Source organism: Schistocerca serialis, chromosome 6, assembly GCF_023864345.2.
Source record: "Schistocerca serialis cubense isolate TAMUIC-IGC-003099 chromosome 6, iqSchSeri2.2, whole genome shotgun sequence".
Lineage (NCBI taxonomy): Eukaryota > Metazoa > Arthropoda > Insecta > Orthoptera > Acrididae > Schistocerca > Schistocerca serialis.
The window spans coordinates 603,315,677-603,387,765 of record NC_064643.1 but is presented as its reverse complement, the minus strand read 5'-3'; the positions used below and the strand labels follow the sequence as shown (position 1 = coordinate 603,387,765).

General features: G+C 41.9%; 1 protein-coding gene across 1 annotated transcript; it reads left to right on the top strand.

Moving 5' to 3' along the window:
- Positions 1-27,575: 27,575 nt before the first annotated feature.
- LOC126484576 (uncharacterized) lies at positions 27,576-71,791 on the top strand. The gene is made up of 5 exons (XM_050108137.1): positions 27,576-27,667; positions 42,516-42,603; positions 60,640-60,780; positions 62,096-62,188; positions 71,332-71,791. The coding sequence occupies exons 1-5, from the start codon at positions 27,662-27,664 to the stop codon at positions 71,631-71,633; spliced, it is 630 nt and encodes a 209-aa protein (XP_049964094.1). The 5' UTR covers positions 27,576-27,661; the 3' UTR covers positions 71,634-71,791.
- Positions 71,792-72,089: the final 298 nt, after the last annotated feature.

Sequence of the window (72,089 nt, the reverse complement as noted above, 5' to 3'; positions counted from 1 at the left end):
ACGAAGAGTTTGAAGAAATGTATGATGAGATAAAAGAAATTATTTAGATAGTGAAGGGAGACGAAAATTTAATAGTCATGGGCGACTGGAATTCGATAGTAGGAAAAGGAGAAACAGCAGGTGAATATGGAATAGGGGTAAGTAATGAAAGAGGAAGCCGCCTGGTACAATTTTGCACAGAGCATAACTTGAACATAGTTAAAACTTGGTTCAAGAATCATGAAAGAAGGTTGTATACATGAAAGAGGCCTGGAGACACTGGAAGATTTGAGATAGATTATATAATGGTAAGACAGAGATTTAGGAACCAGGTCTTAAATTGTAAGATATTTACAGGGGCAGATGTGGACTCTGAGCACAATCTATTGGTTATGAACTGTAGATTAAGGAGATGGGACCTGGATAAACTGAAAGAAGCAGAGGTTGTAGAGAGTTTCAAGAGAGCATCAGGGAACGATAGACAAGAATATCGTAAAGAAATACAGTAGATGATGAATGGGTAGCTTTGAGAGATGAAATAGTGAAGGCAGCAGAGGATCAAGTAGGTAAAAAGATGAGGGATAGTAGAAACACAACAACAACATGGCGTTATTCAATGAAAATGTGTTAAAGAAGTATCTCAATGATTTGTCTCTCCTCAAGATTTACAATGATTCTTGGTGCAATTGTGGCTGAGAAAAGTTGTTTTAGAAGTTCTTAAATGTGCATATTCTAGTTAAATTCTCATCAATATGAACACCTAAGAATTTTGTAGTTTCCACCTTATTTACAGTCTCCTCACCATGTGTTACACTTATTATTGGTGCAGTACTCCTAGAGATGCAGAACTGAATATATTGCGTCTTTTTAAAATTGAAGGTGAGACCATTTGCAGAAAAACCAGTCTAAATACTTTTAAGGATCTTGTTTACCATTTCTTCTGCTGCAGTCTGTTTGCTTGGATTTATTACAACACTAATGTCATCTGCAAAAAGAACTGATTCTGCTTGTTGTACATTAGATGGAAGGTAGTTTACATATTTGAGAAACTATAGTGGACCTAAGGTTGAGCCTTTGGGAACGCTCTATGTGATTTCTCCCTAATCAGAATAATGTTCCCGTACTACAGTGATGGATTACTAAGTACAGTTTCCTGCATTGTGGTTAGATTTGACATTATCGATCAATTGGCTACACCTCAGTTCCCTAAAACTTCAATTTATTAACGATAATACTGTGATTCACACAGTCAAATGCTGTAGATAGATACATAAAACAGCAACCGGTGCGATGTTATCATTTAATGCTTGTAAAATTTGGTGAATGAATATGTAAATAGCATTCTCAGCAGAGCAACTCTTCGAAATCCAAACTGTGATTTGCTGAGCATATTATTGTTGCTCAAGTGAAATACTGTTCTAGAATTCAGGTTGTTCCAAAGAGAATCTTCGTACTTCGATCGCATATAGTTATTAAACTATAAGATGTAGAGCTGTGAAACTTGGGACACATATTTACGATCCTCTCAAGTTTATCCTACAAATCCTACAAATGTTCAATACGTCCTCCACCAACGACATGAACAATATCACACCGTAGCTCGAATTCCTCTCATATTCTGGTAGTAACGTCCGTCGTCACTGATGTTGGGGCAGTACATATCCGGCACTTCAAGACTTCTATGTTCTTGTAAATAATTCTATGTTCTATTGAAGTGTTGGTGCATAAACTTGGTCCTCAACGAAACGCCACTGTATGAAGTCATCGTTATCGAATCCGGTGACCGTGGAGGCCTGTTGTGAAGTGCTAAGTCTCCGACTATTTGACGACCAATCCTACGGCTCGGTAAAGTTTCATTCATACATCCGCGCAACTGGTGACTCCAGTGTGGGGATGTCTCGTCCTGTTGAAAAATGAAGTTGTCCTCGTTCAGCCTCGGAAACAACCAGTTTTTTAACAGCAAGACACTGGTGACCGTTAAGCGAGTTTCCTTCAACGAAGAATGGAATGAGATATCGCACAAAACACGTTCACTTTGGGTGCAGCTCGTACATGTTTGGTGCGTGCCTGTGGGTTCTGTAGGCCCCAAATTCAAACATTGTATTTTTTTACTTTCCCAAAAAGGTATAAAGTTTTCTTCATTATTGAACACGATACGTTGTGCAAAAGTCTTATCATTATCAACAGCATTCTGAAGCTCGTCAGAAAATGCCACACGTTTCCGTTTGACGCAGTGCATATAACAGCTGTAACTTGTACGGCTTCAGAACCATCCGACCTCTCAAACCATGCCAAATTGTTGTTGTAGGCAGTTGTAACTCCCACCTGACTCGACGCGATAATTTTATCGGACTACGCGGGAAGACGGCGTGTAATTTTGCGACAATTTCAGCGCGAACACGAAGGCGGGAAATGCATCCTGTGTCTACAAACTGTCGATACCATCTGCGAATGTTGCATCCATTTCGCCTCCTAATGTTCCGTCAACCAGAAACGTCTTTGCACTGGAGTCAGCGAATTACATTTCCAAAACTCGAGAACACGAAATGATTTCCGCTGCTGGGTAGCCATTTTGCAACATGCAATGCTAACGAAGCAAACAGAAGATGAACAACATCAAGCAACAAGTAATATAAACTAGACAATACATTCGTTCCTACAATAACAGAGCCGTGAAGCAGCGATCGCAAATTCTTTCTGAAACACCCTGTACATCACCCTCTCAAAAATTTTGGAAAATGTCTGCAGTGAAACCGGTCGGTAGTTATTGACACATCCATCATCTTCCTTAAATAGGGACTTGACAACGCCATATTTCAGTCTCTAAGGAAAAACACCTTGACTTGCTGATGCATTATACATTTGAGATAAGACTAGTCATTATACAGGAACAAATCTTTAGTAACCTACTGGAAACAACATCGAAATACATGAGCTCGCTTCTATCCAAACATCGATGTCTGTAACGACCTAAAGCATTATGTACACATGAGGAGGTGGCTACAGATCACGAAACCAGTCGTGTCCCATTAAAGATTATCATAGAGCTGTATGCGGTGTTCTTTCTGCAAGATGTATTGCCACAGCTGCGGATGCCTGGAGCACAGATTTGTTTGAAACTTTCTAAGCGATTTATCTGGCCATTCGATGTGTGATGGGTGCCTGAGTATTTGGAAACCCAGAAGCGAACGTGTGTAGCTGTGAACACGGTAACGGGCGTGGATGTGTGTGATGTCCTTAGGTTAGTTAGGTTTAAGTGGTTCTAAGTTCTAGGGGACTGATGACCTCAGATGTTAAGTCCCATAGTGCTCAGAGCCATTTGAACCATTTTTTGAACACGGTAAGATGGGCGTGTCCACAGCATATTTCTCACGAAGATGTACAAGTAAATACAAAGCTCGGTCACCGAGAATGCTGAAATAAATTTTCTGGTCCACGCTGACGGTAACCTGAATATGTCGTGGTACGAAAATCACTAGCGAAACATTTCAGAACCAGTTTCCGCCTGAACGTCACACACTGCACGCCGAGGCTCATGAGAAAGGCAAGCTGCGTTATAGCGCTGGACGCTTCATATCCTACGACTGTTATCTCCAGCAGGGAACGAGTAACTATTTCAGGCGAGTTTAACTATTTTTAACTGCGTGTTTAAATGCTGAGTCGAGTGTCCGCAAACTACGGCGGACAAGGCGACTAGCGTGACGTCACGAGTTCGTTGTGGGGCCTGTATATGTTGTGGGCCCCGCTATACGCTGCAAGATAAGAACCTTATTCGGCCGTAGGTGCGTTTAACGCTTCGCATCATTTGAAAAGAGACAAACTCACGACTCCTCAGACCACACAACATGCCTCAAGTCAGTTACCGTCCAGTTTCTGTACTGTCTGGGCCACTGAGGACGTGCAGCTTTACCTGACACTGTGAGCAATGGCGTTTTGCGAGGTACCCGACCTCAAAGGCCCTTTGCACGAAGTTCCCTTCAGAAACTAGTTCAGATGGACACGTGTTCATTGAGGGCAGCAATTCCTGTCTGTGTGAAAGCGACTGTCACTGACAAAACCTGACACTCGCCCCCACTCACTGCCTGGTCTTTTAACGACCGCTGCTCTTACGCCGTTTTACATGACTGGGAATGGCACATCATTTCTTGCAGACACATTGGGCTGTCCGCATTGATACACAAACAAATCGGGCAACTTCATTAACGGTGTGATCACGTGCACGCTCGACCAGAACAGCTCCTTTCTGCCATTGACACCTCTCCATATCGGCCCATTTTTCTGCAGTGATTCCATACAACAGAGTGGCACACACTACACTTCACCGCCACGACTTACTGCCGCCTAGTTCCTATCCTACATCATCAACGGGCTCCAAAAAGAGCAATATCAAGTGAACACTATTTCACTAGATGGGCTATATTTGAACGTACCAGGGCTGCAATACGATACTGGCGAGTTGTAGCAGCAGAAGGGAAGAGACAACTTCAGAAAGCTATAGGTATGGTTAGTCTCAGGAAACGAGGTTTCCATACTGTTTTGTACAACCCTTGTAATAGTCTTCAATCTCGGAATGTAGCTCAACTATCATTCTTACCTTATTCTTCGTAGTTGTGCATCTGCTTCATCTTTTTCCAATATTATTGGAAATCTCGAACGAGATCAACCATAAGAAGTGCAGCAGACTGCGAGAAAGACTTTCTCCAGACCGCATTAACTGTTATCTATCATAAGCTGATAAATCTATTCATTTTCCCATAACCTCTCTTCGAATTGAGAATATGTTCCTTGATTTTTCGCATAATATTCTCTTAAAATTACACCTTATGCGTGACACAATAATTTCTTTTGACTTCATGAATACGCGTGGCAGCACTTTCTATTGGCATCAAGGAAACAATGTTAGAGTAGAAATAATGCTATACTCAGCTACGCGTTTGGTTAACATAGCTTCTTTTTTTTCACTTTAGTGTTGTGTTTGCCAAGTTTGGTCTTAATTCGTGGCACCACTACCCCACCTGTATTACCTTTATTTCATTGACATGCTATCCAACACACAAAACTGTAACTGCAGTGGATAGAACCAATACGTTGCTCGTATATTCAACAGCCAACATTTAACAGAAACAAAAATAATATCAAGTGTGTTCTAAAACAAAATTATAAGTGGAGGGAGGGGAGCAGTAGTCGTTTTATTACATAGCGTATTTCGGAGATTTTTTATAATATTTGGTGTTATATTTTCTTATATTGGTGTATTTTTGTTACTTTTAATGGTTTCTATTGCAAATTTTCGTTTTTTATCAATTTTAATATTCTTATTACCATTTTTTCAGCAATCACATCTTGTTTGTTTTTGTCTTACTTCAATGTTTTTCAGTGTTACCTGGAGAATATACGCTCCTGGAAATTGAAATAAGAACACCGTGAATTCATTGTCCCAGGAAGGGGAAACTTTATTGACACATTCCTGGGGTCAGATACATCACATGATCACACTGACAGAACCACAGGCACATAGACACAGGCAACAGAGCATGTACAATGTCGGCACTAGTACAGTGTATATCCACCTTTCGCAGCAATGCAGGCTGCTATTCTCCCATGGAGACGATCGTAGAGACGCTGGATGTAGTCCTGTGGAACGGCTTGCCATGCCATTTCCACCTGGCGCCTCAGTTAGACCAGCGTTCGTGCTGGACGTGCAGACCGCGTGAGACGACGCTTCATCCAGTCCCAAACATGCTCAATGGGGGACAGATCCGGAGATCTTGCTGGCCAGGGTAGTTGACTTGCACCTTCTAGAGCACGTTGGGTGGCACGGGATACATGCGGACGTGCATTGTCCTGTTGGAACAGCAAGTTCCCTTGCCGGTCTAGGAATGGTAGAACGATGGGTTCGATGACGGTTTGGATGTACCGTGCACTATTCAGTGTCCCCTCGACGATCACCAGTGGTGTACGGCCAGTGTAGGAGATCGCTCCCCACACCATGATGCCGGGTGTTGGCCCTGTGTGCCTCGGTCGTATGTAGTCCTGATTGTGGCGCTCACCTGCACGGCGCCAAACACGCATACGACCATCATTGGCACCAAGGCAGAAGCGACTCTCATCGCTGAAGACGACACGTCTCCATTCGTCCCTCCATTCACGCCTGTCGCGACACCACTGGAGGCGGGCTGGACGATGTTGGGGCGTGAGCGGAAGACGGCCTAACGGTGTGCGGGACCGTAGCCCAGCTTCATGGAGACGGTTGCGAATGGTCCTCGCCGATACCCCAGGAGCAACAGTGTCCCTAATTTGCTGGGAAGTGGCGGTGCGGTCCCCTACGGCACTGCGTAGGATCCTACGGTGTTGGCGTGCATCCGTGCGTCGCTGCGGTCCGGTCCCAGGTCGACGGGCACGTGCACCTTCCGCCGACCACTGGCGACAACATCGATGTACTGTGGAGACCTCACGCCCCACGTGTTGAGCAATTCGGCGGTACGTCCACCCGGCCTCCCGCATGCCCACTATACGCCCTCGCTCAAAGTCCGTCAACTGCACATACGGTTCACGTCCACGCTGTCGCGGCATGCTACCAGTGTTAAAGACTGCGATGGAGCTCCGTATGCCACGGCAAACTGGCTGACACTGACGGCGGCGGTGCACAAATGCTGCGCAGCTAGCGCCATTCGACGGCCAACACCGCGGTTCCTGGTGTGTCCGTTGTGCCGTGCGTGTGATCATTGCTTGTACAGCCCTCTCGCAGTGTCCGGAGCAAGTATGGTGGGTCTGACACACCGGTGTCAATGTGTTCTTTTTTCCATTTCCAGGAGTGTACATTGAAGAGCCAAAGAAACTGGTACACCTTCCTAATATCGTGTAGGGCCCCCACCAGCACGCAGAAGGGCAGCAACACGACGTGGCATGGAATCGATTAATGTCTGAAGTAGTGCTGGAGGGAACTGATACCATGAATCCTGCAGGACTGTTCATAAATCAGTAAGAGTAGGAGGGTATGGAGATCTCTTCTGAGCAGCACGTTGCAAGGCATCCCAGATACGCTATATAATGTTCATGTCTGGGAAGTTTGGTGGCCATCGGAAGTGTTTAAACTCAGAAGAATGTTCCTGGATACACTCCGTAGCAATTCTGGACGTGTGGGGTGCCACATTGTCCTGCTGGAATTGCTCAAGTCCGTCTGAATCCACAGTGGACATGAATGAGTGCTGATCATCAGACAGGATGCTTAACACGCCTGTCACCTGTCAGAGTCGTATCTAGACGTATCAGGGTCCCCACATAACTCAAACTACACACACCCCACACCACTGCAGAGCCGCCACCAACTTTAACAGTCCACTGCTGACATGCAGGGTCCATGGATTCATGAGGTTGTCTCCATACTCATACACGTCCATCCGCTCGATACAATTTGAAACGACACTCGTCCAACCGGGCAACATGTTTCCAGTCACCAACAATCCAATGTCGGTGTCGACGGGCCCAGGCGAGGTGTATAGCTTCGTGTGGTGCAGTCATCAACGGTACACGAGTGGGCCCTCGCCTTCGAAAGCCCGTATCGATTATGTTTCGTTGAATGGTTCGTACACTGACACTTGTTGATAGCCTAGCATTGAAATCTGCAGCAATTTGCGGAAGGGTTGCACTTCTGTCACATTGAGAGATTCTCTTCAGTCGTCGTTGCTCCCGTTCTTGCAGGGTCTTTTTCCGGCCGCAGCGATGTCGGAGATTTGACGTTTTACCAGATTCCTGATATTCGCGGCACACTCGTGAAATGGCCGTACGGGAACACCACCACTTCATCGCTTCATCGGAGATGCTGTGTCCCATGGCTCGCGCGCCGACTATAACACCACCTTCAAACCCACTTAAATCTGGATAACCTGTCGTTGTAGCAGCAGTAACCGTTCTAACAACAGCGCCAGACACTTATTGTCTTATATAGACGTTGCCGACCGCAGAGCCGTATTCTGTCTGTTTACATATCTCTGTATTTAAATAATCACGCATATACCAGCTAGTCTGGCGCTTCAGTGTAAATACACTTATCAGTTACAATATATTTATTGACATCACACGTCACAGTTACCTGCGTCATTGAAAAAAAAAGATATTTACATTAAACCTGTTAAATTTACTGAATTAAAGAAAAAAAGCTCTGTTACCAGACAATGTTGAATTTTTTCGAAAAAAAGCATTTTCATAACTTCAAAGTTCCCAAATATCCAGGTGTCAGTTAGACTGGTACCGAACATTGTATATCGACAGTGAACCAGCCAAAACTCCAATGTAGTTAGTTTGTGCTATCTGCTGTCGTCCCGGAGAGAGTGCGTAAACTGTAAGTAGTGAGTAACAGCTGTGGCCGTCTGTTGTGTAGAGCTCCGTAGGGAAGGCGGTAGATCGTTATTTTGTCGTACCGGATTCGAGCCCTGCTTGTGCTATCTTTTGTACTATAGTACGTTTGAAACTGTTATATGGGGAAACATGTTCCTGAGATGTAAAAGACAGTTCCGAGATTATAGCAACTCGTTTATTTGAAATGTAACAAACCTACCGAGTACATTTGTAGTTTCACAGAATAAAAATAAAACAGACGGATCAAGAGAATAAAGAAACAACTGCATCATACGCTCGGAAGTATTAGTAGTAATAACAATAATAATCAAAATAGTCATATTGACTGCAGGACATCAAATGTGCATGTTGCATCTAAAGTCTCGTGTTTGTTCACACGCGAACGAGTTAGTCTGAAATTGCTGTCCAGTTCGCATGCCAGTGCTGCTGCTGCAGCTGACGGTGCTGTTTTGCGTTTTGAATTGGTTGATGATAGTGTCTGGTATTTCTACTGGACAGGACTGCCGGCCTAAGTGGCCGTGCGGTTAAAGGCGCTGCAGTCTGGAACCGCAAGACCGCTACGGTCGCAGGTTCGAATCCTGCCTCGGGCATGGATGTTTGTGATGTCCTTAGGTTAGTTAGGTTTAACTAGTTCTAAGTTCTAGGGGACTAAGCACCTCAGCAGTTGAGTCCCATAGTGCTCAGAGCCAGCCAGGACTGATCAGGCGTCGAAATGTCACCGAAGAGGAAACATTAGGTATCGACGAGCGCACACTAGACGGAGCGGAATTGTTCGTTTGTGACCAAGTCCATAGGCAAGAGTCAACGTCTCTGATATCGTCGCCAGAAGAGTCTTCAAGTGATAGAAATGACGAATTACCGTGAAAAGAAAAAAAAGTGTTTTGCGAAAGAAACGACAAAATCGAAGTGCTCAACTATTGACTTAACCTCAAAAAGCAGTCGAAATCAATCTAAACATTACCACACCGCACAATGTCTGCAATGAAAAACAGATTTCTCAGTAGATACCCTGCACGATGTATGTTATATCAATGGAAATGGCGGTGGGAAGTGGAGAGTTAATACTTGTGGAAGAAAATTACAAACACATTACAATGCATGTGATGGAGACCTTCAAACAGCGTGCACAATGTAGACATAAAATTATGGACCAAAAAAAAGCAAGATAGTTAGATTTCCCAAGCTTTGACGCAAGTGACAGTTGGTTCTTTCTCAGGAAGCATAAAAACGACATCGTAAGCCGTAAAGCCAAACCTTTTGTTACAGTGAAAATGTACCAGAATAGAAATGACATCCTAAAAACAGTAGAGGACTGTCAATAAGTAACTCGTGTACTCAAGACAGCCTACACTGATGCAGATATCTACAACGGCGACGCAAGTGATTTCTACGAGAAGAAGACTGTGGGCCACACTTTTGCAGGTAGAGGTGCTACAGATATTTTGGGGTTGTACAGTCCGTGCACGTGACAACATACACGTGCGCAATTATTCCATTGCTTTCACAGATAGGTAAACTTACCCCGAAGCTGTTTGTAGTCCTTCAAGAGTCTCGTTGTTTCAGTGCTCATATACGTGAGACCATGTTCGCGGCAACAAAGTTACTCGTCCACTCTACTCCAACAAAGTGACCTAAGAACTTTTCAGGACATTTCTACACGAAGCGGTAGTAGAACAAATCAGTAGAGATATACTTCTGCTAATATCGGATTCTTTCGGGCCCCACAAACACGCGAGTGTTCTTCGTGACATGCACGTACAAAATAATCTACCAGCAGTCAAAATCACACTTCACATAATTGCAGTAAACGAAACCTCCATACATCAGCCACTTGATCTTTATTTCTTCAGAAAGTACAAGCATGTGACGCGTGAAATATCCACTGCTGCTCGGAGATTCTTCGGAAGAGATTAACCTGCAACAATAGAATGATTTTCTTAAGCTGTAATTATATAGCACTCCGTTTTCAGGCCACAAGTGGCCCATCGGGACCATACGACCGCCGTGTCATCCTTAGTTGAGGATGCGGATAGGAGGGGCGTGTGGTCAGCACACCGCTCTCCCGGTCGTTACGATGGTTTTCTGTGGCCGGAGCCGCTACTATTCGGTCGAGTAGCTCCTCAATTGGCATCACGAGGCCGAGTGCACCCCGAAATAAGCTGGAATTGCATACAATCAATTGCGTTCTCCACGTTTCTAAGCTGATTGTGGGTTGTGATCCAAAAATGAACAGCATAGAGACAGAGGCGATGACACTTTCTGCGGGACCTGACCTCATTTTGCAGGACAATGCTCAAGCACGTACAGTGCAAGCTGTTACTGATTTGTTTACTGACGAGGCTGCTAAGTGCTATACCACCTACAGCACTCCCCTGACTTAAGCTCTCGTGAGTTCAACTCGATTTCTAAACTGAAGGAAACATTTCACGGCATTTGCTTCAGAACTGCTACAAATTCGTCGGGCAATAGACCCCGCCTCACGAACTGTCGACACAACTGGCACCGCTAAGAGTATTCTACGATTGCCATATCGCTGGCAACGGGTTATACACATTGCTGGTGACTACTTTGGAGGTCAGTAAAACTTTGAAACACGTATCTATATTGTACGAGCTGTAAATAAATAGTTGCCACTATTAAAGTTCCAACCCTCAGACTTACTGCAATTGCTAGCACTTCTTATGGGGTGGGAGATTGGATAGTCATTTTAAGAAGGATAAATTACCTTTAAATGCGAACATTTTTAGGTTAGACTTTACCGTGACTGTTACTGACATTAAATGAAACAACAAGTTTACTGTTACCAGTCACCGTTTTATTTCTCCACGACGCGTTTCGAAGGTTTAAACCTCCTGGATTTACATTAGTTAGTATTACATATGTGTGTATGTTGTGTTACGACATTTGGAGGAACTTGTGGCACTGCCTAGTGGAGAAACAAGACACTATTTCAGAATATGGTTTTGGATAACTTTTGACAAAAAATTAAACTGATATTTAATGGTAAACTTTAATAAGTAAACTAGAGTACCTCCAATGGTCACAGGTTCCTTTTTCTGTCGTAACACTTCACATGTATACTGCCACATTTGTAAACAAATATGGCGTCTGGAATCAGCTGGGTGCAAGGTTCGTACAGCAGAAGAGAAGACATAATCGCAAAGTGCAAAGATTATACATTGTAACAACATTATTATAGAATAATCGTTTAAACCATTTGGAGGTGTTTGTTTTGAGGTGTCAAATATATGTGTGTGTACTTCAGGTGGTATATAAATCCAATTTTGAAAGGTTAAAACAGCTAAACATTCGTACTCGTTTATGCAATCAGGTGAAAAGTTAAAATGGCTTAAACTTCATACTTGCTAATAACAATTAGGTAAAATGTTATAGGCTTCAATTACAATGATCATATTGGCTACAGCAGTAAAATCATACATAGATGACACTCTTTGAAGAAAGAGAGAGAGAGAGAGAGAGAGAGAGAGAGAGAGAGAGGAAGGAGTGATTATATGAGAGCAAACATTTACATGGCAAGGAGTCTTAAGATTACATGTTGCATATATTAGCTGCCTAAAGGTTGGGGTAATACACTGGTTAATGTTGTAAGATATGCAGATAGATATACATTTGTGCCAGTAGATGATGTACATACAGTTTTAAGCTGACAGGGGGTACAAGCTGTTGGTGTGATGAATTATCTGTGAATGAGGTCAATCTCTTGTACTCTTGGCGGCTGTCAATATTTATGGTCAATATTAGGAAATGTGTGTGTGTGTGTGTGTGTGTGTGTGTGTGTGTGTATTTTAAGAGTGTAGGCAGTTGCTGAAAACAGAGATGATACTATTGTAAATATTGCCATTTTTGTCATTTAAGATGGATTCTGGTTGTTTCATTTGGTATTTGTATATTTGGAGTATTTCAAGGATGTCTAGTTTTCTGCCTTTTGGTTGGATGTGTAGGATGCTAATACTTGTGTTGTTAACATCCAACACATCCAACCAAAAGGCAGAAAACTAGACATCCTTGAAATACTCCAAATATACAAACACCAAATGAAACAACCAGAATCCATCTTAAATGACAAAAATAACAATATTTACAATAGTATCATCTCTGTTTTCAGCAACTGCCTACACTCTTAAAATACACACACACACATATCCTAATATTGACCATAAATATTGACAGCCGCCAAGAGTACAAGAGATTGACCTCATTCACAGATAATTCATCACACCAACAGCTTGTACCCCCTGTCAGCTTAAAACTGTATGTACATCATCTACTTGCCCAAATGTATATCTATCTGCATATCTTACAACATTAACCAGTGTATTACCCCAACCTTTAGGCAGCTAATATATGCAACATGTAATCTTAAGACTCCTTGCCATGTAAATGTTTGCTCTCATATAATCACTCCTTCCTCTCTCTCTCTCTCTCTCTCTCTCTCTCTCTCTCTTTCTTCAAAGAGTGTCATCTATGTATGATTTTACTGCTGTAGCCAATATGATCATTGTAATTGAAGCCTATAACATTTTACCTAATTGTTATTAGCAAGTATGAAGTTTAAGCCATTTTAACTTTTCACCTGATTGCATAAACGAGTACGAATGTTTAGCTGTTTTAACCTTTCAAAATTGGATTTATATACCACCTGAAGTACACACACATATATTTGACACCTCAAAACAAACACCTCCAAATGGTTTAAACGATTATTCTATAATAATGTTGTTACAATGTATATTCTTTGCACTTTGCGATTATGTCTTCTCTTCTGCTGTACGAACCTTGCACCCAGCTGATTCCAGACGCCATATTTGTTTACAAATGTGGCAGTATACACGTGAAGTGTTACGACAGAAAAAGGAACCTGTGACCATTGGAGGTACTCTAGTTTACTTATTAAAGTTTACCATTAAATATCAGTTTAATTTTTTGTCAAAAGTTATCCAAAACCATATTCTGAAATAGGGTCTTGTTTCTCCACTAGGCAGTGCCACAAGTTCCTCCAAATGTCGTAACACAACATACACACATATGTAATACTAACTAATGTAAATCCACCCGATGGAGGTTTAAACCTTCGAAACGCGTCGTGGAAAAATAAAACGGTGACTGGTAACAGTGAACTTGTTGTTTCATTTAATTTAAGGATAAATTAGTCCAGCATACGCACCACACTGTTTTGGTGGTTCCAGTCACATAATGCGTCTTCTTGCAATTCTGTTGCATTGGCATCATTTGTTAAACAATACTATTCCTGTCTACAGATATACACTCCTCCAATATCGTGCTTTTCCAATACTAATACAGAAAACTGTGAGTGTATTTCTTTGTTATATGTTTCAAATAAGTAGACTTTTAAAATTCTTCTTTGCTCAATGTAAGTGCCTCATTAATTGAACACATGAGATCTAGACGTGGATATAGGCAGATGGCACTAATGTCGGCATTACGCATTGTACACATTAAGTTACTCTCGTGATGTCACAGGTGCAGGGTTCACCAGAATACAACTTTTCTCTAATACTCGTATAGCAGGGGTAAAACTGCACCGCATGCAAATATGCTGATACTAACGTTAGCGGAATATAATAAGCATAATTGCCTGAGAAACGATGATATCATGTCCTAGATGATAAGAAAGTTCTGATGCTGATGTCAGCGTTTTTTGCCAGAATGCTCAGTGACCTACTACTTTCGCGTAATTGCTTACGTGAAATTTTCGTAGCAACTGTTAATTTGGCACTAGAAGAGGCAGTAGATAACAGGAACTGAAAGAGCATACAAACAGTGGAACGTGGAAATACATTACAGAAGATAATGAGCCCAGTATAGATAAAATTAAGTCTCACAAGGATTGAGAGATAATTGTATAGTGATAAAATAGTTTTCAAAAATCAAAGTAATATCACATATCAACGATAATTCAAAAGTAGGTGTGCCGAACGTTATGAAATTTAGTCATAGTGTAAAACACAAAAGATTTCAGAAATAAAACATATAAACACTTTGTTATTCAATCTGTATATTGAGCAAGCAGTAAAGGAAACAAAAAAATTCGGAGTAGGAATTAAAATCCATGGAGAAGAAATAAAAACTTCGAGGTTCGCCGATGAGATTGTAATTCTGTCAGAGACAGCAAAGGACCTGGAAGAGCAATTGAACGGAGTGGACAGCGTCTTGAAAAGAGGATATAAGATGAACATCAACAAAAGCAAAACGAGGATAATGGAATGTAGTCGAATAAAGTCAGGTGATGCTGAGGGAATTAGATTAGGTAATGAGACACTTTAAGTAGTAAATGAGTTATGCTATTTGGGGAGAAAATAGCTGATGATGGTCGCAGTAGAGAGATTATAAAATGTAGACTGGCAATGGCAAGGAAAGCATTTCTGAAGAAGAGAAATTTTGTTAACATTGAGTTTAAACTGTCAGGAAGTCGTTCCTGGAAGTATTTGTATGGAGTGCATCCATATATGAAAGTGAAACATGGACGATAAATAGTGTGGACAAGAAGAGAATAGAAGCTTTCGAAATGTGCTGATACAGAAGAGTGCTGAAGATTAGATGGGTAGATCACATAACTAATGAGGAGGTATTGAATAGAATTGGGGAGAAGAGAAATTTGTGGCACAACTTGACTAGAAGAAGGGATCGGTTGGTAGGACATGTTCTGAGGCATTAAGGGATCACCAATTTAGTATTGGTGGGCAGCGTGGAGGGTAAAAATCGTAGAGGGAGACCAAGAGATGAATACACTAAGCAGATTCAGAAAGATGTAGGTTGGAGTGGGTACTGGGAGATGAAGAAGCTTGCACAGGATAGAGTAGCATGGAGGGCTCCATCAAACCAGTCTCTGGACTGAAGACCACAACAACATAACACGATTCCATACAAAGAATAGATCCGTGAATGCAAAACATGTTAGGAAAGAGCAAAAGAAAGAATGGTAGTGCGCCATTGTTGCCTGGTAGACCCTGTTTAATCTGAAACCGTTTTCTTCGCCCACACGCAATGGCCCCTTTGCCCACAGCACATGAGAGTTGTGTCTGAAGTGTATTTTTTTAGTGTATCTGAGTGGTTCAAATGGCTCTAGGCACTGTGGGACTTAACACCTGAGGTCATCAGTCCCCTAGACTTAGAACTACTTAAACCTAACTAACCTAAGGACATCACACATATCCATGGCCGGGGCAGGATTCGAACCTGCGATCGTAGCAGCAGCGCGGTTCCGGACTGAAGCGACTAGAACCGCTCGGCCACAGTGACCGGCATAGTGTAGCTAGCTGAAAGGAATGTATGTATAGTGTGGCGCCATTTTTTGTGTTGCGTAATGATGGGAGAAGGGAGGGGAACTCCGAGATCAACGTCCCTTCGTACGAGTGGATCACCATCAAAAGTGTCACGCGCCGTCAATCCACAGACCCTGCAACTGAATCCAGGACATCTGCGCAAAGTCTGGTGACCGGTAACTTCAGGCATCCACCTCTCCGCCCCTTGCCGGTCATACATCGGCGGTGAAAATTTCTTCCACCATCAGAAATCCAACCGGATACGTCCGGGTCGAGTTCCACTGAACAAGCTGGCAATAGTGACTTTCGCTTCGGAGGTGGGTTGGAAACGCACAAGTAAATGTGTCAGTTTGATACAGCACAAGTAAAGTTAGTATACAATACGATTACTTCAAGTAGCAACGTGCAGTGTTGCCACTGATCGGCGTATGCGACGGAAATGAATGTCACTCTACCTAGCAAGCAAGGGCTGCGAGAAGCCAGACACGTACAGAGAGGGGACCTAAAACGCTTTCTGGGACTCGGTAGGGCGACTGAACTGGTACTTCAGGCTTTCATTTGTTTTACTTTTTAAGATGTTTGTCTACCAGGAAGCCACTGTACGATCGAGAATCGACTTAACGTGTTCGGTTCATACAAATTCCATCCTTGTATAACAAACAAGATCTGAAATTCATGTAGCAACTGCATAATTATTAGCTATCGACAACACAGAATTAGAACACCACTAATAGAGAGGGAAGGAAAGAAAGAGATGATAATTCTTGCAAAAAGATGTAAACAAATGTAAAATGGATATGATGCCATTAGCCTAAAAACTGAGGTATTACGGAAAGGACCACGTACGTCGAAGATGTCCACAGTTGCATTAGCAGTCGAATATAACGAGCGGCAATTGTGCAGCAGTTATCCGAGTTGCCCAGAGGAACACACGAGAAATTACGTCAAAGTGGGCGTTATGCAAGACGTTTGCGTCTTTCACCGCTATTTCAAATTCCACTGCTACTTCTCCGACAGCACACGCACACGCACACGCACACACACACACACACACACACACACACACACACACACACACACACACACACACACTGTGTTGACGTACTTTTTGTCCACCAGCACAGTGGCACAGTGGTTAAAATGCTGGACTTTCTTGGTCAAGGAGCGGGATTCAAATCTCCATATGCCAATGCTAATTTAAGTTTTCCATAGTTCTCCTAAACCGAGAAAAATGCCATAATGCTTCCTTTAAAACGAACACGTCGTAGCCCAGTCCGAGCTTGTGCTCCGTTTCTAACAAAGTCGACGGAAAGTTGCACCACTAAACCCAGATTTTCTTTTCTTCCGATCTAAAAAGTACTGTTTGACGTAAACGTACATATTCCCGTGTATTCCTAAGCGAAACTGTGCATGCAGCTAAATACTTACCCCTTTGCATGACATCACTTGGAGGTAAAATTATCTCGATATCGTTAACCATTTATGGTTTTTTAAGGGTTACCACAATACGTGAGGCACTCAGTATTCTGGGTATTTCAGAAGAAAAAGAGATCTTTAGGAGGTGACAGGAAAAGAATCTGGAGGGCAAAAACGGTGTTTTCTAAATATAGTGGGACACCCTGGCCACACTAAGGAAATTAGAATTATATATTAATACCTTCAGCTGCTGACGGGCGTTGATATATATCAACAGGGACAAGTGAAAATGTGTGCCCCGACCGGGACTCGAATCCGAGATCTCCTTTACATGGCAGACGCTTTATCCATCAGAGACAAATCAGTCTCATGCACCAGTGACCACTTTAACATGCTACTTTCAGCTCAGTAACCATTTTATTTCTCGGTGAGAAAATCGTCTGGCGAAATACGTCAACTGAAGCCATTATCCAACAGGGATAGATTCGTAACACGTAACAGCAACGTGCTGTGGCAGCGCGCGCTTTCGCGTTTACTCGGTATTGTTCGTTCATGTATGTTTATGTGACTATTCCTCTATTACTGTTTTGATGTCAGTTAATATTAACGTTAAAACATCATCTACAGGGGCTGAGCATCGTGTTACAGTGATAAACTCCCTGCTGTCCTTTCGTTAAATCTTTTTTATATTAAAGGACAGTGTCGTGGCTCCACTTCGCCTGTTGCTTAGTCAGCAGATAATTACTTCATTTCGTTTCGATTAGGCAGGCCATTCTCAGGTGCTGTCTATGAAAGAACAGATCACAAACACGGAGAAGTCATCTTTGGCTTGCTGTCAGACAAAAGTATTTTAATGGGACAGCCTAAAAATTCATACTTACAGGTACCAAAATCATTCGTAGTACATACGTCTACAAGCAGCGGATATGGTGGTTCGGTACCCGGTAAACGGCGCACGACGAAGAAATTATCCGAACAGGACGAAAATCGGTAGATGTGATCTATATATGCAGACAAACAAATTATTACAATTTCAGAAAAACTGGACAATTTTTTCAAGAAAAAAAAGCTTCACAAATTGAGCAAGTCAATAACGAGTTGGTCCACCTTTGGCCCTTATGCAAGCTGTTGGGCGGCTTTGCATTGATTGATACAGTTGTTGGACGTCCTCATGAGGTATATCGCGTGAAATTCTTTCCAACTGGCGCGTTAGATCGTCAAAACACAGTGGTGGTTGGCGGGCCCTGTCCATAATGCTCCTAATGTTCGCAGTTGGGGACAGACGTTGATGATGATGATTAGTGTTTTAGGGCGCACAACAACGAGGTTATCAGCGTCATGGGGACAGACCCGGCGACCTTCTTGGCCAAGGTACAGTTTGGCGAGCACGAAAAACAAGCAGTAGAAACTTTCGCCGTATGCACCAGGGCTCTATCTTGCTGAAATGTAAGCCAAGTATGACTTTCCGTGAAGGGCAACAAAACTTTATTTATTTTTTATTTACAGGTCAAGTTCCGTAGGAACAAATTGACGAGCAAATCTCCAAGGTCATGGAACATGAAATTACAATATAAAAGCAATAACAGATAAAAATAAAATGTTTATTAACCCGAAAAAATTCATCCATAAACTTAAGTAAACGCAATCAACAATACAACAAGATTCATATTGATTTTTCAAGGAACTCCTCGAAAGAATAGAAGGAGTGACCCATGAGGAAACTCTTCAGTTTCGATTTAATGCGTGTGGATTACTGCTAAGATTTTTGAATTCGAGCGGTAGCTTATTGAAACTGGATGCAGCAGTAGACTACACACCTTCCTAAGGAAGTCCGATCCAAATGCAGGTTTCATTTCTGCCGAGTATTAACTGAGTGAAAGCTGCTTATTCTTGGGAATAAGCTAATATTGTTAACAAGAAATGACAGTAAGGAATATATGTATTGAGAGTCCAATGTCAAAATACCCAGAGTCGTGAACAGTGGTCGACGAGGGGTTCGTGAACTTACACCACTTATTGCTCGAACCGCCCGTATCTGAGCAAAAAATATCATTTAGAATTGGAAGAGTTACCCCAAAATATAATACCATACGACACAAGCGAATGAAAATAAACAAAGTAGACTAATTTTCGTGTCGGTCATTCTCTTAAGATACCGTTCGAATAGTAAAAATGGAAGCATTAAGTCTTTGAACAAGATCCTGAACGTGGGCAGTTTACTGTCATCTGAACACGTAGAAATTTGAATTTCTCAGTTTCACCAATCATATGGCCATTCTGAGAAATTAAAACGTCAGGTTTTGTTGAGTTCTGAACTGTGAAAACAATAGTGTTACTGTGATTTAGCGTTAGTTTATTTTCTACAAGCCGTGAACTTAGGTCATTAGATTAGATTAGTACTTGTTCCATAGATCGTGAATACGACACTTCGTAAGGATGTGGAACGTGTCAGGTTAATAAAAGGTGTCAATACAAGACATTACATTACACAAAATATTACATGACACTTAATTATTTTTTGTGGGTGAGGGTGGAGAAATTACCCACTTACTATATCCAAAAATTCATCTAATGAGTAGAAGGAGTTGCCATTCAGAAATTCTTTTAATTTAAATTAATGCTATATGGCTATCTTCCAGACTTTTGATGCTATTAGGTAAGTCACCAAAGACTTTTGTGACCCCCTTCTGAGCCAAAGTTAGATTTAACCTTGAGTAGTGAAGATCATCCTTTCTCCTAGTGTTGTAGCCACGTACACTGCTACTACTTTTGAATTCGTTCGGATTGTGATTCATAAGTGAATACATATATTGTGAGGCTACAGTGAAGACCCCTAGCTCTTTAAATAAGTGTCTGCAAGATGATCTTGGATGAGCTCCAGCAATTATTCTGATTTTACTCAATGATGAGTTACCCCAGAATATGATGCCATACGAAAGTAGAGCATGCAAATAGGTGTGTTAAGCTAATTTACTGAGATGTATATCGCCAAAATTTGCAATGACCCTGATAGCATAATTAGCTGAACTCAAACGTTTCAGCAGATCTTCAGTGTGTTTTTTCCAGTTCAACCCCTCACCAATGCATACACCTAGAAATTTTGAATATTCTACCTTAGCTACCGATTTCTGATTGAAGTCTATATTTATTCATAGTGTCATTCCATTTACTGTGTGGAACTGTATATACTGTTTTGTCAAAGTTTAATGAGAGCGCATTTGCAGAGAACCACTTAATGATTTTCTGAAAAACATCATTTACAATTAAATCAGTTAATTCTTGTCTGTTGGGTGTGATAGCTATACTTGTATCATCGGCAAAAAATTACCAGCTTTGCATCTTCGTGAATATAGAATGGCAAGTCATTAATATATATTAAGAACAGCAGAGGACGCAAGACCGAACCTTGCGGCACCCCATTCTTGATTGTTCCCCAGTTTGAGAAATCACCAGTTTTTTGCATATTATGTGAACTGCTTATTTCAACTTTCTGCACTCTTCCAGTTAGGTATGATTTGAACCATTTGAGCCCTGTCCTATTTATACCACAATACTTGAGCTTATCTAGAAGTATTCCAGGATTTACACAATCAAAAGCCGTTGAGAGATCACAAAAAATACCAACAGGTGACTTCCGGTTACTCAGAGCATTTAATATTTCATTAGAGAAAGTATATATAGCATTTTCCGTTGAAAAACCTTTCTGGAAACCAAACTGACATTTTGTTAAAACTTTATTTTTACAAAGGTGTGAAGCTACTGTACAATACATTACTTTTCACGAATTTTGGATAAGGCAGTAAGAACAGAGACGTATCCCCTTTTTTAGTGGTTTAACAATGGAATAATTCAGTATATCTGGGAAAATACCCCGCTTCAGAGAGCTATTACATATGTGGCTAAGAATCCCACTTATCTCTTGGGAACAAGCTTTTATTATCCTGCTGGAAATGCCATCAATTCCATGTGAGCTTTTATTCTTGAGAGAGTTTATTATCTTCCTAATTTCAGAAGGAGAGGTGTGTGGAATTTCAATTGTATATTTTCTCTACAACATTTAAAAAATGATTATCCAAAATGTTTTCGACTTCCGGCTTGTTGTTTGTCAAGTTTCCTTTCACTTTGATGGTAATGCCATTATCCTGTACTCTTGGTTGCCCTGTCTCTCTTGTAATAATATTCCTAATTGTTTTGATTTTGTTATCAGAGGTATTAATCTCAGACATGATGCACATGCTTCTGGACTTTTTAATAACCTTTCTTAATGTTGCAAAGTAGTTTTTATAATATTGGGCTGTTTCTGGGTCATTACTCTTTCTTGTTGTTAGATACAGTCCCCTTCTGTGGTTACAAGATAGTTTTATTCCTTTAGTAAGCCAAGGGTATTTGCATGGTTTCTTATAATTAGATTTAACTACTTTCTTGAGGAAACAGTTTTCAAATTCTCTTACAAGTGTATCACGAAATAAGTAATATTTTAAAATAGCATCGGATACCATGTACACCTCATCCCAGTCTAACTGCTGAAGATTTTCCCTGAAATTTCTTATTGTTGAGTCATTATTTGAATGCACAACTATGGAGAGTAGTTTTGAATTACTGAATGGAGCTATGTCATATACTGTAACTATCTGAGCACCATGATCAGAAAGGCCATTCTCAACAGGACAAGAATTTATGTTTTTAAACTTATCTTGGTCTATAAAAGTGTTATCTATCAATTGCTGCTGTCCTTTACTACCCGAGTAGGAAAATTAATGACAGATGTCAAATTGAAAGAACCGCGCAAGACTTCCAGGTTATTCTTCCTATTACACTCTTTCAGTGAATCAACATTGAAGTCCCCACAAATAATAATTTGCTTTCCCCTATCTGACAGATAGCACAACAAGGCATCCAAGTTTTCCGGGAATAAATGAAAGTTTCCTGAAGGGGACCTATATACTTCTACAATTATAAAAGACCCCTCCTTCAGTTTAAGTTGACAGGCACATGCTTGTATATGTTGCTCTAGACAAAACTTTTTTGTATCCAAGCTTTTTACACAGTGATAACTTTTGACATATGTGGCAACTCCTTCTCTCAACTTATTCTCTCTACTCATATGTGCATCTAGTTTATAGCCATTGATATTTACCTTTTCCATATCGGACACAATGTGATGCTCAGTCAGGCATAGTATATCTATTACATTATCAGATTCGATGTCATCTAAACAAACCAGGAATTCATCTACTTTATGCTTCAATCCTCGAATATTTTGGTGAAAAATGGTAACATTATTTTTTACTCTACTTTTTTGAGAATCTACTTTTTTCTTTAATCCACCGATATTTTGGTTAAATATGGTAACATTATTATTTACTTTACTGTTGTGAGAATCTTATGAGTTTTGGACCTCTTTAGCACCTGCCTGCCTGAACGTCTCATTGGACACTGATATTAGTCTAAAAAAGAGGTACATCTATGAGTACTAGTGTCCCCCCCTTATGGATTTCGCTAACAACCCTGCCAGTTGAAACGTCCCCTTAGAAAAATTATACATGACTGTGCTTAAACTGACACACAATATTTTTAACACAACGGAATCTGACTTTCAATAATCCCTACAAAAGAATGGCACTGACTAACATTCACCTATACCTCTCACAAATCACTTACCTCACAAAAATCTTCGTTACTCAAGCTACTGCAATACAGCGAGCGCCACTACTGCCAGCTAAATAAAAGATTCAAACTACTGAAGGCACTAACTACTGATAGGCATAGTTAGCCAATGAAAGATTTTGATAGAGAATGGCCGGCCGCAGTGGCCATGCAGTTCTAGGCGCTCCAGTCCAGAGCCGCGCTGCTGCTACAGTCGCAGGTCCGAATCCTGCCTCGGGCATGGGTGTGTGTGATGTCCTTAGGTTAGTTAGGTTTAAGTAGTTCTAAGTTCTAGGGGACTGATGACCACAGCAGTTGAGTCCCATAGTGCTCAGAGCCATTTGAACCATTTTTGATAGAGAACAAACAATGTATTTACCTTAATAGTGTTCAAAAGTCATAATATATATATCAGTTCATGACATCCATTCTTATAAATGTACTGTTTCTGATGGACACACGTCCAGATCATCCGCTCTCAAAATTCCGCCATTTCTCTCCCCACATCCACCACTGCTGGCGGCTCACCTCCAACTGCGCAACGCTACGCGTTGTTAACAGCCGACTGCCCAACACTACAATGGCGACTATTCCAACAATGCCACTCAGCCACAGACTGCACAAAGCACAGCCTGCGATTTTAATACAAAGCTCTACATGGCATCACCAACATAAAAATCTAAACATCCTACTTACACAGTTTACCCATCCCTTTCCTGTTGAGGTGTAGGCCATGCCTTGTGAAATCCCCCCTATCAATAGTCTCAACAGGAACCAATCCAATGTCTGACAGAGTGGCCGCCCTACGCAACTGATCCAACTCCATATTTACCCTCCTGACAGAGTGGTTCAATTGGGGCTGATCATGCCGCACAAAGGCAGGCACGAGCCCAACACTAGTATGGGTCGTTGCAGAGGCTATTTTCACCAGCTCACACTCAATACTGTAGCCCTGATCCCTATCAATACTGTTTCCCACTCCACCCACTACCATCACATGAACCTGGTTTGAGAATGCAGGAACTGCACTATTGAAACCAGGCCAATGTTGGACACAACATCCTGTACTACCAAGCTAGTGTCATCAGCAAGCAGAAATACTTTAGATTTACTCACAATTCTAGAGAGCAAATCATTTATATAAATAAGGAATAGGAATGGCCCCAATACTGATCCCTGGGGCACCCCCCATTTGACTGTACCCCACTGTGAATAATGACCTTTAGCTTTCTGTTGCTGAAATAAGAGGTGAACCAATTATGAGCTACTCCCCATATTCCATAATGGTCCAACTTCTGGAGCAATATTTTGTGATCAATACAATCAAACGCCTTAAATAAAAAAATATGCCTAGCGTTCAAAAGATTTTGTTTAACCCATCGAGGACCTCACAGAGAAAAGCGAATGTGGTATGTTCAGCTGTTAAACGACTTCTAAAGCCGAACTGTACTGTTGATAGCAAATAAAATTACCAATTATCCTTACATACAAAGCCTTTTAATAACTTCAGCAAACACTGATGGCATAGAAATAGCTCTAAAATTGCCTACATTATCCTTTTCTCACTTATCATAGAGCGGCTTTACCACTGAGTACTTTAGTCGCTCAGGAAACTAACCATTCCAAACGGAAAAATTACAAATATGGCTAAATACAGGACTAACATGTGCAGTACAGTACTGTAATATTCTGCTAGGCACTCCATCATATCATGAGAGTCCTTAGTCTTCAGTGATATAATTAATGTAGACGGTTAGAATATCGACGACGGCCCGACGTCCTGTAAAGAACTCCTGGTTGTCATCCGCGACACCCTTACAGCACAGTACTACGTCGACGAAGTTCTACTTCCCGTTTTGTTGCCCTTCATGGCATGCCATCCTGATCTTACATTTCAGCAAGATAATGCCCCCACACACACGCTGATAGGTTCTACCGCTTTTCTTCGTGCTTTCCGAACCCATCCTTAGCCAATAAAGTCACCAGATCTCTCTCCAGTTGAAAACTTTTGGAGCATTGTGGGTAAGGCCCTCCAACCAGCTCGGGATTTTGGACAGAATTTGGGACGATGTCCCATCAACTCTCTGAGTGCTAAGTCAAACAAATGCTCGCATACGAACTAGACGCGAGCCAATGCGTTATTGACTCCTCAATTTGTGATGATCTTTCTCTCGAACAAATCATCCAATTTCTCTGAAATTGTTATCATCTGTTTGTCTGTACATGTTGTAACCTCTCAACAGTTTTTTTTGTAACCTCCCAATAAATAATGTGACTAACTTCCCAATAAAAACGTAACTCATATATAACCTTTCAATAATTAACTGACTGTGAACCTAAAGTGGTAAATCTGGACGTCAGCAATGCTGCGTCATGGCCCTGAAAATTCATTCTGAATAAATTGAAAATTCTTACCTCAGTGAAGTCGCCGGATAACGCGTATATATCTGCTCCTGTAAGAAATTTTTCGGGCACAGCCCAGTGCAATGCTGGTCGCTAGATTTGTCATGTATAAAAAGAAACAACAGATTTTTTTTTACTATAATCGGGATGACCATGGATAGGAGAAATTAGTAAAATCTTTAAATTCAGATGAATGATTGTCAAAAGTTATTTTTATAAGAAAGATCATTAGTAAAAGATTTTTTTAAAAAAAGACATTTACGTGGGACTTGATATAACAGCAGTACAAAATCAGTTGTTACAAGTTACATATGCGAGCGGCTATAAATAGTAAATTTTGGTTTTACCTTATACTACATCGCTCAGGTACCGCCATCGTTCTCCACGACCGGCCCCCGCAACTCCATACAAGACACAAGTGCTCTCTGTGAGCTATACAATTAGACAACTGCTCTCTAAGAGCAACCTGACCCAACCACCCGACTGCGAGCTGCTACTACTACTGCTACTGCCGACACTGGTCTCTGGTCTCTGGTCTGCGATTCTATTGTAGCATACAACTCGCAGGCAGCGCGTGAGCAATCCATCGAAGTTACATCTGCTCGAGTGCGCTAGCAATAAATTCCTTAGTCATGGACCTCTTACATTGTACATAAGAGCTACCGATTTCCGTCGCATTCGGGTAATTCCTTCGTGGTCCGTCTTTTTTTTTTGTCTTAGGGTATTTTTTTAAGTAGGACAGCCTAAAAATTCGTAGTTACAGGTACTGACAGCTCGTCGTAATGCCTCCGATTACGGACAGCGGAGACGGTAGTTCAGTAACCGTAAGCTGTCCTACTTAAAATATTTTGCCTCTTGATGAAAAATATTATTTAAAGGCAAGAAAACATTTTATTAGCTTTGTAATTACACCCTGGATACGAAAAAAAACACATTTACTGTAAGAAAAAACACAGAAGTTACACACAAGCCAAGAATAAAGATGTTGACAGCAGAGTCATGGAGCAGCACATAAATATAGACGTCAAGGAATTTTTTCTTTTCTTTTAACACCTCTAAGCAAGCCAAACACAAATTCTCTGGATTTGTAATCTATGCATTAGTAGACAGCTCTTGAAAATGGCCTGTAAGGTTGGAATAGGCTAATCGTGCGAAACATAACGAAGGAAATACTCGTTAATTAAGCAACAGCCGAGTGGAACCATGTCACTGTCCTTTAAGGGGGAGCAGGACGTCAAACGGGTCGATTTGAAGCAGGAGAGGCACCACAGGGCATTTTAATTTCCACTGTGTATACTTTCACAAATAAATTCTTACAACTTTGTCAGCATGACCAGGAAGGATTCAAGATTCACATTCATAGCAATGAAAGTTCAAAAACATAACCAAATAATTTTTTTTACAAGTGAAATTTCATAATTTTTTCACTTACTATTGGCTGCATTTGTTGCTATAGGTACACTTTTCTTCATAAGTAAGAGAGATTCTTCGATGAATTTTGCACAGCATACAAACCATACTTACAGGTGTATGAAACTCTAGAATTTACTTAATTTATAGAAAAATGAATGAGCTGTTGCATTTTAAACTTCATGTTTAGAAGAAATTCAAATTTTATAATTATTTATCTCAACTTTTACCACAGATTTTAATAGTTTTGGGAAATTCTAGAGTTTTGCATTAAGGAGTGTGTGTTTAACAAGCAGTGCAAAATTCGTGGAAGAATCTCTCTTACTTATGAAGAAAAGTGTACCTATAGCAACAAATGAAGCCAATAGTAAGTGAAAAAATTATGAAATTTCGAATGTAAAAAAAAAATTATTTCCTTGTGTTTGTGAGGTTTTACTGCTACGAGTGTGAATCCTGAATCCTTCCCGGTCATGCTGACAAAGTTTTATGAATTTATTTGTAAACGTATAGACAGTGGAATTTAAAATGTGGTGTCTCTCCTGCTCCAAGTCGGCCCGTTTGACCTCCTACCCCCCTTAACAGATTCAAGGCTGTGGTACGCCACATGAAGAAAATGATCTATTTGTGTTAGTTCCGCCCGCTCTCGTAAAGTCTGGGTGTTTCCTATTCCCCTTCCATTTCTAATTCATTAAATTTCAGTCTTCATAATAGCCGTGTCTGTTTACAAATGGCACCATTAGTCTCGGTAATCGCGTGCTGGTTATAATTTCAGTTACCAACTGCTCTTCCTCGTCTGGAAACTCCTTTGGAAGTCAAATGTGTGTGGCGCGTGTCACTGAGCGTCGGCGGTAGCAGATATAGAAGCGGGCTCGAGCATCGCGTGCCAGTCGGCTGTCCACAGCGCAGTTTACCGAAAGGAAGTGGCGGAAGGGCAGGCGCGTGAAAGCGGGCAGCGACGCAAAAGACGCCGCTTGTAGGCAGCGCACGGCGTCGCAACCGGACGCCGCACCGCGCCGCGGCGAAAGGCGACGCCGGTCGGAGCTGCGCCGCAGACAGCGATCGCAGTCCGCCAGGGCGCTACGGGACGCACCGCTCACTAGACTACACGCCCGACGTCCGACGCCGCGCCGCGGACAGCACACACGATGCAGGTAGCGTGCGCTCCGGGCCCGATGCCAGAGAAACCACTTCTTGGCAATCTGCTGTGCAGGTCAGCTTCTGAAGCCAAACGCTTCCTGGGTTCCTGCTGCCTTTCGCGTCGACTAACAAAGCAATGGTCCAGTCCGGCATGTCGAAACACCCACCCCGAAATTTTTTATGCAGGAATATTACAACAAAAGAAATGCGCTGCCGATAATTGCTAAGAAGCACTGCTAGTATTTTTTTTAATTGTTGAAGTTACCCGTTTATATCGCAGCGCTTCCTAGCTAGCGCGCGATCGGCCGTGACAAGAGAGCATAGAGCCGCGTCGTGCTAATATCCGGAGTGACAAGTGGATCTGAAGCACCTAAATCGTACAAAAAATGTCACGTATCATAAATTTTTTGAGCAAGTGGCGGTTTGTATCAACAGGAGACTAACAGAGGAAAATAAAAAAGGCAGTGTTTGATGTTAAATTACAGACGACTTCCATCAATCGTGAATTGACTGTTTTGAAATGAAACATTTCTTACACATACATCATTTATTCACAATTCCTGCAGTACAGTTCTTAAGTAATTTTTGAATTACGTACATTTCGCTAACAATGAAACAGTTTCTGGTACAGCTACATCTACATCCATAATCCGCAAGCCACCTGACAGTGTGTGGCGGAGGGTACTTTGAGTACCTCTATCGGTTCTCCCTTCTATTCCAGGCTCGTATTGTTCGTGGAAAGAAAGATTGTCGGTATGCCTCTGTGTGGGCTCTAATCTCTCTGATTTTATCCTCATGGTCTCTTCGCGAGATATACGTAGGAGGAAGCAATATACTGCTTGACTCCTCGGTGAAGGTATGTTCTCGAAACTTCAACAAAAGCCCGTACCGAGATACTAAGCCTCTCTCCTGCAGAGTCTTCCACTGGAGTTTATCTATCATCTCCGTAACGCTTTCGCGATTACTAAATGATCCTGTAACGAAGTGCACTGCTCTCCGTTGGATGTTCTCCATCTCTTCTATCAACCCTATCTGGTACGGATCTACGGATCCCACACTGCTGAGCAGTATTCAAGCAGTGGGCGAACAAGCGTACTGTAACCTACTTCCTTTGTTTTCGGATTGCATTTCCTTAGGATCGCGCTCGATCGGCCGTGACAAGGGAGCACAGCGCAGCGCCCTGCTAATATCAGGAGTGACACAAGTGGATTTGAAGCACCTAAGCCGTGCAAAAAATGTCACGTATCGTAATTTTTTTGAATACGTGGCGGTTTGTATCAACAGGAGACTAACAGAGGAAAATAAAAAAGGCGGTGTTTGATGTTACATCAATCGTGACTTTACTTCTTGAAATGAAACATTTCTTACACATTGAAAACCGGGAGCTCTTTCTTCTTATCTTGTGTTTTCTGCTGAAAATCTCGTGCTTGTACTGTTGTTAACTTTACTATTACAGAGATCGCCTAAACTTTGTTTTTATTGGTCCTGTGCGCAACAAATAACTTATTTGGTTTTTCTGCTGCCACTGCTTGATCTGCTGCATTCCATTATTTAACAAAAACATAAAAAAACTATTATTCATGCTGAGTGTAATGCATGTTCTGTATCGCGGCTCCTACTGTTGCTGCAGCTGCTGCTGCTTACTACAACTACATATAATTCAAGAGAAAGGGTTTGGTCAAATCTAAACTCGATAAACGATAACCCAAACAATTAATTCCTTTTTTCGAAAACTATATTCTGAAAACGATTCTTTCTCATTCAATTAACAAAACGCTAGAAGCTCTTTGAACAATCGCTTCGTACGTAAATCTGCCTCCAGTGGCATTAAAGCAATATTGCAAATTAATCAAACTCTTGTGACAGACTGAAATATTTCTCAATTAAATACATAGTGAAACAATTCCCTGACAATTACAAAAGAAATCATTGACAAAAATCAATACTTAATCTATTCGCCTAACAATGGTTTCCCTTAATTCAACTCCTATCATTATCAAAATTACCGTCTGCAAATTATAAAAAATATCAAGTCAATACCAAATCCTGTGTCGCTGCTGGCGGACACGGCAGTATGGCAGCTCGGCGACGACCCCTCACCCAACACACGTGCCCACCACAGCAGAAGAGCTCCTACACTGGCTTACAAACTGCCACTAATTAATCCGTGCGCTGCGAAGCGCGACAACAATATCTTAGATTCGAGAGCTTGTGTATGCGCGCAATGAAGCCAGCCTTTAAATCCTAAGAGAGTATTGCCAACTCTCAACATACATCATTTTATCACAATTCCTGCAACACAGTTCTTAAGTAATTTTTGAATTACGTATATTTTAGTAACAATGAAACAGTTTGTGGTACATTCCCCAAAGTTGTCACGGTAAAGCTCAGTGTCATTCGAATAACGAAAATAAATGTTTTCCTTACACCAGGCACACCTGAAAAAAGAAATATTAATGCTTTCAGGGACGTCAGGATAATTACTAGTTTTATTCAGACAGAATTGCGGTGGAGTCAGAAATGGTCGCGGCCGTTGCTCTGCTTATTGAGCTGCATACCGAGCGTACTGTAAACGATTCATAAAATGTACTGATGTAAAGTAATAATGATCGCCTCATACTTGTCACTGTCATTGTTGTATATGAGTGTGTCATGGCACTAATCTATTACACAACAGACTCCATCTTTTTTCGCCTCGAAATCGTAAAGTGCTGTCTGTTCGGAGTCTTTTCAAGAAACCTGACTGATCGACGTTATACGCAGCAGATTTGCGGATAACAGCAAGCTTCACCTCCGCGTCAGCTATGAACTAATGACATCCCACTACACTTTCATCTGAAGTAAACTTCGTTCTTTTGTGACTGTCCGTACTGTATGAGTTCTTGAACCTGCTTAACTAGGTCGAAGAATACTTGAACCCACCAACGTTCATTCTAGTTGTCATTCTGAGTGCCCAGTCTGATCGGTAACGGTGCTTTGCTGTCACGAGCAGTTATACATTGTTCATATCTAAAAAAATAAATAAATAAATCAAAAAACTGTTCTTCCTGTCATTTGTTCAAGTTTAGGGATTTGTGTCTGTTATTGACGGTGTTTAAAGGGACTTTGTGGCCACATTGTGCAGTACATTTTACGGATAGTTTTTCTTTCATAGTTTTGCGAGTTTCATTGTGGCGCATATTTATTATTTCGTGTAAGTTTTTCTTCCGTTTCACAGTGAGATTTTACGAAGCAAAACCGAGCTTAACAAAAAATTGTACGTACAATGAATATCAATTCAGTTTTTTTCATTCTTAACACTTACGCTATGGCAAAATCAAATGATAATTATTATGCATATTAAATGAATCGCAAATTTGAGTGAGCAGTAAATGCGGACAGTTGTTTCAGAGAAAACATCCACGAAATGTGAAGAGCTGTTTACCCATGCGCTGTCAATCAAGGACACGTGACCGCTTTGTTGCGCAAGCTCTGGTAAGCCTGTGCAATTCTCAAACCGCTTGGAGAGCTATGAATTTGGCAATTTTTAACATATTTTTAAATGATTGTTGTGCGTCTTAGGAGCTAAAATTGTCTTTCGTTCGGTTTATTCTTCCTGTAAAAAAATTTCATTGGATGTTTCGAGAAATAGGATTGGATCATTCCTTTGTAAGTATAGTCTTGCAGGTGTTATGGATCGTTTGAGCGAAGTATCATAACGACGTCCAACAAATCAGTTAACAGGCTATTTAACAAAATTCCTATCGCGAGGGGCTGCATGCCGATCATTTCTGTATCTACTCTGCAAAGTGACGGTGAAGTCCATGGTGCTTCCCATTGTACTGCTTAATAGGGCTTCTTCCGGTTCCAGTCGCATTGGAAGAACTGGAAGAAAGTTTGCAAAAATGGCTCTGTGTGTGCTATTATAACTCTGAACTTGTCATCGCGGTCCCTAAGAGGGCGATAAGTAGAGGTTTGAAATATATTACTAAGATCCACGCTTCGTACTGGTTCTTGAAACATTGTAAGTAGGCTCTAGCAGGATAATTGTGGGTCTGTCTTCAAGCAAATGCCAATTCATATTTTTCAGCACTTCTGGGACATTGTCCTGTGACTCAAATCAAATCTTTCTCCGCTCGTGCCGTCTTTTTTGTACGTTCAATATCCCCTGTTAGTCCTACGCGGTATAGTTACGTGCGCTTGACCTTTCTTCTAGGACGGGTCTCATGAATCTTACGTATGAAGTCTCCTTTGTAGACATTGCATTTTCCCAGCTTACTACCTATGAATCAAAGTCTACCATCTCAGTTTCCTATAATAATCCTTGTGTGTCATTCGATTTCATGTTTATGCAAATTGCTACACTAAGTATTTGTATCAACTGACTAATTGCAGGTGTGGCTCTGCTCTTCGTATTTTAGTCATAGGATGCTATGTTACTTTGTTCTGTGAAACGCATAATTTTGCACTTATGAACGTTTAAAGAGGGTTGTCTATCTGTACACTTTGAAATCTTGTCAAGACCTGACTGAATATTTATGAAGCTTTTTCAGACAATACTTCATTAAAGATGACTGAATCATCTGCGAAAAGTCTGGGATTACTGTTGGTATTGTCTGCCAATCATTTATACACAGATTCACATGACATATGAACAGCCGGGATCCAAACACACTTCTCTGTGGCACCTGAAGTTACTGCTACATTTGTCGATGACCAACCGAAATACCATGCTGTACCCTTCCTGACGTGAAATCCTCAACACAGCCACAAATTTGGTTTCATAGCTCATATGATCGTATTTTCATTAATAATAACTGATATGTTATGCTTTTCGTAAATCACTGGTTACTGTGCCTGTCAACCTTAATACATGGCCTTCAGGACGTCACGTGAATGGCGGTATTCGAGTTTCTCATGAACGATGTTTACGAAATCCATGCTCGTTCTAAGGGAAGAGATCATTTTGTTCATCATCATCAGCAAAAGCAGTAACTACTCTGGACAAGCGCTTCCTTCAGACTTTTCCGTGCAGTCAGTTCTTTGGTTACACGCATCCGTATCGTTCTTCCATACTGTCCAATTCAATCTACCCACCTACCATCTGATTGTCTTCTAGGCTTTTCTTTACTCTTGTCACACAACAAAGCACTTTCTTCCTTCATACGTTCGTAGTAGATCTTCGTCTGGCTTACCCACAATCATTCTTCCCACACACTATTCGTGAGTGGAACAGGGTTCGAGGCATCAGATAGTGGTACCGAAAGTACCCTCCACCATACACCATTAGGTGGCTTGCGGTGTATGGTGTAGATGTAGATGTAATGTTCAGTCCAGCACCGTTTATTTCCCACTGCAGTCATAATTACGCCTTCTTTGATACATTCATTTGCTTGTCTACCTCTCCTAGTAATTCCCAACTTGTACAACTTCATAGCTTCCTGAGCAATAATCAATGTTTGACTGGTTTTCGCACTGAAAATTCATGCCTCGGTGCTATAAGTTATACCCTATATCATACAATGATCATAAACTTACCGTTTCAGAGATATCATAAGCTTAGTTTTGAAAACTTTATCTCTTTTACTAAAAGCGCTATTACCCAATTATTATTTTCTGTTTATATCTTTTCTTGACTATCAGTCCATTTTCTTTAAATGCACTAACAAACAAACATTCGTCAATTGTTTACCTGATCACTGTTAATTAGCAAATTTTCTATTAGATGGGTCTCGGACATTATTTTATTCTTAATTATAATTTCCGACATGCTCTATTACGTTCTTCCGTTGATTGTTGAAGTTGTTCGGTGTCATCGGCAAAAGAAACGTGGTTCAAGTATACCACATCAAATGTATTCCTCCTTCTTTCCAGTTCAGGTGTCCGAAATCTTCCTCTAGCGCTGCTGATAACAGCTTTGCTGACATAAAATCTACTTTAATTTCTGATTTTATTACTTTGCTGATGATATCCAGCGCGACTTGTACGACTGACTTATATACACACATCAAAAAAAAGTTTGTGATCACCTCTGTTCCTGCAGTGGCTAGCACACTGGATTCGCATTCGGGAGGACGACGGTTCAATCCCGTGTCCGGCCATCCTGATTTAGGTTTTCGTGATTTCCTAAATCGCTCCAGGCAAATGCCGGCATGGTTCCTTCGAAAGGGCACTGCCGACTTCCTTTCCTAATCCGATGAGACCAATGACCTCGCTGTCTGGTCTCCTCCCCCAAAACAACCCAACCCAACCTCTGGTCCGAGAGTTCCGGAACTTGCACAGAAAATTGGAATAGAGATCAACATAAACATCATTTCCGCCCTTTTTATTGCTCATGAAACCACACACTAATCGGTGAAGAGAACGTGATGCCAATCCTGAGTAGTCCATTCGTCACTTTGTTGGGCCCATCTGTACCGCGCTGCATGGTGTCATGGTTGCAAAGATGGACCTCGCCATGGACGTCATGAGTGAAGTTGCGCATCATGCAGCCTATAGAGCACAGTTTGAGTCGTAACACGACGTCCTGCGACTGCACGAAAAGCATTATTCAACATGGTGGCGTTGCTCTCAGAGTTCCTCCGAGCCATAATCCGTAGGTAGCGGTCATCCACTGCAGTAATAGCCCTTGGGCGGCCTGAGCGAGGCATGTCATCGACAGTTCCTGTCTTTCTGTATTTCCTCCACGTCCGAACAATATCGCTTTGGTTCATTCCGACACGCCTGGACACTTCCCTTGTTGAGAGCCCTTCCTGGCACAAAGAAACAATGCAGACGCGATCGAACCGCGGTGTTGACTGTCTAGGCATTGTTGAACTACAGACAACACGAGCCGTGTACCTCCTTCCTGGTGGAAGGACTGGAACTGGTCGGCTTTCGGAACCCCTCCGTCTAATAGGCGCTCCTCATGCATGGTTGTTTACGTCTTTGGGCAGGTTTAGTGACATCTCTGAACAGTCAAAGGAACTGTCTGTGATAACAATATCCACAATCAACGTCTATCTTCAGGAGTTCTGGGAACCGGGGTGAGGCATTCTGCAATATACTAACATCAGTTGAATCAGTGCCATGCCTCTAAAGGACCATCAGCACAGGTTTCGTTCAGATTAAATCAAATGGTTTCTCAAAATCGATGTGTTGTGTCTAGACAAGACAGCCTAGACACAATGAGAGGAAGCCGAAAGGCACGCGCTACGCTCACGCAGATGGGCGTGAGGTCTGAAACAGGATACGTAATGAATGCTATAAAGAAAAGTACTTAGCTTCTGGAATACTTAACTTTAATCCATCCGTTTGGTACATCTGGAGCTTGTGGCGATACAAGTGAGACTCTTTAGATACATGCAATGTTACTAATGGCGCCTTGCTAGGTCGTAGCCATTGACTTAGCTGAAGGCTATTCTAACTATTGGCTCGGCTAATGAGCAATGCTTCGTCCATGTAGTCGCTAGTAAAGTCGTCCGTACAACTGGGCGAGTGCTATTCCGTATCTCGAGACCTGCCTTCTTGTGGTGGCGCTCGGTCTGCGATCACACAGTGGCGACACGCGGGTCCGACATGTACTAATGGACCGCGGCCGATTTAAAGCTACCACCTAGCAAGTGTGGTGTGTCTGGCGGTGACACTACACGATGAATCCAAGGAGAAGTGATGAGTCATATTCATTCCTCCGTTCTATAGCCTACCTTCATTCACAACATGAAAATGGTCGCTGATGCTAAATCCACTTCTAATACCAGTTTGTTTCTTTACTTGCTTAAAAATTCATGCTTTTTGCGTGCGACCCGTAATCATTTTAGTGAGTCCTTTGTACATTACGGAAAAGAGGCTGACTGAGCTATAGTTTCTCATGTCTTGTCTATCGCCGTACCTGAAGTAGAATATCTAGTTTTGGCTGATTTTTGTTGTTCACAAATTATCTGTAAGTTATTTTACAATTTCCTTTTTTAGTAATTTTCCTCCAACTTCAAACGTTTCTACTGGAAAGCACTGTTTCCGCCTTTCATTTGTTTTCTCTGTAGGATGAATGTTTTAACCTCATTCCACATTACTTCCGAACTGTATTTGTTTTCGTTCTTAAATATTTGGGCCTATAGTTCATCTCTTCATCTGTATGATCATTAATGGGATCTTCAGATGCTTGCGCAAAAACTAAGAAGCGTTTCTTCAGCGGCAAATTTAGGGTATGATAACACAAATTACACAGATCACACGTTAATCGAAGTTGTTGATCGTATAGAGAGACGGTGTTGCTAAATGTGTACTTCGTTTGAATTCCTAAAACCGAACAAGAGAACGATACAAAAATTGGACGTGGGACTGTAGTAAGGACCGAAGCCGAGTCTCGTACTATGAGAACACCTGACACTAATTGCATCTGCCGGGCCGATTGACCTTGCGTGCGCAACGGCCTGATTGGCTGACTTCAGTGCTAATTAACTCAGAAACGGTGCAACGTATCGAATTTTTTTCTTGACAGTTATTTCTTAGCACTGCCTGCCCTGCAACACCCTTACAAGCTTTTCAGACTGTTCCTGACCACATTGTATACCACATGTTTAGTTTGTCATGTGATGATCGAACGATGTGTGTAGCAAAATTATTTAAGCTAAAACGTCCCGCCAGTTCACCGATTCCATTGCTACACAAAATATTTCGATGTTTAAGCTAGTCGTCCTCGAACTACGTTCTATGGTGAAGAAATTGCCTTGACTAATACTATATGCTGGCTACTGTATCTTATTTAGTGCTTTAATTTCGTAATTTTTTTACTTGTATTTTTATTTAGTTGTAATTGTTTGTACATTTGATCCTAAGTGCGGTACTTAAAAGAAATCTTGTCATCTACTTTCAGTTCTAAAATTTTAAAATATTTGGCATCGCCAGTTACATCTTCTGGTGATAGTACATTAGTCTTAAAGAAGTTTACAATTAAATCTGTTTGAGATCCAGGCAGCGAGATCATGTTAAACTACTGCTTCCAGTTAGACCTACTGGAAAAAGAGATTTAGGTCACTCATTGAAATATCTACACGTATTATAAATTGAAGTCTCCTCCAGAGGTTCCTGCCTGTGTGTTCAAGTTACATCTACATCTACAAGAATACTCCGTAAACCACACATAAGTGCCTAGCAGAGGGTTCATCGAACCACCTTCTCAATAATTTTCTGTTAATCCAATCTCTAATAGCGAGCGGAGAAAAAGAACACCTATATCTTCCCATGCGAGATCTGATTTCCCTATGTAGGTCGGCGTCAGCATAATATTTTTGCATTCGGAGGAGAAAGTTGGAGATTGAAATTTCGTGAGAAGATTCCTCCGCAACGAAAAATGTCCTTGTTTCAATGGTGGCCATCCCGAACCCTGTATCATGTCAGTAACACTCTCTCCCCTATTTCGCTATAATACAAAATGTGCTGCTCTTCTCTGAACTTTCTCGATGTACTTCGTTAATCCTATCTGGTAAGGATCCCACACCCCGCAGCAGTATTCTAAAAGACGACGGACAAGCGCAGTGTAGACAGTCTCCTTAGTAGATCTGCTACATTTTCTACGCGTCCTGCCAATATAAACCAGTCTTTGGTTAGCCATCCCCACAACACTTTCTACGTGTTCTTTCCAATTTAAATCGTTCGCATTTGTAATTCCCAAGTATTTAGTTTAATTTGCGGTCTTTAGATTTGACTAATTTATCGTGTGACCGAAATTTAAACGAATTCCTTTTAGAACTCATGTGGACGACCTCATATTTTTCATTATTTAGGGACAATTGCCAATTTTCGTACCATACTCATATCTTTTCTAAACCGCTTTGCAATTTGTTTTGATCTTTTGATGACTTTACTAGACGATAAACGACAGCATCATCTGCAAATAACCTAAGAGGACTGCTCAGATTGTCTGCTAAATCGTTTATACAGGGTGGTCCATTGATAGTGACCGGGCCAAATACCTCACGAAATAAGCATCAAACGAAAAAACTACAAAGAACGAAACTCGTCTAGCTTCAAGGGGGAAACCAGATGGCGCTATATTTGGCCCCTATCGCGCTGCCATAGGTTGGCTTGATGGTTCAAATGGCTCTGAGCACTATGGGACTTAACATCTGAGGTCATCAGTCCCCTAGAACGTAGAACTACTTAAACCTGACTAACCTAAGGACATCAAACATATCCATGCCTGAGGCAGGATTCGAACCTGCGACCGTAGCGGCACGCGGTTCCAGACTGAAACGCCTAGAACCGCTCGGCCACACCGACCGGTGCTGCCATAGGTCAAACGGATATCAACTGCGTTTTTTTAAATAGGAACCCCCATTTTTATTACATATTCGTGTAGTACGTAAGGAAATATGAATGTTTTAGTTGGACCACTTTTTTCGCTTTGTGATAGATGGCGCTGTAATAGTCACAAACGTATAAGTAAGTGGTATCACGTAACATTCCACCAGCGCGGACGGTATTTGCTTCGTGATGCATTACCCGTGTTAAAATAGACAGTTTACCAATTGCGGAAAAGATCGATATCGTGTTGAGGTATGGCTATTGTGATCAAAATGCCCAACGGGCGTGTGCTATGTATGGTGCTCGGTATCCTGGACGACATCATCCAAGTGTCCGGACCATTCGCCGGATAGTTACGTTACTAAGGAAACAGGAAGTGTTCAGCCACATCTGAAACGTCAACCACGACCTGCAACAAATGATGATGCCCAAGTAGGTGTTTTAGCTGCTGTCGCGGCTAATCCGCACATCAGTAGCAGACAAATTGCGCGAGAATCGGGAATCTCAAAAACGTCGGTGTTGAGAATGCCACATCAACATCGATTGCGGAATGAATTTGTAATCCCTTGTCGTCAACACTCATCACTTCGTGTTAGTAAAGGGATAGTTGTCTTTCACAAGAACGATGTTTTCTAAATCCGAGTTGACTGTGTCAATAGACCGTTCTATTCTAGGTAATTCATAACGTTCGAACCCAATATATGTTAAAAATCCTAATGCATGTCGATGTAAATGATGTGGGCCTCTAAATTGGTGGATTACTCCTACCACCTTTTTTGAACATTCCTGTGATCTGTGCACCTTTCCAGTCTTTGTGTACGGATCTTTCGTCGAGCGAGCTGTTGTATATGATTGTCAAGTATGGAACTATTCCATCAGCATACTCTGATAGGATTGTAATTGGTATGCAGTCTGGACCGGAAGACTTGCTTTTATTAAATGATTTAAGTTGCTTCACTCTGAGAATAAATCTAAGCTACTGATGTTGGAAACTGTTCTTGACTCGAATTCTGGAATATTTACTTCGTCTTCTTTGGTGAAGGAATTTCGGAAGGCTATATTTAGTAACTCAGCTTTGGCAGCACTGTCTTCGATAGTGTCTCCATTATATGCGATCACAGGCTTTCTCGGCGTATTTCAGCTATGAAATCTTCACGGGTAATCAACCGAGTGGCGTCGTCTTCTAGTCGCAAATTTCCAATGGAATGCGTATCCATCATCTTCAGGAAAAGATGATGGATACGCAGTCCATTGAAAGGTTGCGACTAGAAGACGACGCCACTCGGCTGAATACCCGTGAAGATTTCATAGTATCTCCATTGTTACAGCGCAGAGAAGGCATTGATTGTGTCTTGCCGCTAGTATACTTTACATAGGAGCAGAATATCTTTGAGTTTTCTGCCAGGTCTCGAGACAAAGTTTCGTTGTGGAAACTATTTTAAGCATCTCGCATTGAAGTCCGCGCTAAATTTCGAGCTTATTCTCAATAACTACTGTAGCGACATTGATACAGTTTTCACAGGGATAAAAGTTGCCGTTTCTGATGACAGTTTCAATTGTATGTGTGGTTTAGGTCAACGACCGTCATTTGGCAGCTGCAACTCTATTTTTTAAAACTTTATTTATTTATTGGTTAGGTAATTTCAAATTCGTTACGACCGTCTGTTCAAAAAATCCCCAGTCATAGATGGAGTCAGTACAAATAAAGTTCGCAGAATGCTGAGTGAAAAACGAAACTATAACGAGCGATCAAAAAGTATCAGTTGAGGGTGTTGCTACAGGGTGCACGCAACGCAGCACGACCTCGATACTGGTATATAAGCATCGTCATGTAGGCAAGGGATTAGTGTGGCATTCATGTCTTTTAGAAGTGTGTGCAATAAACGTGGAAACGTGAACTATGGCGACTTTATGACCAAATGCGTCCAGAGAGGAGGATCGTGCTGTTATTCTTTACATGGCTGCGAAGGACAAACACCTGTAGACACTGTAATGTACCTAATATACAAAGTCTCAATGAAAACTTCGATTCCCTGACATCGTGCAGTACAATACCTCACTTTAAAATGATTGGTATTATGGTGATTCGTGAATTTCATAAAAAGGACACTAAATTGGAGACTAATTAGCAGACACTATTACAAAATAAAACAAACGACGATGTATTTTAACAAACTGTGGCTTTCATTGTAGTAATGGGAAAGAGTTGAATTAGTGAAATTGGCAGGAATAACATATATGGTATTAATCACCAACTGTAATTATTCAAATAATGGGAGTTTTACGAATGTAGTTTACTCATTCAAGAAGTTATTCTGTCACTTGCAAATGATGGCACATATTCTAAAACGTAAATTTAGGATGAAAGCTGTAAAGAACATTCCGTCTTAATGACTTCATTAATTAAACTCGTATTGTTGTAACCAGATATACGCCTAATTATAAAATTCTAGGCATCTGTTACAAATTCTGTCAATCAAAACCTGTTTCATTCTACCCTCTTAGCTTCAATTATTGTTATGAATGTGAGTCGTTGTGTAATTAGCGTGTATTAATTAATTTTGTGAAGCTCATTATTGTCCTCATATTTAGATGGAATTTTCACATTTAAAAACATTTTTACGTTATAAATTTCACATATTATTCAATTCTGTAATTTTAGACGTATTTTTCTGTGTAATCAGAACATCTTAGCTTTGGAACTTTTAATTGTAAAGACGATTAAAAATATGTTGTCATTATTAAGTAATAATGGTCCAAGTGACCATCCATTATTTAGAATATATAAATAGGGAAGCAACGAGGCTCCTGGGACTGGCAGTTTTGAGCTGATATTTCGAAGTGTAACCTGTGTTAGTTACTTGAATATTATTTCACTAAGATTTAAAGTTGTGAAAAAGTAGGTTTCTTGATTTGTGAACCAGTTAGTTTTTTACGAAGACATACTGTACAACTCGGCCTCTTTGCAATGTGTCATGATGGATTTGATCAGCTGTTACGAACGGAAGAATAAATGTTTAAAAACTGGAACCGATCACTTTCACTGTAAACCACACAGTTCATAAAGATCCAGGCAATGTACGAATATTTCAGTTATGTGGAGCAAAATTTCGTTTTAACCTTCTACGTATGAATCTAGATAAAATCAGACGACATGCACTTTTGATAAGTCAGTTCATCTGTCTTCAAAGTTTTGAGGGTTACCTTACCCACGAGTAGATAGTAATTAAGTAGAAGTGTTAAAACATCCACCGGAGAATGGTTGGTTGGTTGATTTGGGGGAGGGGACCAAACAGGGGGGTCATCGGTCCCATCGGGTTAGTGAAGAAATGGGAAGGACGTCGGCCGTTCCCTCTCAAAGGAATCGTTCCGGCATTTGCCTGAAGCGATTTAGGGAAACCACAGGAAACGTAGTCAGGATGGAGAGACGGGTGTTTGAACCATCGTCCTCCCGAATGCGAATCCAGTGTTCTAAACATTGCGCCACCTCGCTCGGTCGGAGAATGAAGAATGTGTATGGGGCAATTACGGCGAAACGTCCGGGAATACTCCGACGAGGGCTGCTGCTGCTTCATGATGACGCACGTTCCCAAATCGCAAATGTCGTGCTGCAGAAGTTACACCAGCTCAAGTGGGAAACTCTCGAGCACCCACCCTGTAGTCCTGATCTTTTGTCGAGCGACTATCTAAACCTTCGGTCCCTTAAAAAAAGGGTCTTGAAGGGTCTACGATTCCTCTCGGTCGAGGGTGTGCAGAATGCAGTTACTGATTTCTTCTAACAGTAGGACGCGGTGCCGTACCAAACGACTTTCTCCAGGCTGGTGCGTTGGTGGGACGATTGCCTCAAAGCTCACGGCGATTTTGCATGATCGGAATGTTTATTGTGGCCTGTACGGCCTTCAAACAAACTTTTTGATCGCCCCTTCTACAAAGAGGAAAGCACGCACAGAACAAAGTTTGCCACACCAGAGACTTCCAGTTTACACTTGCAAACCAGGCCTTGATCCCTCATATTTATAGGTTCTAGTGTAAGGGTATTGAAAATGGGATTTGCATTATGGAGGGTACCTTTCTATCTGATAATATCTCATATATACGTCTCCTCAAGAGAATATCGCCACCACCTACCTGAAAATTGCTTAGTTTATTGAGTTACAGAAGTAGAAAATCGCTGTGTTTTATCTATTCAGTTGTAGTCCATTATGTTTGAAATGTTGTACAGGCTAAGTGGCTTATTCGCCTAAGATCTGTGAGAGAAACATCTCATAAAACCTCACAGAGAGATGTTGTCAGCGGTCAGTGCAGTTGACATATTATAAATTCGGCTTTTTTCTACCATCGATTGACTGTCTATAAATAATGTTCATGCAATACTATGTGAATCATGTGCTCCAGTATTTGATATTTGTTCCTTAATTTTTGACGAGATGTGTAGTTCTGAATAGTACGAATTTGTGTAGGTCATCTGCGTGACTTGATCATTGCTTTTATGTCCTCGTTTAGTTTTTCTATATTTCTTATGAAGGACAAAGAGATATATTAGCTCAAAAAAAGCAATATATTTACCTTTTGTCTATCAATGCTCGTTTCTACTTTCAGGTACAGATTGGAGTACTGATATTATTCGTTTTCTTCAGTGTGGTCGTCGCTGATGAAGATACCACTGACAACGAACTGAGAGGTCCAGGTAATTTTTGCGGTTTAAATGACTACATTACTTTTTTTCTCTCTAACATAGCATGTATCCGATGCATGGAACATTCCGTAACTTCTTTAAAACTATTGCACTCATCGGACTGATTATACGTTAAGCTTTTGTATCTCATTAAAATCTCGCGAAGTTCTTCACTTTTTAGTAAAACGTATCTGAGACTGTTTTCTATTTTTCTTATTTCTTCTTTGGGACCTTCTAGAGGCCACATTCCTGTTTCTCTGCTTTATCTCTCTTTCTCCTCCTTTTTCTTTGAATAGTCCCTGTTTAATGGTGTTTCCTTTCTTCAGGTCAATTTGTGCCTTTTCTTTCTTTCTTCCTTACGAAACATTTCATTTTTAAAACTATGAACTTAAACATGTTTCTTGCCATTACGTCTCCTCTTATGTTGTGTTTCTCCGAATTTAACTTGATGATGTTTGTTGACTTTTTCCCAAATGTATTTCAGGATCATTTTGATTAGCCGATTGACATCCATTCTGTAAATATATCCAAAGAACAGCTATCTCCTCTTCCTTTTTGTTTTGATATATTTTCTAAGTTCTAATACATTACATTACTACTTCTGAATTTTTATAGAGTCTAGCGTTTTCCGTGTATTACTTATGTCCATAACTTCTAATTTTTCTAGCTTACAAATCAGTATTTGCATTCGCTGACGTATAAGAATTCCCGTTTCCCTGCTTTTATCTTTAGTTTTATTCCAAGGTTTTCAGATAAGCAGCCTTTGTTTTAGATATTTGTTATACTGTAAGCTCTATCCATATTATGTATCCTTTCCTCCACACCAGATTTTTCCAAACGGTTTGCCTGGATTCTTTCCCTCAAATATTTGAATTTCTTACGTTTTGCATTGGAATAACATCTACCCTCACAATTTTGGAGCACTTTTTGTATTTGTCATAAATTTTGTTTTATTTGCTGAGATCCTTTAGTCTGTCATGTTGCTTTTCTCTTCCACTATAGTGGCTTATTGTGGCTGCACTTGACAAGCTTTCAGAAAATATAGGAAAAATGTAGGCAATTTATTGCAACACCTTTATTTTTCTTCCCAGCATATTTTTTGCATTTTTTTCCAAATTCTCAATTTTTTCCAGTATGATACTGAAAAGAAGTGGAGATAAGCCATCGCCTTATCTGACACCTGCATGTATTTTGAAAGGCTGAGATAATTCACCCATAAAGATTACTCTGATATTGAGTGTAGGAGCTTCACGGATAAAGTTTACCAATTGAGATTTAACTCCAAATTCACGGATACTGTACCTACTGTTTCTCTGACAACAGTGTGAAAACGTATTTATAAAATTAATAAATTTTATAACTGTCTGAAAAGTTGATTAATGTGATATTGATTCCAGGTTGAAAATCTGTTCGAAGTAGGATCTTCCATTACTGAACCAACACTGACATTCACCTAGTTGACTGCCAAGTGTTATATTACACACTATTAAGTAATGTTATTGATAATGTTTTATAAGCAGCTGGTAAATGCGGTATCGGCTACTATCCGGACGCTGCCAATTACGACGCCGTGTTTCCTACAACCGCCACTGCGGCAAGAGCGCGCTATCGCGAACGATTACGATGCTGCCAATGAGATGCGAGCATCCCCTCACCGGAACTTCATCGGCGTGTGTACTTAAGTTCGAAATCTCATGGACTGAGCCTTTCTTTGTGTTTGCCAGTTGCATAAAATCTACAGACTTTCCTAGTGGCCAGGCCTCGATATCTTCTGAATAGACATTGTATTGAAGAGTGACAGAGATACAAATCTTTTGAAGCTGCATACATTTCTATATTCAAATCTACTGTTAGCAACTGATCTGTAACAAAACTATTGTTTTTATTATTTGATATTAGACGGAGGATAAATTAATATCTGAATTCTCTATTGATGAACGGCATCTGTCCCTCACACCTGCTGTATCCCCTACAGAACCACACAGCGCGCAAAGGAAGATATAGTAGTAAAGAGCCACACACCTGTAACTGTCATCATGCACTTGTTACCAATTACTCGTCTTGTGCACTGAGTGTATTACAGTGACTTTCCATTCCCCTGTGACCTTTTCTGTTCTGCATTCTTCGTTGAAGATTATTCGTATATATTCAGTGATTTATGGATCGGCCAATTTTAAAAATTCAGGGAAATTGGGATAATTTTTTTATTTCGTCCGTCTCAAGTGCACTGATATGAAATTCAGCTGTAGTGGTTACCGGTTTCGTCCATTTTCAAACCCCCACATCTTGCTATTAATCGTAATTATTGCTGCAATATGGTACCAAAAGGTACAGTAAAGGGCACAGTGGGCAACAAGTACCCTCACTGATCTTAGCCTATGTGTCTGCTGCAACTAACTGACACGACCAAAGTGACAAATATTTTTCAATTTGGTAGTGTCACTCGTCTGCAACAGACATACTGGCTAAGATCAGTGAGGGCACTTGTTGCCCACTGTACACTTTGCTGTGCCTTTTGGTACCATATTGTAGCAATAAATATGGTTAGCTGCGCGGGATTAGTCGAGCGGTCTGAGGCACTGATTCCGGCGGAGGTTCGAGTCCTCCCTCGGGCATGGGTGTGTGTGTGTTTGTCCTTAGGATAATTTAGGTTAAATAGTGTGTAAGCTTAGGGACTGATGACCTTAGCAGTTAAGTCCCGTAAGATTTTACACACATTTGAACAAATATGGTTAACAGCAAGATGTGGGGCTTTGAAAATGGCCGAAACCGGTAACCACTACAGCTGAATTTTATATCAGTGCACCTGAGACGGACGAAATAAAAAATTATACAATTTCCTCAATACTGAACAGCTGCGGACCTGCCGCCCGTGACATCATGTCTCGAATAAGCAAATTAAAAACTTCAGCTCAAGCGGCTTCGTCATTTTTTGCGAGTTTATTTACTTCCGTGTAGCTCAGGAGGTTTTCGAAAGGTTTAATAAGAATTCCACAGTTCTTCGCATTGCTGAGGGCTATTTTACGATTTACATCTCTGAAGCAAATGCTTGGGGCTCGGTAACCCTTTACGTTGTCTCGAAAGTCTGATAGGAAATAAGTGTTTTATTTTATACTAAATTAACCCGAATTTCCAAATGTTGCTATCTTTTAACAGTCCTTATTATTCGTTTTGTGTCTTTTCTTTGTAGCTCAAATATTCATATTATCCAACTGGAATTTACAGGACACTGGATTTGGATATATCTGGACTTCACTCTTGGAAAAGATGAAAAAATAAGCGAACCATTTACGTAAAAGAGGTCTATTAGAACCCTTGCCCTAGGTTTCTACCATGATAAAATTATCTTCAGAAGGAAGCCAGCCGGTGTGGCCGAGCGGTTCTAGGCGCTTCAGTCTGGAACCGCACGACCGCTACGGTCGCAGGTTCGAATCCTGCCTCGGGCATGGATGTGTCATGTCCTTAGGTTAGTTATGCTTAAGTAGTTCTAAGTTCTGGGGGACTGATGACCTCAGATGTTAAGTCTCATAGTGCTCAGAGCCACTTGAAACATTTTTCAGAAGGAAATTGTCAGAAAAAAATGGTTCAAATGGCTCTGAGCACCATGGGACTTAACTGCTGAGGTCATCAGTCCCCTGGAACTTGAACTACTTAAACCTAACTAACCTAAGGACATCACACACGTCCATGCCCGAGGCAGGATTCGAATCTGCGACCGTAGCGGCCACGCGGTTCCAAACTGTAGCGCCTAGAACCGCTCGACTACTCCGGCCGGCGAAATTATCAGACACAAAAATTATGCATTGATTACAAAAAGTACATGTGCAACAGAGATAGCAAATTCGGATAAAATACTTTAAACCAAGAGTTACATATTATGTATAAAAGATACGTTAGAATAAAGCCGTTTGGATCTAGTCAAGTAAAAATTCACCTAAAAAACAATAAAATAAAAAGTCATGGATACCACATTACATTTTCGTGAAATTCACGGATACAACGTGTTTGTCAGCTGACTAACGTACTAGGCTTTTAAGACAACTTACGTATAGAGCGCATTACGTCTTGCGCGTAAGAAATGTGCAAATAAGCATGATCAGTAACTTACGGAAAATCAATTAACAAATAAAAATTGCACGTGGTTAGACACGCATAGTTAAAGCTCTAACGGGATAAAATGAAAACATGAAGTCTCAAAATAGTTGTGATTATTGGATTACTTTCTTGCGATATGACAACTGGCCTACATACATCCAGTGCTGGGCAAGTGACTTTAGGAAGTGTGATTGAGGAAAGCCGGCCGCTTTGTCCGAGTAGTTCTAGCCGCTTCAGTCTGGAGCCGCGCGACCGCTACGTTCGTGGTTCGAATCCTGCCTTGGGCACGGATGTGTGATGTCCTTAGGTTAGTTAGGCTTAAGTAGTTCTAAGTTCTAGGGGACTGATGACCCCAGATGTTAAGTTTGTTTGAGGAAAACGACACCCTCGACACAGAACGCGTAACTGGTAAACAGCCGTTATGGAGCCGCTAGTGAGAGCCGTAGAGTAAATTCTAATTTCTAAGCTGCAGCTGTTCGTTCAAGAAAAATCCATCTCTGTTAGCTGAATGTTTGATATTCTCAAGTTCCTTCAAGAAATCTAACAAGTTTCATCAGTACACTTCATACTAATGTTATATGATAACCATGACTTGTTATTTTACTGTTTTTTTGTGAATTTTTATTTTACTTGAGCCAAACGGCTTTATTCTAACGTACCTTTTCAACACAGTGTGTAACAAGCAAGTGTGTACTCTTGGCTTATAGTGTTTTAACTCTATTTGCTATTTTTGTTTTACGTGATCCTATAGTAGACCCGTGGTCTAGGGAGCCGGCACGGTAGCTCAGCGTGTTCGGTCAGAGGGTTAGCAGCCCTCTGTAATAAAAAAACTGAGCTAATCGATCAACAACGAACTTAAACGGATGTCTTACGACGTCCGCCCCGAGCAGATGCAACGAACAAAATGAGATTTAAAGAAAAAACGGTAGCGTTTTTGATTCATAATCAAAACGTCTTCGGTCCCGGGTTCGATCCCCGCCACTACCTAAATTTTGATAAATAATCAGCATTGGCGGCCGAAGACTTCGGGCATAAGAAGTCAGCCTCATTCTTCCAACGGCCTTGTCAAAGAGGGCGGAGGAGCGGATAGAGGTTCAGGGCACTCTTGTCCTAGGGGTGGGAAATTGCCCCTGAAGGCGGAAGAATCAGCAATGATCAACGACATGAGGATGCAGAAGGCAATGGAAACCACTGCATTAAAGACACGTAACGTGTATCCACAGGACATGTGGCCTGTAATTGAAGAAATGTCATGATGATCTCTATATTGGCAAAAGATTCCGGAATAGTCCCCCATTCGGATCTCCGGGAGGGGACTGCCAAGGGGGAGGTTACCATGAGAAAAAGATTGAATAATCAACGAAAGGATAACGTTCTACGATTCGGGGCGTGGAATGTCAGAAGCTTGAACGTGATAGGGAAACTAGAAAATCTGAAAAGGGAAATGCAAAGGCTCAATCTAGATATAGTAGGGGTCAGTGAAGTGAAGTGGAAGGAGGACTAGGATTTCTGGTCAGATGAGTATCGGGTAATATCAACAGCAGCACAAAATGGTATAACAGGTGTAGGATTCGTTATGAATAGGAAAGTAGGGCAGAGGGTGTGTTACTGTGAACAGTTCAGTGACCGGGTTGTTCTAATCAGAATCGACAGCAGACCAACACCGACAACGATAGTTCAGGTATACATGCCGACGTCTCAAGCTGAAGATGAACAGATAGAGAAAGTGTATGAGGATATTGAAAGGGTAATGCAGTATGTAAAGGGGGACGAAAATCTAATAGTCATGGGCGACTGGAATGCAGTTGTAGGGGAAGGAGTAGAAGAAAAGGTTACAGGAGAATACGGGCTTGGGACTATGAATGAAAGAGGAGAAAGACTAATTAAGTTCTGCAACAAGTTTCAGCTAGTAATAGCGAATACACTGTTCAAGAATCACAAGAGGAGGAGGTATACTTAGAAAAGGTCGGGAGATACGGGAAGATTTCAATTAGATTACATCATGGTCAGACAGAGACTCCGAAATCAGACACTTGATTGTAAGGCGTACCCAGGAGCAGATATAGACGCAGATCACAATATAGTAGTGATGAAGAGTAGGCTGAAGTTCAAGACATTAGTCAGGAAGAATCAATACGCAAAGAAGTGGGATACGGAAGTACTAAGGAATGACGAGATACGTTTGAAGTTCTCAAACGCTATAGATACGGCAATAAGGAATAGCGCAGTAGGCAGTACAGTTGAAGAGGAATGGACATCTCTAAAAAGGGCCATCACAGAATTTGGGAAGGAAAACATAGGTACAAAGAAGGTAGCTGCGAAGAAACCACGGGTAACAGAAGAAATACTTCAGTTGATTGATGAAAGGAGGAAGTACAAACATGTTTCGGGAAAATCAGGAATACAGAAATACAAGTCGCTGAGGAATGAAATAAATAGGAAGTGCAGGGAAGCTAAGGCGAAATGGCTGCAGGAAAAATATGAAGACATCGAAAAAGATATGATTGTCGGAAGGACAGACTCAGCATACAGGAAAGCCAAAACAACCTTTGGTGACACTAAAAGCAACGGTGGTAACATTAAGAGTTCAACGGTAATTCCACTGTTAAATGCAGAGGAGAGAGCAGATAGGTGGAAAGAATACATTGAAAGCCTCTATGAGGGTGAAGATTTGTCCGATGTGATAGAAGAAGAAACAGGAGTCGATTTAGAAGAGATAGGGGATCCAGTATTAGAATCTGAATTTAAAAGAGCTTTGGAGGACTTACGGTCAAATAAGGCAGAAGGGATAGATAACATTCCATCAGAATTTCTAAAATCATTGGGGGAAGTGGCAACAAAACGACTATTCACGTTGGTGTGTAGAATATATGAGTCTGGCGACATACCATCTGACTTTCGGAAAAGCATCATCCACGCAATTCCGAAGACGGCAAGAGCTGACAAGTGCGAGAATTATCGCACAATCAGCTTAACAGCTCATGCATCGAAGCTGCTTACAAGAATAATATACAGAAGAATGGAAAAGAAAATTGAGAATGCGCTAGGTGACGATCAGTTTCGCTTTAGGAAAAGTAAAGGGACGAGAGGGGCAATTCTGACGTTACGGCTAATTATGGAAGCAAGGCTAAAGAAAAATCAAGACACTGTCATAGGATTTGTCGACCTGGAAAAAGCGTTCGACAATATAAAATGGTGCAAGCTGTTCGAGATTCTGAAAAAAGTGGGGGTAAGCTATAGGGAGAGTCGGGTCATATACAATATGTACAACAACCAAGAGGGAATAATAAGAGTGGACGATCAAGAACGAAGTGCTCGTATTAAGAACGGTGTAAGACAAGGCTGTAGCCTTTCGCCCCTACTCTTCAATCTGTACATCGAGGAAGCAATGATGGAAATAAAAGAAAGGTTCAGGAGTGGAATTAAAATACAAGGTGAAAGGATATCAATGATACGATTCGCTGATGACATTGCTATCCTGAGTGAAAGTGAAGAAGAATTAAATGATCTGCTGAACGGAATGAACAGTCTAATGAGTACACAGTATGGTTTGAGAGTAAATCGGAGAAAGACGAAGGTAATGAGAAGTAGTAGAAATGAGAACAGCGAGAAACTTAACATCAGGATTGATGGTCACGAAGTCAATGAAGTTAAGGAATTCTGCTACCTAGGCAGTAAAATAACCAATGACGGACGGAGCAAGGAGGACATCAAAAGCAGACTCGCTATGGCAGAAAAGGCATTTCTGGCCAAGAGAAGCCTACTAATATCAAATACCGGCCTTAATTTGAGGAAGAAATTTCTGTGGATGTACGTCTGGAGTACAGCATTGTATGGTAGTGAAACATGGACTGTGGGAAAACCGGAACAGAAGAGATTCGAAGCATTTGAGATGTGGTGCTATAGAAGAATGTTGAAAATTAGGTGGACTGATAAGGTAAGGAATGAGGAGGTTCTACGCAGAATCGGAGAGGAAAGGAATGAGTGGAAAACACTGATAAGGAGAAGGGACAGGATGATAGGACATCTAAGACTTGAGGGAATTACTTCCATGGTACTAGAGGGAGCTGTAGAGGGCAAAAACTGTAGAGGAAGACAGACTGGAATACGTGAAGCTAATAATTGAGGACGTAGGTTGCAAGTGCTACTCTGAGATGAAACCAGTCAGTAGACTGATGACAAAAAAAAGTATACATTGTGTACTATTGAAACCTACGTCAGTTCTAATAAACCTGTATTACGCATCTGGGTAGCTGGTTTTTTCACCCTTTCCAAGACGATCGCTTCACATTTGCTGTTTACAGCCTGTTCGAGATTTTAGTCCGGGTTCTAGTTTTTCTTGGCAGTTTCAGAAATTTTTCGCCAAGATGAACATAAGAGGAGCGATAGCAGTTCTAAAGTAGCTGAGTAACAATTAACAGAGATGAACGAACACTTGCTCCCTACACAACAGCTTGCACCGATACCGTTCCGACGGGCCGCGAGCGGTTGCTGTGTAGAGGGCTGACAACCAGTGAAACGCTCTACCGGAGCACGAGTCGCCGACTGTCAGTAGTCTACACTTTGTCGGTGAACTTGGCACTCAGCGAATAGCCTCCCGTATACAGTCCTCTGTCTTCACTCACGTTGCGCAAGTGATACTTTACTTCTGATGTAAATTCAGATGTAGAAGTAGCATATTTGACTGCTAATTAAAGTGTATAGGATCCCTAGATCGGCAACGGCCACTGACTGAATTTTGAATAAAAAATCAGCAACTGCTGCCAAAGACTTCTGGTATAAGGAGTCACCCACGTTCTGCCAACAGCCTTGCCATGGTAGGCAGTGGGGCAGAGACAGTTCACAGCAATCTCTCGCTTCTAAGGCTGGAAGAAGTAGCATTCTCGTGCCTCTAAAACCGGAAGATTAAGCAATGATCAACCGTATGATGGTGTAAGCACTGCGTTAAATACATTTAATGAGTATCCACCGGATATGCGGCCTGCAGAAGTATCATTAGCAAATGGTTCCGCATTAGGCCTCCATTCGAATCTCTGGCAGGGGATGGCCAAGGGGAGGTGACCATCAGTAAAAAATTAAGTAATCGACGAAAACGTAATATTCTACTAGTCGAAGCATGATATATCAGAAGTCTGATGCGGTAGGGATGCAAAGGGCAAATCTGTAAATAGTAGGAGTTGGTCAAGTGAAAGAAAAAGAAGATATCTGTTTATACGAATATAGGTTAACATCAGGAGCAGAAGGAAAAGTTGTAATGCGAGTAGGATTCGGTATCTATATGAAGGTAGCGCAGAGAGTGAGTTACTGTGAACAGCTCAGTGATAGGACTGTTCTCATCGGAATCCAGTGCAAACCAGCATCAACAACAATTAATAACTGATTTGTGATTTGAATGTTGTAATAGGGGAATTAATAGAAGACAGAGCTGTGGGAGAATATGAGATCGGTAATAGGAATGAAAGAGGAGAACGTCTAATTGAGTTCTGAAACAAATTTCAGCTAGTAATAGCGAATACACTGTTCAAACACCATAAGAGAAGGAGGTACACTTGGAAATAGGTCTGGGGGTGTGGGAAAAATGCCAGCGGGATTACATCGTGGGGCCGGCCACTGTGGTCGAGTGGTTCTAGGCGCTTCAGTCTGGAACCGCGCGACCGCTACGGTCGCAGGCTCGAATCTTGCCTCGGGCATGGATGTGTGTGATGTCCTTAGGTTAGTTAGGTTTAAGTAGTTCTAAGTTCTAGGGGACTGATGACCTCAGATGTTAAGTCCCATAGTGCTCAGAGCCATTTGAATACATCGAGGTGAGACGAAGATTCTTGTGTCGTATATTGGATTGAAAGGTGTACCCAGGAGCCAATATAAGATCATAACGAAGTATTTGTGAAGGGTAGGCTCAAAATTAAAAGACTCGTGACGGAGGATCATTGCCTAAAGAAATGAGATACTGAATTGCAGAGGAACGATTATGTGCATTGGAAGTTCTCTAAGAGTGTAGATACTGCGACAGTGGATACAACAGTATGTAGTTCAGTTGAAGAAGAACAGCTGCCTCTGAAAAGGTCCATCATAGAAGCTGGACAGCTTCTTTGTACAATGCGGAAGCAATGATGGACATAAAAGAATGGCTCGGATTTGGGATTAAAATTCGTGATGAAAGGATATCAATGATATGATTTATTAACAAGCCACTATCCTCAGTGAAAGTGAGGAACATTTGCAGAACCTGTTGAATGGAATGAACAAATTAATGTGCGTAAATGTGAATGAAGAGTAAACTAAAGAAAGATGAAAGTAATCTGGTTTGCAGAAACGGGATTAGTGAAAAATTTAATATCAAAATTGTGGATAAAGGATAAAGGAATTCTGCCGCCTTGGAAGCAAAAGAACACATGTTGCACGAAGTAAAGTAAAGTAGATTAGCAAAGATAATGAGAGCTTCTCTCAATAAAAAGGAGATCACACTATATAAAACATAGACCTTAAATTTGTATAAATGTGCTTTAGGAACACAGCGTTGCATAAAAGCGAATTATGGACTTTGGGAAAAAAGGAAACGAAGAGAATCGAAGCGTTTGAGCTGTGTTGTTGCAAAAGGATAGTCAAAATTAGGTGGACTGATAAGAAATGAGGTTCTCGGCAGAATAGCTAAGGAAAGGATTAAGTGGAACACAGTGTCTAGAAGGAGGTGTGATAGGTCGTGAAGGTTAATTGCATGGTATTTGAGGGAACTCTAGAGAGTAAAAACTGATAAGAGATTGAAACATATCGAACAAATAATTGAGACCGTTGACTGTAAGTGCTATTCTGAAATGAAGAGGGTGGCACTGGAGAGGAAGCTGTGGTGTGTCGCTTCAAACCAATCCGAAGACTAGTCGATCCCGCGGCGCCAAAAGGGAAAAAAAGATGGCGGTGGCTTTGTGACCCCGGGATATGTCTTCAACCCAACCAGTATATACACCCTGAGGAAGGTCACTGCAATACAGCTGAAACAAAATTTTAAATTTTAGCTTTGAGGTAACTTTTAATGAAAATTTTTCGACATCTTATATCGTTAGTTATATTTCTCACCAGCCTATTTGTTCTTTTTGAATGTTGAGTGTTCCATCGGAATATGACCAGAAATAGCCACAAATAAAAAACTGACTTTCACTATTCACAACTCTGCAACAACAGCCTATTCGAAGTTCACCTGTCCCGTATAGAATCGATGTCCATTCAAGAAGTTATTTCTTGACATCAGCACGTTTTTCCGGCACTTTCGAATTTTCAGTTGTTTTTGACTACAATCATTGCAACCCAATTTTTCTTCCTGTACACAGTTCTTAACAGAACTAATTCCACAAATTTAGTGCCACATACTTACATTTTAGAAGACCTATTTACAAAATAATTAATGAAATGCTAAATGTTGACTAAACCGTAAACTAAAAATGCTTACAGTAACGTTGAGAGTATAATTTAGCTGAGGACACTTCACAAAATTAGTCACTGAAGTTCGCGTCATTTGCTACTAAAGAACCCAAGTGCATAACTTTATGGAGATTGTCGCTGGACTACTCCTTTTAAATATATGTCATACGTTAAAGGATTTTGATTTTAGGTCGTAAATTTTTGACAAGTTTGACGTAGCTCGCCACGACTTCCTCTCCCGTGCCAGTCTCTTCATCTCAGAGTATCATTTGCACCTAACGTCCTATACAGGGTGTAACTGAATTCCCTTTACGTACGTTGAGAACTTGTATTGATGATCAGGAGGTTAAGTTTAGCATTGCAACTCATGTACGGAAACTACACGTTGAAACCTCCTACATTTTCGGCGCCACTGACTAGGGTATTAACGTACTTCCTTCACCGATCACCTAATGTTCCAAGCCCACTACAGGTTTGTTTACATGCCATTCAGTTGAGTTTGTGATCCGCCCAGAAAGGTTGTACCTGCTATTATGCTTATAGTCTTTCTTCATACTGCACTACTGTACAGTAGTAATCACTCATTACAGTACGGTGCAAACAGTATGTACATTTCATTTTTAGTGTGTTGCTACTGAACATGGTCAAATACACGTTTGCGGAATACGCCGACATGATGCTATTGTACGGCAAAACTCGGTGCAGTAGGAGGGTTCCTCGTCAGTTGTATGCGGAGCGTTTTCCACGCCGCCAGACGCCTTCGCACTCCCTCTTTGCTACGGTGTACCAGCGGGCGTAGAAAACGGGTACATTCATCACCAGCTATGCTTCTGCATGGCGACACCGCACATCCGAATTTGAAGAGGCTGTACTCCACGCTGCGGAAGAGGGCTCGACGGCGAGTATCAAAAACATAGCAGGTACACTGAATGTGTACCACCAAACTGTCCGACGTGTTCTGCATGAGCTGCAGCTACACCCGTACCACCCCAGAAGGTACAGGCAGTGCAGCCATAAGACTCTGCGTCACGACCCAGCTTCTGCAGGTCGTTCTCGAAGCGCTATGTAGACGAGCCAAGTTCAACAGGGAAGATGTTCTCCATTCCCACAGCAGTCACGTGTGGGCTGACGAAAACCCGCAGGCTACACTCTCCCATGGATTACAGGAACGATACGGTCTGAACATTTGGGCAGGCTTCCTGCATGGACGTGTGGCTGAGTCATACCTCCCTCCGCCACATCTCACGAGTGTCGCGTACTTGCGATTCCTTGACGACGTACTGCATGTGCTCTTGGAAGATGTTCCACTACATGTGGTTCCAGCACGATGGCGCACCACTTCATTTTTCGCGTGCGGTCCGAGATCATCTGAACCAACGACTACTACCTGTGGGGTCACATGAAATCCTTAATTCACGAGACCCCTGTGGCATGCGAGGGAGACTGGCGCGGGTTACGGCTGCAGTTGGCCTCTACAACTCCCTCCAGTACCACAGAAGCTGTTCCCTGATTTCTTAAAACTTTGTTGTTTTCATTATTTCCTAATTTCTCTAATAAATTACGTCATTAAATTCGTAAAAGAAATAAGGCTACGAAACTGCCGTACGTGCTCTTCTAACTCCCTGACGTCTTAACACATGTCTTATTGTCCTAGCCCTTCTTGTGGATAGTACCTCCGAAAAATAATTTTCCTTGCCGATTCTGCGAAGAAAATCCCCATTTGTTATCACTCCATTTAATTTGCAGTGCTCTTCTGTGCCACCACATCTCTAACGCATCGATTCTCTTCTCCGGTGTCCTTGCAGTCCATGATTCACTTTCATACAATGTTGAACTCTAGAAATTTCTTTGTCAAGTTAAGGACTATAATACTACCAGACTTTATGAGAGGAATGCTCCTTTTTGTGCTAGTCTTATATTCTTCTTGCTTCATCCATCGTGTTTTATTCTTTTCCTTCAAAGGGTTTTGAAGCCATCCACTTTTATCTGCTACATGGATCCCAGCATAGAAGCTAAGCTGTCGCTGATCTATTGCTGCTCCGTAATATTTTCATCTATTCTAGGAAGTCATATTTTGACACTTGTGTGATAATTTTATCTTTTTTGGTAACTCTGCATCTAAATATCTGGCTTAATTTGATACATGATAGTTGTGAAACGATTCGAAATTTTGTAATTAAAGACCTCGAATGTAAACAATGTTATGGAACAAGTTGGTTGATTTGAGAAACTGCGCAGTCAGGTTTGAATAAAATCTCATAAATAAAATATTTCAATTGCATTAACTGCGATTTTTTTAATCAGCGTAATCACCGTTTTCAAATATTTCTAAGGTAATAAATGAAAAGCATCAGTTTGCTTTTGTTCTACAATATTACTTTATTGTTAACCGGCTTATGGCTTACAAAGCCATCTTCAGACATTTACTGAGTATTATCACAAAAAAAGTTAAATGTTTGCAAACAACATTGGAAGAGAAGTAACACATCTAGACTGAAGTAGAAACATACAGTAAGTAACATCTTTGCAATGATAAAGTAAAAACTGAACACTACATAAATAGCAATGGAATACACAGGAACACTTCTAGTATAAAATAGGTTCAAAAATGGTTCAAATGGCTCTGAGCACTATGGGACTTAACATCTGAGGTCATCAGTCCCCTAGAACTTAGAACTACTTAAACCTAAATAACCTAAGGACATCACACACATCCATGCCCGAGGCAGGATTCGAACTTGCGACCGTAGCAGTCGCGCGGTTCTTGACTGAAGCGCGTAGAACCGCTCGGCCACAAATAGGAATAGCATGCCTATATAACAGTTTCTATTAATAAACAAAACTTGTCTAGTACTAATTTTTCACACAAGGGGAAAACGGACCACCCAATTCACAAACAACCACCCTCTCGCAGGTGTGCAAACTGAGAAGAATGGTGGGACGACCCCAAAACAAAGTGCCCGGTGACCTCACCAAGAAAACAAGCAGAATCCAACAAGCAAATGAAACAACACATCTCCAATCACCCGACCCCCAACAAACCGCGATTTCTGGCGAAGACCCGGCGCAGCACCCCCAACGCTCTCCCGAACCGTCCGCCGCCACCCGCCTCAACGGACACAGGAAGGCGCGCCGATCTCCCGCCTCACGGCGCCGCAGCCCGGCCCGGCCAGCCCGATGTCGTGGTTTCGCGCCTGCCGCTCCCGTGTGAACCGCGAAGCCACCACCCCTCTACACACGGCGCTGTCCACCGGACTCACTTGGGGACCCTACACGCGCCGACGCCGAAGGCGGACAAGTCATCTCGCGTCCCAGCGCGCGACCGACCAACCGACCGATCCAACCGCCCATGAGCGTTGCCCGAGCAACTCGAGCAGACTGGCGGCCCAACGCGCAGACTCAGATGCAGGAACTCAGCCCCGACCGGGCGCCCACTAGCTGATTTCTGTTACTGGCGGAGTGGCAAGAATCTCATTTTCTGGCTTTAAAGTTTGATCCAAACGACAGACATACCAGCACTCCGACGACAGACAGACACTAAGTGCCGCACAAATGCAAACGAGAGACAGACCTAGCCTTACTCCGACTGACCCCCTGCCGAGCTGATAGCGCCCCTTAAATGAACATGAACAGGCAACCTTTCCGTTTTCCCACCAGAGGGAGACATCAAAGCTGCGATTGCCACAGTGGCGCCACCAGCAGAAACGGAGGGCGACTGCTTCACACAACGCGCTGAGGCGCGCTCTTCTAAACAGCAATTTTTCACCACGTCTCAGGGACTCTGCTCCTAAATATTCAACTGTTGCCAAGTGGACAAATGAATTTAAATTTGGTCGGGAGAGCTTAGATGATCATCCGCGCAGTGGTCGTGCAAGATGTGTCACTATTCTAGAAACCATTGCAAAAGTAAACAAAATGGTATTGAAGGATCACCGATTGAAAGTGCATGACGTTGCTCACGCTTTCCAGGTATCATCTAAAAGGGTATATCACATTGTAAGTGAAGAATTAGAAATGAAAAAATTATCTGCAAGATTATCTTGACGCTGGATCAAAAACGCATGAGAATGGACATATCGGAACAACGTTTGGTCCGTTTTAGGATAAACCAACAAGATTTTTTGCGCCGGTTTGTGACCACAGATGAAACTTGGGTGCACTACTATACCCCAGAGACAAAACAACAGTCAAGTCAGTAGAAACATGCAGATTCTGCGCCTCCAAAGAAAACAAAGACAATTCCTTCGGTGGGAAAGGTCATGGCATCAGTGTTCTGGGATGCGAAGGGGATTCTGTTTGTAGATTATCTCCCCACTGGGCAAACAACTACTGGAGAATACTATGCTAACCTCCTGGACAAATTGCGACATAAGTTACGCCAAGAAAGGCCAGGTTCAGCAAGGAAGAAAGTCATCTTCCATCAAGACAATGTGCGCCCGCACACGTGTGCCGTCGCCATGGCAAAATTACACGAACTAAGGTACGAATTGTTGCCACACTCTCCTTATTCACCTTATATGGCTCCGTCACACTTCCCTCTCTTTCCAAAACTGAAAATTTTTCTTGGTGGACGAAGATTCACTTCAGACGAAGAACTGATACCCGGAGTTGACAACTATTTTACAGGCCTGGAGAAAACTCATTTTCAAGACGGGATCAAGGCAGTGGAACATCGTTGCATCAAGTGCATTAATTTACAAGGAGACTACATTGAAAAATAAAAATAATAGTATCAGTGGTATAAGTACTTTTTTTCTATTCCGTTGCGAGAACTTTTCAAAGGAACCTCGTAACTAACCCTCACGACCCTTACAGTGTTGAAAGCAAACCTGATTTGCATGCTCTTAGCGACGCTTCTGTCGTTACTGTTATGCGACTGCTGCGAAATTTGAACAGACATCCTGTTTCAGATGTCGAAACGCCTCTGGAACTTTCGTTTATGTCGCGCAGCTTCTTGTTGCCGTTGCGAATTTTTTTTGTCAGTGTATTTACACTACTGGCCATTAAAATTGCTACACCACGAAGATGACGTGCTACAGACGCGAAATTTAACCGACAGGAAGAAGATGCTGTGATGTGCAAATGATTAACTTTTCAGAGCATTCACACAAGGTTGGCGCCGGTGGCGACACCTACAACGTGCTGACATGAGGAAAGTTTGCAACCGATTTCTCATACACGAACAGCAGTTGACCGACGTTGCCTGGTGAAACGTTGTTGTGATGTCTCGTGTAAGGAGCAGAAATGCGTACCATAAAGTTGCCGACTTTGATAAAGGTCGGATTTTAGCCTATCGCGATTGCGGTTTATCGTATCGCGACATTGCTGCTCGCGTTGGTCGTGATCCAATGACTGTTAACTTAATATGGAATCGGTGGGTTCAGGATGGTAGTACGGAACACCGTGCTGGATCCCAACGGCCTCGTATCAATAGCAGTTGAGATGACAGGCTTCTTAGCCGCGTGGCTGTAACGGATCGTGCCGCCACGTCTCGATCCCTGAATCAACAGATGGGGACGTTTGGAAGACAACAACCATCTGCACGAACAGTTCGACGACGTTTGCAGGAGCATGGATTATCAGCTCGGAGACCATGGTTGCGGTTACCCTTGACGCTGCATCACAGACTGGAGCGCCTGCGATGGTGTACTCAACGACGAACCTGGGTGCACGAATGGCAAAAAGTCATTTTTTCGGATGAATCCAGGCTCTGTTTACAGCAACATGATGGTCGCATCCGTGTTTGGCGACATCGCGGTGAACGCACATTGGAAGCGTGTATTCGTCATCGCCATACTGGCGTATCACCCGGCGTGGTGGTATGGACTGCCATTGGTTACACGACTCGGTCACCTCTTGTTCGCGCTGACGGCACTTTGAAAAGTGGACGTGACATTTCAGACGTGTTACGACCCGTGGCTCTACTCTTCATTCGATCCCTGCGAAACCCTACATTTCAACAGGATAATTCACGACGGCATGTTGCAGATCCTGTACGGGCCTTTCTAGATACAGAAAATGTTCGACTGCTGCCCTGGCTGGCACCTTCTCCAGATCTCTTACCAATTGAAAACGTCTGGTCAATGGTGGCCGAGCAACTGGCTCGTCACAATACGCCAGTCACTAATCTTGATTAACTGTGGTATCGTGTTGAAGGTGCATGGGCTGCTGTACCCGTACACGCCATCCAAGCTCTGTTTGACTCAATGCCCAGGCATATCAAGGCCGTTGTCACGGCCAGAGGTGGTTGTCTGGGTCCTGATTTCTCAGGATCTATGCACCCAAATTGCGTGAAAATGTAATCACATGTCAGTTCTAGTATAATATATTTGTCCAATGAATACCCGTTTATCATCTGCATTTCTTCTTGGTGTAGCAATTTTAATGGTCAGTAGTGTATATTAAATATCTCGTGCTGGAGGAGGCTGATGGGTCCAGCTCGGTACGTAACATGGTTGTGGTGTGGCTGTGCTGTCACCTGCTAGCAGAAACAGAGTAACGCCGGACTGGTGTTGTGACGCGCTGCGTGTTGGCTTGCAGCAGCTGTGGGACAGGCGCGGCCCATGCTGCTGCCGCGGCCGGCGCTGAGGATCCTGGAGCGGCAGCCGTGCTCCTGCGCCGCCGAGACCTGCGGCTGCTGCGCCAGCATAGACCTCAGCTACATCAACTTCAGCGAGAAAGGTTTGTCGCCCTCTCAGCCCACACTACAGTCCTGAGGTTACGTGAACCGTCAGGCTTCACACCACCTGCAGAGTAAAGATACGGGAACTTTGTAATATTATGAGAACGGTAGATTACTACTCACGATGTAGTGGAAATGCTGAGTCACAGAGAGACCCAAAAAGGCCATCATCCGAGTTAAACACACATACACACACACACACACACACACACACACACACACACACACACACTCATATATATATACAGGGTGGTCCATTGATAGTGACCGGGCCAAATATCTCACGAAAGAAGCATCAAACGAAAAAATTACAAAGAACGAAACTCGTCTACCTTGAGGGGGGAAACCAGATGACGCTATGGTTGGCCCGCTAGATGGCGTTGACATAGGCCAAACGGATATCAACTGCGTTTTTTTAAAAAATGAGAACCCCCATTTTTATTACATATTCGTGAAGTACGTAAAGAAATATGAATGTTTTAGTTAGACCACTTTTCTCGCTTTCTTATAGATGGCGCTGTAATAGTCACAAACGTATTAGTATATGGTATCACGTAACATTCCGCCAGTGCGGACGGTATTTGCTTCGTGATACATTACCCGTGCTAAAATGGGCCGTTTACCAATTGCGGAAAAGTGGCCCAACTAAAACATTCATATTTCTTTACGGAATACACGAATATGTAATAAAAAATGGGGATTCCTATTTTTAAAAAACGCAGTTGAAATCCTTTTGACCTATGGCAGCGCCATCTAGCGAGCCAACCATAGCGTCATCTGGTTCCCCCCTTCAAGCTAGACAAGTTTGGTTCATTGTAGTTTTTTCGTTTGACACTTATTTCGTGAGATGTTTGGCCTGGTCACGATCAATGGACCACCCCTACCATATATATATATATATGTATATAAGACCACAACATGTGGCTGCGAGGCCTCAGCAACCAGAGACTGTGGGCATGAGTGTGTGAATTGCCTTTGCGTGTGTGCGTGCGTGCGTGTGTGCGTGTGAGTGTGAGTGTGTGTGTGTTGTCTAACTCCGAACCTTTTTGACTGAAAGCTTACTTCTTTTACAGTATTTTTGTTGGGCCTATCTGCTCACAGTATCTCCGCTATATCGTGAGTAGTAATCTATCCTTTTCATAATATTGCATTATTCCATCCTGGATTTTTCATTGCTTCATACAAAAACTATGTCACTCACACTTAATACAAGAAAGAATTCTGATCAACTCATGCCTATCTCACGCAGTGCATTTTTAGTATATGTATGCTCGGATGCAGAAACTAACCAAACGAATCTTATCTCTGTTTCAGGATGTATGAACTTCACTGTTGCACTGAAAGACCTCTCGGTTAAACTGGACTTGTTAGTAAATGACAGGAGTATATATCGGACTGGACTCTCAGGTAAGGTGTACATGTTAGAAACTTCTGTATGTTTGTGTGTCTGCCGGCCGTTGTGACCGAACGGTTCTAGGGGCTTCAGTCTGGAACCGTGCGATCGCTACAGTCGCAGGCTCGAATCCTGCCTCGGGCATGGATGTGTGTGATGTCCTTAGGTTAGTTAGGTTTTAGTAGTTCTAAGTTCTAGAGGACTGATGGTACCTCAGATGTTAAGTCCCATAGTGCTCAGAGCCATTTGAACATTTTTTTGTTTTTTTGTGTGTGTGTCTATGCAGGGTCTTCGAAAATTCTCATTACAGGCTTCTAGGACGTGTAGAGGCGAGTGAGTACGTAATATTTTGAATAGGAGCACATGTCCGGAAACGTACCGTCTCCGTGCTACAACTGTTTCAGATCAGATGCTTAACTCATCAGCTTCTGCTTGAGGAACTCAATTAGGCATCGCGCACTACAATTATTAGGTAACAATTCGAAAGCAAATACAATGAAACATCAATTTATTACTTAAGCACATTTATTGCCGCAACACTTAAAAATTACATGTTTACATTATTCCAAGACAAAGAAGAACCCAACATAATGTATGCATGGAACAGTACTGATGCATTACAACAGTGGCTCAATGCAGCGACTACGAACGTTGTTGCAGACACTCCACCGGTGAAGTATGTTCAAGTACACACTCTCCATCCCACCTGATGTCTCTTCAATTACTAGTGCAGCGGCCAGAACTCGTGCCAGCAGATCTTCCTCTGTCTCTGTAGGAGTCTCGTAAATTACAGTTTGGGTACGTCCCCACAAGAAGTAGCTCATCCTTTCTACCCCAATGCATACCAGGGCAGGCAAGTGCGAGACTTTTCTCTTTCCCTCAGCAGACGTGGACGCGTTACGTGTCTGAACTGAAACGTCGTAAAACGGAAACGGTGCGTTTCCGTACATAGGTTGCTATTCAAAATACTCGTATTGGGCACTATCTCCCCTCTGTAAGTACTAGAAGTTTGTTGCGGTAATTTCCGAACGCCTTAAGATGTCTCTCCTAAGAGTCGTCAGGTACATTTTCTCTGACGTTTCGTCAGAAATTTGCAGTTTCGTTTTTGAAATGTGTAGATGGGCTCGGCTCAGACAAATGCTGCTTATCACATTTTCTACTGACGGCCACTGTCAGCAGAAAGCGTCTCTTTGTTTCTCGTTACAAACGAAACTATTTTTGAAGCGTAATTTTACGTCCTCGGTCTATAGAATGATTCAAATTTTTTTCTAGTGCGATACTCGAGGTACGGATATGTATTAACAGGGATAGTAAAACCCATCAGCGACTGGACAGCACGGGGCAGGACGGTACGTCAGTAGCTGCTAGAATACTGGTTATTCTTCCTGTTTTCCTGACCGTATTAATATGTGAGAGCACCCATAATTTCACTTCTATTTCGAAAAGTGTAAATAACGCAAATTCAGCGTAATAAAAAGTGCAAAAAGGCAAGACTGCCAAGTTTATATGTGCAACGAAGTTTCTTTCAAGGTCAGCCTCTGCTAACAAAGAAGGGAGAAGCTGCGGTTTCGCGAGTATGTGAACAAGAGGCAGAAACACCGTAAGTAAACTGAACACCAACTTTATAAAGAAAACGCTGTTTTTAACCTAAAACAACAAAAAATTTACGAACATATGCATCCAATTTGCAGAATGTCCACAGAAAATGATTTGTAAATAACGCGTCTCGTGTAAAATTCTCTTAGATTAACTGGGGTAAGCTTAAGACTGAGAAAGCAATAATACGTGAAAAATCATTTTGTTTGTACCGAAAAACAAAAGACGCTTTCCGTTGGCAGTGGGCGTCGCGTGATAGACGTGATCAGCAGTATTTGTTTGAGCTCATTCCAGCTACACATTGCAAAAACAAGTTACAAATATCTTCCGAAACACGAGATACAATACGCCTGACGACTCTTATGAGAGACACGCGGTATATAAATGTGTGTGAACGTGAAAGAGTGGTTACACATGTAAGCGAAACTCTGGAACGCCCGGAACAATTTCAGCTAAACATAATACACAATTTGGAAGAATTTATCTTCATTTTATTTGTAAACCTGACAAGATCAGGACAATCACGCCCTCTCTTACACCTAGTATAACATTTATTATGACAAGCAAATTATAAGTTATATCTAATGCGCAACACAATCTTCACAAATAACTATAGTGTAGTAGAAAAACACAGATTACTTTCGTTTATGAAAAATACAATAAGTCAAATTACTGGGAGATACAATATGAGTGCGAAAAGTTCGATGAATGGTCTCAGAAAATAAAGCAATCAAGAGTTACAAACAAAATACCTTTACTGCGCTTCAAAGTAATTACTATTACCAAAAGCTCAATTATGACATAGGTTGTAATGCTGTTGCAAACTGTCAGCATACTCGTCTTGTGGAATCGCTCGAAGCACCGTGGTTACACTTGTTTGGATATCTGTATCATTACAAGAGATGAGACCTGGTGCTGCCAATATGGTCCAGAGACCAAGCGACTCAGTGACGTGGCGATCATAGTCTTCCCCACCTCCTTCAGATAAAAAGGGTGAACATCATGGTCTTAAGTAAGTTTTGCCAGCCGACTTTTCTGGTAGACGGGTAAGACGATGACCATCATACCATTGATTGTCGCTTTGTTTCCGGATCGTGTTGGTAATGCCAGGTTTCATCTTCTGTAGTGATGTGGATACCCGACGAAGTGTAACCACGGTACTCCGAGCGTTTGCTGAAGGTTTGCAACAGCTTTACCACCTATGTCAGAAGTGTGTCGTAGTTAATGGTGATTACTTTGGGGGCTAGTTGATTTTTGTAACTCTTGTTAACTTTATTTTTCTGAGAACATTCACTGAACTTTTCAGATGTATCTTGCAGATTTAAAATGAATGCTAACGCCAGTGTACTTGAGAGAAGGGTTGGAAGAGGGGGAGACATAGGAATGCGGTGAAACATAGGTAATGAAGGTAGTGGAAAAGAAAGTGGGTTGAGTGACTGAGATATGACAAGAGAAGGAAATGTAACTGGGACAATATGGGTGCATTTGCTCCACTGTTCTACAGAGGAAAATGGCCATATACGTAATTTTTGGGGGAATCGTTACGAGGCTGACAGAAGGAACTGCTGCAGCATCTTTTTAAAAGCAACAGTGCACTGAACTGAGCGCAGAGTGCAACGTACCTTTTTGCGGAGGCTGGAAGTACCAGCAGAGAAGGAGTTTCCGAATGTACAGTCGGGGTAAGAGACCCTTAGCAAACTTCTGGGTGTGATGGCATGTGACTGGGGCAACATGTAAAAATAATCAAAAACTAAGTTCATGTATGGATCACTGTCTAAGAAAAAATACTGGGCGGGAAGGGAGGTGAGATACCCCGGCAAACATATTTTTAGGAGTGTGGATGGTAGATTGGTAAGCATATCAGTGGATACCTGAAGAAATATCAAATTTGGTACTATATGATTTACTATCTAGAAGAAATCTACCGTTGGTTTAAGATACACCTAGCTCCGTTAGGAGAAAAGCAGACAAGAAACGAGGGTAATCAGCAAGTAGTTAATAAATTTATTCAAAAGTCGGGACACGAGAACCGTCTAAACTAAAACCTACTTATCCACAAGTAACATTGAACTGAAAGAATCATGCACCCCTTTTCTTTTTCTTATGTTGTTTCTGTCTATCAGAAACTATTGTTTTACTTTTGTATCATGTTTCAAACCTCTCCCACAGCCTGATACGTATTTTTTTGCTGTATTATACAAATTTCGAAAACCTAACACATTCACAGAAGAATACAGATCGTATGCGTATTTAAAGATGTAGCTAAGAGTCACACGCGCAGTGAAACAAAGTTTTTCTTCCCATTCACATGACTGTGTTGTGGATCCTGATCTGTATGTTTCGATGACTCTCATTGTAACGAAAATAAGGGATGGGAGGCGGGACGATGGACATCGTTTGACTAATTAGGCATAAGAATTCATTTTAATCGCGTTAACATTGCAGATACCACATGTAATGTAAAGAGGACAACGTATCTGCGTACTTGGTGTTGTGTGACCGTAAAATTCTGCGTGGGCGACAGTTAATACGTCATCCAGGGGGTGCATCGTAGTCAGTCTGGAAGCGCCATCGAGTACACTTGGATTATTCTGATGTTTTCGGGTCACTGAAACCACATTTTACACAACCAATCATAAACCAAGAAAATTAGCTCCATCGTCAGCCTGACAATTACAACAAAAGATACAGATCCTATACGGAGCGATGATTATGAAATACACTACAACAACCGCGAGGAGTGACCGCGCGGTTAGATGCGTCATGTCACGGATTGCGCGCCCCCCCCCCCCCCCCCCCCCCCTGGAGGTTCGAGTCCTCCCTCGAGCAAGGGTGTGTGTGTTGTTCTTAGCATAATTTAGTTTAAGTAGTGTGTAAGAGTGTGTAAGTCTAGGGACCGATGACCTCAGCAGTTTGATCCCTTAGGAAATCACACACATTTGAACACTACAATATACACAAGTCATGAAAAACATTCAACTAAACTATTAGTGCGCACAAAAATGATTAAATTTTGAGACTATATTTAAGAAACCAAAAGTCACAGAACTGCATTTTTTCAATTTTTGTCAGCGTACATGGCACGCGGAAAGTTCTACGGCAGTCAGCCGAAATGTGACAGACATACAACATTGCGACAACAGACGGTCATCATTTTCAGGCACGACAGTGCTCGAGCGGTATCTTGAGTCAAAATGTAATGACTTATGTTGACGCAAAAGGTTTTCTAATTTGTCTTTTTCACAGGGCCAAATAACTATTGGGTACACCTTGTACAAAATACTCAGAATTATTCAGACTCCACCAACCGTTTCAATAGAAAACAAGTCTGATCGTTACTCAACACTTGTTTAGCTGTTTTGATGAATGCATGAGAGAAGTTGCCGGCTACTGAACAGTCATGTTACAGGGATATAAGTTCTAGTGACATGACTTCAAGAACATAAAATTTCGAAGTGGTTGTCAGATTCATATATTTCTAGTAGTGTTAGTGCATTTAATTTTACTCATCTCAAATTGGCGCCGACACCAAACGATCTGGTTCTTTCTTGCCACTAACAGAAAGCACTAATTGTATATGACTGAGCTTCGATCTTCATTAGTCACGGCATATGCAAAAGACAATAGCATCTAGAGTATGCAGATACAATAACTCCATACTTAGCAATTATATACAACAGATCGCTCGTCGAAAGATCCGTAACTGAAGACTGGAAAGCTGCACAAATCACACCAATACTCCAGAAAGGAGTAATACGCTAAATTATAGACCCATATCGCTAACGTCGGAACATGTGCTGTGTTCGAACATTATAAGTTATCTCGAAGAAAACGATTTATTGACGAACAGCTTACACGGATTCATAAAACATCGTCGTTGTGAAACACAACTAGCTCTTTACTCTCACGAAGTAATGAGTCCTATCGACAGGAGACATCAAACTGAATCCATATTTTTAAATTTCCAGAAGGCTTTTTGACACTGTTCCTCGGGAGCGGCTTCTAATCAAATTACGTGCATATGGAGTATCGTCTCAATTGTGTGAGTGTATATGCGATTTCCTGTCAGAAAGGTCACAGTTCGTAGTAATTGACGGAAAGTAATCAAGTAAAACAGAAGTAATAATCGGTTCAAATGGCTCTAAGCCCTATGGGACTTAACATCTGAGGTCATCAGCCCCTAGACTTAGAATTACTTTAACCTAACTTACCTAAGGACACCACACACATCCACGCCCGAGGCAGGATTCGAACCTGCGACCGCAGCAGCAGCGCGGTTCCGGACGGAGGCGCCTAGAACCGCTCGGTCACAGCGGCCGGCACAGAAGTAATATCTGGCGTTCCAAAAGAAAGTGTTATAGACCCTCTACTGTTTCAGATCTGCATAAATGATTTAGGAGTCTAAGCAGCTCTCTTAGATTGTCTGCAGATGATGCTGTCATTTACCATCATGAAAAGTGACCAAATAATTAGGCAAGATATCTGTATGGAGCAAAAAGTGTCAGTTTACTGTAAAGTGTAAATAATGAGAAATGTGAAGTCATCGACATGAGTACTAAAAAGGAATCCGCTAAATTTCGGTTACGCAATAAATCACACAGGTGTAAAGGCTGTTAACTCAGTTGAATGCTTAGGGATTAGAATTACAAGTAACTTACGTTGGAGCGATCACTTAGCTGATGTTGTGTGTAAAGCAAACCAAAGACTCCAATTTTTTCACATAACAGTTAGGAAATGTAAGAAGCCTAGTAAAGAGACTGATTAAATTACGCTTGTCCGCCCTCTTCTGAGAGTACCGCTGTGCAGTGTGGGAACCGCATTAGACAAGATTCACGGAGGACATCGAAAAAGTACAAAAAAGGGCTGCACGTTTTGTACCATGGCGAAATAGGAGAGAGAGTGCCACGAACATGATACACGAATTGGGGTGGCAGTCATTAAAACAAAGGCATTTTTCACTGCGTCAGATTTTGTTACGAAATTTCAGTCACGAAATTTCTCCTCAGAGTGTGAAAATTTTTTGCTGGTCCTTACCAACATAGGGAGAGAATAAAATAAGACAAATCGCATGGAAAGTTAAGCGTTGATTTTTCCCGAGCGCTGTTCGGGAGTGGAACGATGGAGAAGTAACTTTATTGGAACCGTTTTTAGAAGGTGACTATCAACAGTCGTATGAAATGCATATTTGATCATCAGTTGTTATCATTTTAATCGCAAATATCGACCGGTTTCAGTCACAGACCATTTCGCGGATTAGCGTTAAAACAGTTTCAGCGACAACACCACATCTGTCATTACTTAAATAATGGCCATGTCTCATGTGCAGAACTCGAGTACAGAACACATGACACGCTAATAGTAGGCGTAGACAGAGCGGTACTGAAGAGAAGATCTTCTCTTCGGTACCGCTTCTAAAAGTGTTGTGTTGTATACTGAAATTTGTGACATGCTCTACACATGAGATGAGGCCATTATTTAAGTAATGACAGATGTGGTGTTGTGGCTGAAACTGTTTTAGCCGTAGTCTGTGAAATGGTCTGTGACTGAAACTGGTCGATATTTGGTTTTGTATGTCCGTGCTTTTAGCAGGACGTCTCTGGAACGACGGCCGTTTACTTTCGTGACAAAAAATAAAAACACCTACAGCCATCATGATTTTATTTTATTTTGTCGCTACCAGTTTCGACGCTTCATTGCGTCATATTCAGGCTGTTTTGATGCGGTACAGGTTGATACGATCCCCATGAATAACCCATCAGTTGCCAGCACTACTGGATTCGCAGATAATGTGTCAGCACTCCAACTGTCAACTCAGTGAACTGTCAACTCAGTTGACAGTTGAGATAAGATCGCAGATAATGTGTCAGCACTCCAACTATCAAGTTGCCAGCATTACTGGAATCGCAGATAATGTGTCAGCACTCCAACTATCAACTCAGTGAACTGTCAACTCAGTTGACAGTTGAGGGTTGGAGTGCTGACACATTATCTGCAAATCCAGTAATGCTGGCAACTGATGGGTTATTCATGGGGATCGTATCAACCCGTACCGCATCAAAACAGCCTGAATATGATGCAATGAAGCGTCGAAACTGGTAGCGACAAAATAAAATAAAATCATAAGGACAGATGTAGGTGTTTTTATTTTTTGTCACGGGTCGATATTTGGGATTAAGATAAAAGCAGCTGATGGTCAAACACGCATTTTATGCGCGATGATCATTAGATGACCCTTCTGCCAGGGCACTCAATTGTGAATTGCAGAACAATGACGTAGATGTAGATGTTGACCTCAGACCTCCCTCTCTCAAGGGCAGTCACGCCCCCTCCCACCTCCCCCCCCCCCCCCGGTTCTACCACACTATTCTTTCAAGGGAACCTCCCCATCGCACCCCCCTCAGATTTAGTTATAAGCTGGCACAGTGGATAGGCCTGGAAAAACTGAACACAGATCAATCGAGAAAACAGGAAGAAGTTGTGTGGAACTGTGAAAAAAATAAGCAAAATATACAAACTGAGTAGCCCATGCGCAAGATAGGCAACATCAAGGGTTGTATGATCTCAGGAGCACCGTGGTCCCGTGGTTAGCGTGAGCAGCTGCGGAGCGAGAGGTCCATGGTTCAATCCTTCCCTTGAGTGAAAAGTTTAGTTTTTTTTTTTTATTTTGAGAGAATTGTCACATCCACAAGAAAACCTAAATCGGGCAAGGTAGAAGAATCTTTTTACCCATTCGCCAAGTGTACAAGTTAGGTGGGTCGACAACGTATTCCTGTCATGTGACACATATGCCGTCACCAGTGTCGCATAGAATATATCAGACGTGTTTTCCTGCGGAGGAATCGGTTGACCTATGACCTTGTGATCAAATGTTTTCGGTTCCCATTGGTGCCGGCACGGTAGCTCAGCGTGTTCTGTCAGAGGGTTAGCTGCCCTCTGTAATAAAAAACTGAGTTAATCGATCAACGATGAACTGAAACAGGTGTCTTACGACGTCCGCCCCGAGCAGATTCAACGAACAAAAGCGAACAAAATGAGGAGATTACAAAAAATAAATAAATAAATTGGAGAGGCACGTCCTTTCGTCTACTAATCGCACGGTTTTGCGGTGCGGTCGCAAAACACAGACACTAAACTTATTACAGTGAACAGAGACGCCAATGAACGAACGGACAGATCATAACTTTGCGAAAAATGAAGAAAGTAAACTTTTCACTCGTGGGAAGACTTGAACCAAGGACCTCTCGTTCCACAGCTGCTCACGCTAACCACGGGACCACGGCGCTCCTGGGCTTACACTATCCTTGATGTTGCCTATCTTGCACATGGACTACTCAGTTTGTATATTTTGCTTATTTTTTTCATAGTTCCACACAACTTCTTTCTGTTTTCTCGATTGATCTGTGTTCAGTTTTTCAAGGCCTATCCACTGTGTCAACTTATAACTAAATCTGACGGGGGTGCGATGGGGAGGTTCCATTGTTAGTAACACTAGACTGCTCGGAGGAGAGCTGCTAGCGCGGCAGAAACGCAGCACTGCAAGCGGCGCGTGTGTGTGCCGCAGCGCGCAACCCTCCGCCGCTGTGCGTGCCGCTGCCGATGCTGCCGGCGGTGGCGCTGTGCGTGCGCGTCTACGACATCCACTGGGAGGACGGCGCGCTGCACGTGTGCGCCAACCTGGAGGCGACCGTCTTCTCGACGCCAGCGCTCGTCATCCCCTTTGACTGCATCCGGCTGGGGCCTGGAGGCGTCGACCTGGTGCGGCCCAGCGCCTCCACGTCGCAGTTCGGCCTCTTCCCGCACGCCCCCAGGGACCCTTCGCAGCGGATCGCCGCCTCTCCAGTGCCCACCAGGAGGCGGCCGTGAACCGCCCCCGTCACACCAACACCGACTCAAAGGGAAGGCCTCGGCGCTTGTTCGTGACGTCACGTCAGCTAGGCACGGCATACTCATAATGGTGGTGTCTCCCTCCCTGTCACAGGAAAATGTGAAACTATTGGCGGTAGTTGACCAACACACATTGTTATGAGAGATTTCTGCAGTCAATTAATTTGTGCAATTCATTACACTTCTTACCAAATAGTGTACTCCTGAGCTCAAATTTCCACCTGTTTTAAGGACTGACATACAAAAACAACTTCATGGTCCAGCAGCAACAGAATTCGTGCTTCTTTACCTTATTTGTAAATCTGAGGAAGTTACCTTTGTACTGGGTTGCTTTTACAAGTAACTGTGAACATATTTGTGCTCTTCTTTAGGTATCTTGGTTGACTAAGGGGTGAGGAGCATCGAATGTTAATGAAATATCTAGCGATTGTACAC

Excerpts from the sequence above, each read along its gene's own strand:
- LOC126484576 (XM_050108137.1), top strand. Across the intron at positions 42,604-60,639 it reads CAACGAACTGAGAGGTCCAG|CAGCTGTGGGACAGGCGCGG; the intron begins GTAATTTTTGCG and ends GTTGGCTTGCAG. Across the intron at positions 62,189-71,331 it reads ATATCGGACTGGACTCTCAG|CGCGCAACCCTCCGCCGCTG; the intron begins GTAAGGTGTACA and ends TGTGTGCCGCAG.